Source organism: Teleopsis dalmanni, chromosome X, assembly GCF_002237135.1.
Source record: "Teleopsis dalmanni isolate 2A chromosome X, ASM223713v2, whole genome shotgun sequence".
In the NCBI taxonomy this organism is placed as follows: Eukaryota; Metazoa; Arthropoda; class Insecta; order Diptera; family Diopsidae; genus Teleopsis; species Teleopsis dalmanni.
This window is the reverse complement of record NC_051848.1, coordinates 58,055,834-58,127,922: the sequence shown is the minus strand read 5'-3', so window position 1 is coordinate 58,127,922 and position 72,089 is coordinate 58,055,834. Positions and strand designations below refer to the sequence as shown.

At 29.4% G+C, this 72,089-nt stretch overlaps 4 protein-coding genes across 5 annotated transcripts; 2 read left to right on the top strand and 2 right to left on the bottom strand.

Annotated features, from left to right (window-relative positions):
- Positions 1-18,592: 18,592 nt before the first annotated feature.
- Positions 18,593-21,995, bottom strand: LOC119687068. Of its 2 annotated transcripts, XM_038101240.1 has the most exons (6): positions 21,272-21,995; positions 20,116-20,325; positions 19,925-20,017; positions 19,270-19,422; positions 19,127-19,210; positions 18,593-19,065 (listed from the first exon to the last, which is right to left on the bottom strand). In XM_038101240.1, exons 1-6 carry the CDS (start codon positions 21,966-21,968, stop codon positions 18,740-18,742), a joined length of 1,563 nt encoding a protein of 520 aa, XP_037957168.1. In that variant the 5' UTR covers positions 21,969-21,995; the 3' UTR covers positions 18,593-18,739. The 2 variants fall into 2 exon arrangements, with proteins under 2 accessions (XP_037957168.1, XP_037957169.1); XM_038101241.1 differs by lacking the exons at positions 19,127-19,210; positions 19,270-19,422.
- A 3,445-nt stretch (positions 21,996-25,440) lies between these two features.
- Positions 25,441-27,144, top strand: LOC119687067. Its single transcript, XM_038101239.1, has 3 exons — positions 25,441-25,857; positions 26,333-26,492; positions 26,545-27,144. The coding sequence occupies exons 1-3, from the start codon at positions 25,623-25,625 to the stop codon at positions 27,074-27,076; spliced, it is 927 nt and encodes a 308-aa protein (XP_037957167.1). The 5' UTR covers positions 25,441-25,622; the 3' UTR covers positions 27,077-27,144.
- Positions 27,145-33,168: 6,024 nt separating this feature from the next.
- Positions 33,169-34,349, bottom strand: LOC119687066. Its single transcript, XM_038101238.1, has 2 exons — positions 34,193-34,349; positions 33,169-33,926 (listed from the first exon to the last, which is right to left on the bottom strand). The coding sequence occupies exon 2, from the start codon at positions 33,919-33,921 to the stop codon at positions 33,226-33,228; it is 696 nt and encodes a 231-aa protein (XP_037957166.1). The 5' UTR covers positions 33,922-33,926; positions 34,193-34,349; the 3' UTR covers positions 33,169-33,225.
- Positions 34,350-43,465: 9,116 nt separating this feature from the next.
- LOC119687065 lies at positions 43,466-45,400 on the top strand. The gene is made up of 5 exons (XM_038101237.1): positions 43,466-44,063; positions 44,235-44,339; positions 44,401-44,493; positions 44,559-44,837; positions 44,894-45,400. The coding sequence occupies exons 1-5, from the start codon at positions 43,553-43,555 to the stop codon at positions 45,196-45,198; spliced, it is 1,293 nt and encodes a 430-aa protein (XP_037957165.1). The 5' UTR covers positions 43,466-43,552; the 3' UTR covers positions 45,199-45,400.
- Positions 45,401-72,089: the final 26,689 nt, after the last annotated feature.

Here is a 72,089-nt window from a genome sequence, read left to right as displayed (position 1 = left end):
GGAAAATGTTTAAAAATTGAATGCTTGAGTGTATTTTTTCTTGTGTATCTCCATATTAAGACGAGAAATTTGTGTAACAGATTTTGATTGTACTGCCAATGTAGCAATCAAAATAAACTGTTTGTTTTGAATAATAAAAACCATACATAGAACATATTAGCATTTTGAAGAAGTTCAAGATATACTTTTATAGGGAGACTATTACTTAAGGCAATCAAATCTGATAAAACCACATGTATATGTGATATTGACTCCCAAAAAAGTCATTAAAAATGACTATTCTCTTAATATCAAATTAGTTTAATATTAAGCAGTATTAAATAAAAATAAATGCAAACAGTTATTAATAATTTTTTAATACTGTAATCAAAAATATCTTTTAGCCTTAAAGCTCAAAGCTCTCTTTTATTCATAGGTAATTTGACTCTGCAATACAAATTTAGCTTCAAAACCTTGGCTTACTTATATTGTTTTGTATCTCATCCATCCGCTTAGCTGTAGGCCTTAATTTGTGTTATATAGAGAGTGTTTTTCAAGCTGCAGGAGAACTATCGATATCGATAATTAAGGTTTAACAGCTGAGTAAGTTCATAGAGCACTTCGTCTATTTTTTAATTTTTGCAGTTATTTATCGTTTTCGCACTAATTTTACTCTTTCCGATTCGAAACCATCAGCAATTGACTGTTTGATGCAGCTTCATCGGATCTTATTTCTTTTAAAATGAGGAAAGATCTGCTGTTACGGCGACTGGTGAGCATTGACTACATTTAATTCCAACAACTTCGCGCATAACAATCAATTTATTGTGAAATCAATTTGGTAACAGCCTTATATTCAGAATTGGTATCCTTGCACTGGTTCGTGCGATTTAACGACCCTCGATTACTTTTTATGTTAAGGGGCTATGTTAACTCATTGGTTTTTGCTGATAAACTAGCCACTCTCGAAGCATTAGAAGCTATTGTTCATGATACCATTGACACCATACGGCAACATTTACTGCACAAATTAGATTGATCGGATGGACAGTTCATTCTGTTTATAACTTGTTATTAGTCAATAACAAAGTTATGGACATTAAATCCATAGCTATCCATTGTCATAGCTCTGTTAAGAATCTGTTATGGAAAAAACATTTGCTTTAATATTGATTTCCGTATATTGCGTCTTAAATCATATAAGTTTTTTTTTAGAAATTTTGTTCCTTTTTGTTTTAATGCAATTTCGATTTACCGGCTAAATCCATTTCACATAGGATTAATAAAGACCAATGTTTAAGCAACTTTTTCCTCTGTACTATATGCCAATATAGCTTAGTTTTCGAATTATTAGCCTTTAAAGGTGAAGTGTTGGCGCCCCATTTTTCAATTCCCTCGATGACATTTGTATCATGAGTATTGACAAGATACTTACATTCATCAATGCATATTATCCGGCTGATTTTAATATTCCAACTTTTTACCCACAATTTTGAACAATATCAAAATTTCTTAGCTAATTAAATAGGATTCGATCCTCCATTCATTTCTCTGAATTATTTATCTATCACTGACAAGTAGTCACATGGCTCACACAGTTGTTAGTATATGTCGCTAGTGTATTCCAATTAAAAAATAATGTATACTAACTGTAAATAGTATTTGTTTATACAATCTATGTAAACAGTTCACAATATTTACCTTCGATATATTGAAAAGTTAACTACATCTGAACAGAGCGTAGGAAAGAAGTTGCTCTCAATAGCTGAAATTGTGCCTTTTTAAGAAGGTTGAGTATATGTGTTTTGAAGCTTACTTAATTATTCGGCTATAACAACCCATTAACGAGTTTTGGCCTAACGCATCATGTTTCTCCAGACACCTCTGCTGCGTGCGCGCCTCAACTTGATAACTTCAATGGAGAAACGGTCTACACCTGGCCCTTCTTCCTCCAACTACTGCTTCAAATACCTTTTTCGCTGAAGCATCTTGATCCATTCTCACAACATAATCAAGCCAGCGAAGCCGCTGGATCTTAATTCACTGAATTATATTAATGCCGTGATAATAAAATTCGTAGAGCTCATGGTTCCTTCGTATGCGGTGCTTGTCGCTAACTCGTAGAGGACGCAAAGTCTTACAAAGAACTTTTCTCTCGAAGAATCTCAGTGCTATATGTATTTTGAAGTATGTGTATCTATAGCATTGAGATATGTGATAGTTTACACATAAGCTTATAATAATCAAATCTATCACAAAATGTACTATGAAATTTTAATTAATAAATGAAATCAAATAAATTTTAATCAGCTTACTCTAAACTAGAATTTAATAATAGTACTATATATTAAAGCATTCATCTTTATAAGTACAATTTTTTTTAATTTTAATTTCTATAAGAGTTCTCAAAATCAAGCTTCTTTATTAATTTATTAGAAAAGTAATTTGTTTAAAGCTATGTTGAAATCAATAAAATTTTCCAATGGTAGGTACTCTACTTATTTTTTTCCTTTTCTATCAATGTGCATCAAAAAAATTGCCTTTCTAAAAGACTACTTGATTTGGTCACGAGTCGTGATAAATGAAAATAAACAATGTTGCAAACAACTTTCGAAAGCATTTTCTCTACAAATCAATTTAACAAGCAACTTGAAATTTTCCCACTGCATCCAGAAAAGTTCAATCAATACAATGCAACAATGGAATACATGCTTGGTTGCAAGTATTTCACCTACACGTTGGGCAACTGGTATACTCTTGTATTTTGTATCTAAGCGTAACCACACTGAGAATATGTCCAAAATGTCTTGAATTTCAAAAGATTAAAGAAAAGTAAAGAGAACAATTTATGATATATGAAGCACTTAGCTCCAAATCATGTTGACAAGCACGTGCTAAATATCAAAGGCAACAGTCAAAGAAGGTCCCCCACTCGGTGGGAAATATATTTTAAAATAATAATAAAAACGTCAAAATACTGGTTTGTTTAAAGCTCCTTTCCAGTTTGTTCTAATTTAAGCTGAGTCCTATTTTCTCTTTAAACTTAAGTGAATCAATCTTCACTTATTTTTGTATATATTTATATATACACGTATGACTTCATTTTGAGTAAAATGCATATCGCTTAAAAACTGCACAATTTTGTTACTCATACGCCCGTGTGTTTTATTTAAACAAACTGAAAAGAACTTTAATCAAAAATTTTTTGTATGACGTTTAAGTTGAAATAAAACAATCTACTTAATATGCAAATCATATTGAAAATCGAGAATGAGTTTTTATATTTTAAAAGAACATTCCTAAATAAAATATTTTTCTTAGTCCAGTCGTTTTATCAATTGCAGAAAAATCCTACAGACTACAGACTACAAATTTCATACTACTATCATTCATAAGTACCCTTCTTCAGTCAATTTGCTAACAGCAACTAAGCAAGAAATGTGATATTTTTAGCAATCTAAAATAGAAACATTATCTTTCAGAAACATCCTTATTGAAAATATTATAGAACGTTAAATAAACATTCAATATTTGAAATCACAACTGCAAATAAGCGATATCAACAACTTCCACTTATTTCACTTATTTCATAATAGCTCATAATCTTAAAGAATTACGAATATATATTATTTTAACTATTTAAAAAAAATAGATGTAATGTTAGATATATTCTGATTACTTGTTCATCTAAATGATGTCATATATAAAAGAGGATATCATAGTTTAAATAGCAAAATGACACCACAATATATCTCGAATAAGTGGAATATATTGTTTTTATATTAGATTCGGCCAGTAGCCGTAAATAGTCATGACAATTTCAAAGTGTGACAACAGATAAAACCAGGAAACCAACCGGAACATCTAAAAATCTAGTCATATCGTTGACATCATGCAAAATGGCACTGAGTTCTTCCTGTGCCAAACTTTTTAACAAAAGATGTACGCAATTTGACCATGCACCAATAAAATACAATCAAACTCTCTCATTGAGATATCCCGTAGAGATTGCAGTCTTGCAGTAGGTTTACTTACAGGTCATTGTATTGTCATTGAATGGTATTTAACCATACCTGCCGCAGTTGTGGTGAGGATGATGAAAGTGCTTCTCATCTACTTTGTTTCTATCCAGTATATGCGCGGCGTGTCTTTATCATTTTAGTGAATTTCTTTTTTGAGCATCTTGGCGAACTGCAAGATCGCCCTTTGAATAGCATTATAAGCCTTGCCAAAGGTTTTAAGTGGTTTTAACCCTTGAGTTATTATTTATACGGTAACACAATGGGCCTATAGGCCTAAGTGAATCTTTTGGGATCATCGGTATAACGTAACCTTATAGATGAACTATTACGGCTACAAGGAAAATTTTTGTCTTGTTAATATTATTATTCTTATACATTAAAGAAGCTGATATGCCTTTTATTTGATCTTAACTTATTAGGACTTATTAGGATTTTCTTTTCAATAACGGACAGTTTTGTCCTATTTTTTTTAGTTACAATTCACATCAGATATTGAGTTTACATCTAATCCCTTTTTTAATTTGTGCGTTGGTATAAGGCAGCACCTGACCACTTGCATTCCCCTTTTTATTAGGTGATATTAAAGTAATTAATAGATATTAATGTAAAATATGAATATATTTATATTTTTAATCATTGATTACTGTAGCAGACTACTGTAGTTGACTACTGTAGCTGACTACTGTAGCTGACTACTTTACCTGACTACTCTAGCTGACTACTGTAGATGACTATTGTATTTGACTACTGTAGCTGATTACTGTAGCTGCCTACTGTAGCTGCCTACTGTAGCTGACTGCTGTAGCTGACTACTTTAGTGACTACTTTAGCTGACTACTGTAGCTGACCACTTTAGGTGACTGCAGTAGCTGATGTACTACTAACTGTAGTGCAATTGTATTGAAGACAATAGGCAGCTACTGTAGTGTAATTGAGCGCTGGAAATGTTCATTTCGAAATTTCTAAACATACTAAGCAGAGCTATCAGCTATCAATTGTGAAGAATCAAAATTTTGAATGAATCATTATTTAGTAAGGTGCTGTGAGAAAAAACTTTCATTCATTGTTGAAATTTTAATTTTGTATGTGACTGTATTTTTGTGGAGACCCTGTATTTTTTTTAAAAGTTAAAGGAACTAATGATGATAATTATATTTTTCTTATATATGTTAGAAATATTTGATTTTACCGAAACATATTGTGCCAATTACGGACCGCTTGTTAGAAACTCTTAACGTATTACTTACTTGATTCACATAATTAAACAATCAAAAAATTTAAAAATTTTTATCTACATAAACTATTACGGTATTTGACTGGATATTAAAATAATTAGTATGCATAGCATCTGCTACTTTTCCAACCTCAGGGTCATATAATTAGTGAAGCAAATAACTTTTCAACATAAGTTACAAACCAAAAGAAAAAAAATTTATTTAAAGGCATTTCAATAATCATAAAGCCAAGAATGATGTCCTTTCTTTTCATACGGAAACACATATTCCTACTTTTAAAGACATTCCTTATTAGAGAGAAAGTAAAGCAAAAGTATCTTGTTTTTTTCCTTTTTTTACATGCAAACATTTGTTAAATGCTTGACTTCACTTTAACTTGAAAATTTTGTTAAGTCTTAGATATTTTCCGGAGGGTCGTACAGCTACGCGAAACCCTCTCATATTCTAATATTCATATATTCTCGTTACTTTCCATTCCAATCGTAAGATTTTTCATACCCAAACTATTTGCTTTGTGTTTATTGCATATTGTCAGGCACCCCACTTCCACATGTGCGAGTTACGACCACTCTACATCCTGGTATTCACAGTGCTGCTATTAACCACAAACACAAATGCATAATTTCTCAATAAGGATTTATATTGGCTTTGTTTGCATTTTTTGTCATTTGTGTTTGTGCACTGTTTTCGAAGGACTGTCAACGACATTATTTCGTAAAATGTTTGCTAATATCCTTGCCGATGATAAATGAAGCAATTTGAGGGATTTTATGCGTGAATAAAAGACGAATGACATTATTTTAAGCTTACTTTCTGCATCTTTACACTTTTTTAAAACTTCTCTTTGAGGTGTAATAAAAGCAAATAACAACTCACCATGTTTCTCGTTGATAATAAAGTCATTTAAATAATAAAATAAAATAAAATAAAATAAAATAAAGTTACACCTCCGAAGGAAACTGAAAACTCAGCATGATTTGAAATAAATCAGCATAAAAGCAATACAAAATTTTATTCATTATTATTAAAATTTAAAAACTTTTTGTTAATGCGTTCAAGCAAGAAGCATCAAACTACAATGAAAAGATAGTACAACGGACACTTAAAGTATATTTGGGATTGAGTTTACAGAGCTTATATTCATATATACAAAGAAACACGGATATACTTGAAAATAATTTATAAATACATAACATAATTAGAGTAGAACTAATAAATGGTAAAACACGAATATTTAACTCCAATATAAAATCTTGCCTTCTATATGAATGTCAGTCCTGGAATGCTACGGCAAACGACATCAATGCACTACAAGTTTTCGTAAATCAGTCAATACGCAAAGTTGTTAAAGTATTCTGGCCAAATACAATTTCAAATGAACGTCTATGGTCTTCAACTCAACAAAAACACCTATACGAACCGAAATCAAAAAACGCAAATGGGATTGGGTCGGTCACACTTTGCGTAGACCGACTGGTGACACCATAAGAATGGCGATTGAGTGGAACCCGATGGGTAGGAGAAAAGGGAGCAGATCTGTTTACACCTGGAGAAGGCAAATTGATATGGAAATGTTACACATGCGGAAAAGCTAGGGAGAGTTGAAGCTACTGGCCACTAATCGTACCGACTGGAAGATATTTGCGACCCTATGCTCCTCCTAAGAGTTAAAGGATTTAATATATATATGATAATGCATTAGGAATTGTTAAGGTGACGTTAAAAATTGAAGATACTGTATTACTGTATTTAAAATCGCCAACAAAGCATCCACTAGCTCATTATGCTACATAATATCGTTTTATTAATCGATGAAAAAGCACGGCTTTGTTTATCATTGTTATGAGGTTCAAAATCACGTTCCCATAGGATAATCTAATTTATATTTAATTTGTATTATACTCGTACATTTGTATTATACTCGTAAATAAAGAACACCAATAAATGTTCTGGTATGATAAAGCCTCCACCCAAAAACGTTGCTTTAAAGGGAAATCATAAGCAGACTCAAACCGCGGAAAAAGGTAATGCGAGATTTTTACCTTATGTATTTATTGAGAGAGCCGTCGCTTTCAATTCTATGAAAAAAATTGCAGTGAATTGTGACAAGAGTCTGCCCTAATGTTAATAATATATATTTACATCTTTTAATCACAGTAGTGGGTTGCCACCAGAAATTAGTATCATAGATATACTTAGCCTTACCACTCTCTGAAAAATGGTAACTTATCTTACCCACATACAATACCTGACACAACCGCTGTGATTACAACCAAATAACTCAAGTAAGTAAAAATAAATGACTAAGTAAATAACTATATAAATAAAACAACAAATGAAAATAAACAAATAAATAAAATCAAGCGCCTCATATATTGCATTCCTAATAAATGTAAGATAATCAGCTGAGTATTTAATGTATTTTTATCAGTGGGTTAGAATGTCTTTCTCTATCAGCTGTGTGGTATATTTAGATCTAAATAATAATTTATGTGTTTAATGTACATTGGTATATATCAAGTAGCATTTTCAATATCAAATACAGACCTTTTTTAGAAGTGCCTGTAAACATAATCATAACAGAATTCTAAGACTGACAGAAATCACGATGGGCTGCAAAAACAATCCAAACTAATATAGGCTAGTCACAATTTATAGAGAAGGAGAAGGAAATTATATATATTTTTCAATCAGAGATGTTGGAGGAGCTGCAGGGCGAAAAATGAATGCATAGAACAAACTATATTTAGACATTTCTTTCTAGAAGTCTATGAACTAATAAGACTGGCGAACATTCCAACCATAAGAACTTAAAGCAAATATCTTTTCTGTGATATTGATAAAGACTTTGTGTGTATGGTATGTGTGTTATCAAAACGACGCCTAGACACTTGAGCTTGAACTGTAATACATTTCCTTTATACTTTATTCTTAGTTCTTAGGTTTGTCGCCTTAAAACTCCAATAATAAAAAATTATCTAGAAGTTAAAGTATAAATTTTATTATAATGATTTATAAAGGATTTTAATATTTATTAAATTTATTTATTATTTCATAAATAATAATTATCATTATTATTAACTATTATTTATAATTATTAATCATAAATTTATTATTTTATTTTAATAAATTATAAAGGATATTACGATTTATTAAATTTATTCATTTTTTAATAATAATAATAATACTTTAAATTTATTATTTAAATAAATTTATTTATTTAATTTATTCATTTTTTAATAATAATAATTATAATTATTATTAATTAATACATAAATAATAATTAATAAATAATAATTATAATTATTATTTATAACTATTAATCATAGTTTTACTGTTTTATTTTATTATAATGATGTATAAAGATTATTTTGATAATTTTCTTCATCCAAATGTAATTTTATAACTAAAGGTTATAAAGTATAAAGTAATAATTATTTTATTTTATATATATTTTCATTGCCTTCAAATATCTAGTAATTAGTATATATAGTATGTTCGAGCATTAGCATAACCATGTCTTTTACTGCTTTGTACGAGTGTAACAATTTTATATATAGACTTTAGTTGCACAAATTATGTTATATATTATTTAGAAACAATAAAATTATATTCTATTTTATAAAACGTTATGGTTATTATGATTTAATAGCAGTACATATAATATTATTACTTATATGCTCACTTTTATTACATATAAAAATTTTGTTATTAAAATCTTTTATCTTCAACTTGCTTTAATAAATATTTACCTACCGAGTGAATAAATATTTCGAAAGCAAATAACTAAGCACAGAGTCCACGTATGGAGGCCACTTAAACCACAAATTGTTTCCAACACCTATTAAGCAGTACAACGACTCTTGAAATAACAAAACTGAAGCAGGATATACTAATATATTTTATATACATTCAATTGTGCAAACAGGATATACGAGTGTATAATAAAGGATGCTATTAATGTGGTCTGCTTGGTGGCGATGTCTTTGTTTGGCTGCCGGACTTGGCGACTAGATTTTTTATTTGCTGTTATTTGTGGCGACAGTGTGAAAATGCACAAGTTTTCCGTTTATGGCTTCGGAAAAGGTGATATATATTTATTGAGTTTTAAAAATAAATCTATAAAGCCAATTGAAAATAAAAACACTTAAGCACTTAATAGCCACAATCATAAATATAATATATATATCCACACATAGATATATAAATATATTTGCTATAAAATGGTTTTGAATTTATGCGAGTCAGCAAAGCAAAAAGTCAGCGAAGTTCTGCGATTCGAGCTTCTAAATTTATAAATGGGTGTTTTATGTCTTGAAGTTTTTTAATGTTTGGTTTTTGTTGCATTATGTGACATTTAAACGACCACGTCCTCTCAACCAATGGACGGAGTAATACTGTTTGTGTATATCTAATAATACCTATGAGTGCAGAATTCGTATTGAAAATGCCATACCGCATTCAAAAATACTATACAATTATTGAACAATGAGCCATTAAAATCGACTAGACAAATAAAATTTTGGATTTCTATTGTTTAAAGAAGCTTTTGGCTGTAATTGAACACAAATGGACATAGTTTTATGCATTATTGGCTTGAAGGTGAAAATATACATTGAAGGACACGTGAGAAGTTTTGCAAATCCATTCACTAAGTATCTTATTAAAGTTTCACTGAAGACCGTTTAACATTTTTGACTGCAATTAATTTGGTGATCCTTTTTCATTTCATATTACTTGTAATTTTCAGGGGCAAGTTCGCAATAGATCAGTTTGTGGCTTATTCGTTAAGCAGATTCAGGAAAGTGGGCTTATTTTTTTATTGCTTTGCATGTTAATTTTTAAGCGACAAGTGTTCTATTGGAGCATTCATGTCAAAAGAACACATCTTCTGTATTTGGATTAGCCTGGATAAGGCCATCTCAAGTATTCTGACAAAAGTATTCCGATAAAAGGGTTCGAAAATTTAATGGCGACAATTAGAGTTCGATATGTGTTGAGTAATTTTATCTGTCTAACCAATATACTATATAAATAGTGATATTAACTCCATTTATTAATTTTTTTTAAAAAAAAATGTACTTCACAAAATATTTTAAATTTGCCTGTGTTAATTATTTAAAAGTGTTTTGTTAAGAAAGTTTGTGATATGATATAATAACTGTAAAGTATTACAGTTTTAAAGCTTAAGCATATATACTAAGTTTGTTATATATTTTTTTACATGCGGTCTCAATTCGTATTTTTTTGTTTATCCAGAAACAAAATTTGTTTTATTTTTTATATTTCAAATTGTATTTAAAGTTTAATTTGTATTTGTATAAAGTTTTGAAAAATTTCAACTTTTATGGTCTCCTAACACTTGTTCTGCTGGCAACACATTTACGCAAGAAAATCACGTGCGGCATTTGCCAAAGCAAAGAAAACCTTAAACTAAATTTTAAAATATGTTCACAGACCCATTATGCGAGTGCAAAACTGGTAACACTGGCAGAATTGCCAACATTGCCAGCATTGGTAACAGCAACAAAAATGACACTAACAACAGTAATAACAATAAATGATGCATGAGTACCAATGCGTGAATGCAACTTGTAACGACGCTGTATATATATTATAAATAATAATGCACCAACTAAAAATATTATGCGGTGAAGACCGACTAAAGACTAGCTACTTCATCAGCTCAGGAGTCAGTGACCCAACTGTTACGGTCGAAAAGATGAATATAGAGTTCTTATCTAATCTGCTATCGCAATTACTAAATATTTTTTAAAATCCCTTAATTTAGGTAATTTAGTTTTTCGAAGACAATTCCATACTGATTTGTACAATTTGATCTTGTACAAGCTTAGTATTCGACTACCTGTTCCATAGCATGTTTGTAATGATGAAACATGAATATGTATAAATCACCTCTCAAGTCCATTCTTAGCAAGATTGTTCAAAATAAAACTGAAGGCACAGAGTAAGCATTTGATCATACAGACAAAACACGTTATCAAAATATGATGGATGAGTACAAAAAGTAACAGACCACCCTACCTAAACCCACAAACCTGCTGAGACACTAAGATTACTATTAGATACTCACTTTCCAAACTGTGAAGATGATATTAGGGAAAAGAGTGCAACCACTTTGGAAGGTGAATCATCACAGTTTGCTAAAGCAATAGTCACAGCGGAAAAAAGTAGGTATGTTATTCAATTAATAGGGAAATATATAAAGCATGTCTTAGATATAGCTATGTACCACTTAAATAGAGGTTAGTAAACGTTGTCTTTGTTCACAAGGTAGGTAAAACCGGTTTCATTCTTACTTTAAAAAATGATGAAGTGATGAAGACCAATAGTGAAATGTTTTTCAATTTCAAAATCCCAGCACTCTTTCCTCAAAGATAGATCTACGGAAACAGCTCTGCATGAGATCATTCATGCTGTGGAGAAATAAATTCATTTTAAATAACACTCGTAAGCAACCTTTTTAGACATTGAGGAGCCTTCAATAATGTCTCCAAAAAAGCAGAATAGGTTTAGAAGTCAAAAATTGTATAGTTATTATGCTAAAAAAAATTCAGTCAAAGTTAAGTAGCACAACTCAAACCAAGGTGAGGCACGTCACAAGGGGGAGGGGTTGTTATATCACCGCTACTGTGGCTGCTGGTCGTGGATAAAATTTTTAATTCTCTAGATAAGATAGGTGTGAAAGTATTTGCGTATGCGGATGACTCACTAATGCTCCCCAATATAATAAGCGATGTCATGCAAAAGGCCTGGTTGAAGATAAGAACTTGGGCCACAGTATGAGAAATGATACTGTTTATCATTAAAACCAAAATACCAACTTTCTGCTAGATAGTACCTAAGCTAAATTGAAAACTCAATGTCGATCTTTGAATTAAAAATGCTTATGTAGTTTTTTACTCGTGATTTAGTACAATATATTTTTATGTATAAAAAATATATATGCTATATAAAAAAATATTATTGGAATTGGAATTTAAGATATTTTTCTATAAAAATAAACGAATAAATCGAATGAAACTAATAGTTCTGATTGTGATTCAGCGCAAATAAAAATAAAATTTTTTTAAATTAATAAATAAAACTAATAATATATTGAAGTTTATATACATATTTATGCTTCTTAATATAAGAATTTTGTTTAAACGCCTTTAGGTATTGAATACACCGGTTTTTCACAGAGCGTAGCGTGCAAGTCAAGTTAGTTTTGTATCTCAAAATAAGCACTATGTGTAGCATCTAACATGTTTATATTCTCAGATGTATATCTGCAGTTGGAAATGCCTGAATATAAATCCAAAATACTAAATCCATTATTGTAGTAAAACTTGAACACAAAAAAAAAGTAAATGCAATTAATTTGAGAATTTTTACTAAATTATACAAATTATTGTATAATAATAATTTAAAGACAATCGTTATCTTTCCACTTAATATAATTTTTAATATTATTTTAAATTACTATAATAGTTATAAGTTTATGAGCTACTGACACTTGGCAGTTTTGAGGATGTCTTATTATTTGAAAAAAACAATCAAAGGATGTACTTTTCTTTAAAGAGTTTAGACTTTAAAGAGTCCGATTTTTTGTAGACAAATAAAGATTTTTTTTTTCACGTTTTCAGCTTTCACTTTTGACCATAAATCACAACATGTTTTGCTCATTTATATATACGTGATATGTTTTCCGTACTCAAGTAATTGTTTTTCATATTACACCAGTAAATATTTTTGACATTCTCACATCTCATCCCTCTCTGGTTTTTTTTAATTATATTTTAAAGAATTTTTATTGTTTAAATATTTATACTTTAACAATTGTTCGATTATTGTGTAGTCTATTTTAATCTCTCTTTTAATTAGATTTTTGATTAACTAAAGCTTTCTGTCGGTTATATTCAGTATAATATATTAAAACATCCGGCCACAAACTAAACCTATTTCACATCGACGCTTGTAGGAAATGCAACGAGCCGGATGCAAAGGAAACTCTAGAGTATCTGCTATGTAATTGAACGGCTCTCTTGAGAACTCGACAAAAATACTTGGGGGCTGTCAGTTTTACCGGACTGGAGCACATACATCAGCTTTCTGTTGAAATTCTAATAAAAATCGCTAATAAAACGCGTATCCTAAGTGATGCACACAATCGCCAAAATAAGACTCTGATCTAGTATCGCATTGGAACTTAATGGTCTACGCGTGGCCTTCTTGGTCTGCTAGCATTAACTAATCTAATCTAAAACATTTGTGCATGAAAGAGTTTCATATATTTAATACGGTTTTAAACTTATTTCTGTAGTCTGCATTAAAAATAAATAAAAAATTTCGTTATCAATTTCTTTGCAATTTAATTGAAAATTCAGAAATTTTTGCAAACTTTCGGTTTAAACTTCTTTCCAATTTTATCAATGATTCTTCCCTTATATGCATAATGAATATCGAAGCCATCTTGGCTTATTGTTTCGAATTTGCTTTACGGAACTGCCAAGTGAAATCGACCAGTTGTTGTGATAACAAAGCCAATTACAGTTTTAATTCCGTGTGGCAACATAACAAGGAAAGCAGGATATTTCCGTTCCATAATTAAAATTTTTGCATATTTTTCTTTGGTTTGGACTTTTATATTTTTTTACTTATATTTTTATTTTTTATTTATTCATTTTCTGTTTTTAAAGTCAAATTATTTTTGAAACTATAATTTATGTTTTTTTCTCTCTCAAATAAAACATAAAAAAAAATATCCTTTAAAGCAGCCTTTGCCTTTCGATGCTATTCATTCACTTTTATTCATTTTATTCATGAGTAATATATATATTTTTTTAAGATAAATCCAAAATTTGTTGAAAATTATTGTTATAAACAAATAATTACAATAGTTATAAGATAATTGCATCCAAGCAGAGTTTTTGTGAAACTCGTACGCTGCCAACCTACGCAGTTAGATCTCATCCCTCTCTGGGTCTCTAAGAAATCAAACCACGATAACTTGTCATTTATTAACTAATCACCAATTAGTTAACGTTATTTTTGGTGGAAAATTGCTGAATTACATATCGCTGATGTCTACATATCGTTGAGTCTTCTCATATTTTATTGAAGAAAAGGTTTCTTTCAGCACAGAGAGAACTCAGTAACAATTTGCATGATATCAATGATATGCACAGATTGTTTAGGTGTTGCGAGTGATTTCCTAAAGCATCCCGTCTGTCAAAATCGTCTGCTTTGCCATTGCAAAAGTGTCTCTATGACCGGGAACCCAGATTAAAGAACTACGTCAATATCTCAGTCAAAAACCGTTCTAGAAACTTAAAGTCTTGAAAGAAACTTGACTGTCTAATAGTATGTATATATTTCTACTAACTGTATCATCAACTTTCAGAGAAGATATAGCTTCCCTGATGGCTATCGTTTTTGCCAAAAAAATACTACAATAACCCAGAAGCCCATAGTAGAAAGATTTTTTCAATTTCTTTGAAAAAACAGCACTGCTTACACCACTACTTATTTTAAGTCCGTTAGTAAAAATGGTTAAATCCGTATATGCTAATGATAATGATAAAAAATCTAAAAATTAACCTCTAATAGAAAATGATAGTGCATCTAAGGTATAGCCTTAACATTGCACCGCTAAATTATTATTGTTCCGGTCAGGTGTAATATGTTACTCTATTACTTTTCCTTTAAAAAGGTCTATCAACACATGTTCCGAACTTTTTATGACAAAACCTACATTAAAAGACAACTTAGTCGAAGCAATGTTTGGACTGGCTATATTGTTTTTGAATAAATTTCGCATGTTCTAAATACTTAAATATTATATTATTATATTATTACAAATAATATATTAATGCAATTAAAAATGTTTACAAATTTATTAAACGTCTTGAGAAAATATATTTGATGAGAATATCGCGCCAAGAGTCGTCCCATACAGGCCGCATATCGTACTATTGTAACAAAAAATAAATCTGATTCGTTTTAAATGTTAAATCAGGTTGTTAATTGTTATGTTATATATATAGAAAATGTTTATATGTTTAAAAATAAATTTTGTAATTAAATTACCCTTTTTAAATAAATCTTACAATTGTCATCTAGAGAAAAAAAAATATTTCATAACATTTTTAGGCAGTTAATTTTTAGTCACCTTTTTCTTCTACATAAAATAAATATCTTGAAGCTACATGGATTACGGTCAAATATTCATAATGAAATCCATACGAATAAAGGAAGTCAGAATTAATTAATTATAAAATACAATATATGCCTTCAGCGGATTAAGTAAGCAATTAAATGATAAAATTAAAATTTAATTAATTTAAAGAAAAAATTTAATCCTTTTTAAATATTTCAATTTTATGAAATTTTATTTAATATTATTTGAGCATGTAAATGCTTAAATATTTTTTTTGAATATATTAAAGGCATCTAGAATTGAAATTCGAGGATATTAATTGATATATAACAGCGAGTTTAATAAAAAGATATTGGTTTAAAATTGTTAATGGTTTTTTATTGTAATTTATAATATGCTTATTTTTCAGTTCTATCTCAATTTAATTTTTAATTGACACAATAAATTACTACAGCTTAAATTAAATAAATGAAAATCGTCACTATTTGACACTGAAACTGGCAGGTCATCATTTGACACTTAGGGCTATAAAATTATTAAAAGCAGACGAATGAACAGCATTAAAGTAGAAAAATAGTTTTAATAGTTTATAATAGTTTAAATTATATATGTACATTAGGGTGCCATTAATTTTCGAAAGTCGGAAAATTGCCCGCGGCACCCCCCAGATCAGTTCATTTTACTGAAAAAATAATCTGTGTGAAATTTTAGTTCAATTGGATAAGTGCAAATGGTGCCCCAAGAGCCTCAAAGATTGAAAAATAACGATTTTTTCCATAAAATTCATCTTTGATTGCTTATATCTCCGACATATTTAAAAACTGTCTTCCTGAAAGTTATAGATCTATTAAAAATAAACAATTCACTCATACAAAGTTTTTCTGTATTTCTAATAGTTATTGAATAAAACAAAAAATAAGTTGAAGTCACCCGATTGCTAGCTTTGAAAGTACTGTGAATGTTATTGTCCGCTTCAGCTTTACAAAAAATTTAATATTTCTAAAAAATTTAAAATAAATTCAATATTTCCAAAATTTAATCTTTCTAATAATAAAAAAGTGCTAATTCTAGGTTTGTACGACATAATTTTTATTATTTTAGTTAAAGTTGCTGGAGCAAAGTATCTTTATTACCTTCAGTTATTTTTGCGCGATCTATTGATACTCTCCTGACTTCCTTGTCATCACTATCTATATTCAAATTTGAAACCATCTTTTTTTTTATCTCAGGTGATATATTTAAATCCAAAAAAGCAAAATGAACAAGCTTTGAGCTTAAATACCAAATACAATTTTTTGATATTGACTAAGAATAGAAAGAAGATTAAAATGTTGAAAATGAGCTTTGACTGATGACAAAGCATTAAACCATACTTCAACATACACTTTAGTAATAAATATACATATATCGCAAAGAGCATTTTCTTCTTCTGTAGATAATTTGAACTCTTTCCTATATAAAAATATTTTCAATACATGCATGACTTTCACCATCCATCTTGCATGATGTATGTATAGCTCTAGGAGGTCGAAACTTTATGGTACAGTTCGGCTTTTCTTCTAAAAACATTAATGCAAGTTCCAGAAGTTCCTTATAATCATCTCAGGGTTGGTTATCCTTACGAATCTTATAAAGGAAACTTGTAATTCGTAACACATCATCCATATTTAACGATTTTCTTACTTTTTCATTTTCTAAGCCGACTGTAAAGTTATCAACGTTTATTTTCGGCCAAAACTTCTGAAATCGTTGAAATAGTTAAACATTTGGGCTTTCAGACTTGTACACTTTTTAATGTAATCACTTTGAATTAAAATTCACTTCGCATTCCAATGAATAATACAGAAACTCACTTATGTATATAACTATACAAGTATTGGACTTATTTTCTAGCAAATTTAGTAGACAATTCATTCATTGAACTAACCTAAATTTAATAGGGGGATTTCAGCTTGTATTTGCTTTTATTCAATAACTATTAGAAATACAGAAAAACTTTGTATGAGTGAACTGTTTATTTTTAATAGGTCCAAAAATTTTTGGGAAGACAGTTTTTATGTAAAATTAAATATGTCGGAGATATAAGCAATCAAAGATGAATTTTATGGAAAAAATCGTTATTTTCCAATCTTTGAGGCTCTTGGGGCACCATTTCCACTTATCCAGTTGAACTAAAACTTAACACAGATTATTTTTTTAGTAAAATGAACCGTTCTGGGGGGTGCCGTCAACCGATTTTACAAAAAAAAAATTGCCCATATACCTTAATGGCACCCTAATGTACATACATAAATAAGTATATATTACATATATATTTCAGATTGTGTATACATATATATGTATATATATACATGTATATATAAGCATGTATATATGTACATATATATGTATATTTATCATTTTACATATGTTTATATACATAATCTAATATAACTAATATCTTTAACAAATCATATAATGCATTAGATCAGGGCTGTCCAACACCTCATGAGGCCCGCGGTTAATATTTTTGCGGCCTGCGACATGTTCCTAATCTATCACCATTAAGCAAATTCTTTTTTGTTATATTTTAGTAAATTTTCATTATTTTGCTTTTATGTCATTCGAAATAAATGAATAAAAATGTTCTAAATAGTGTATTACACTATAAGTTAATTAACTTAATTGACAAAGACATTAGTCTAAGTATATGTCTAACATAAGATATTTTTCGTCTGATAACAACTATACCTATATTAAAAACGTTGATATGAATAGAATTCTTAAAGATAAATTAATAAAGAATTAAAATTTTTTATAACTGATATTGTCAGAAAGTCCATTCCGTAGTATTTATATGGCTTGGGACCTGTCAATATGTCAACGAAACAGTGCTGCGATAACATGACTATAAAGTAAATAGCACTTTAGAAACTCATTGCTTCAAAAATATGTTGATTTGGTAATATATAGGCAAACTATATAATATATAGAAAAAATAAAAATACATCTTTTTCTGTCGAAAAAATGATAAATGATTTAAAAAAGAAACAACCATGGAAAAATATTTGTCAGCCATAAAAAAAAAATTTTCTGCGTTAATTCTTTTTATATGTAGGAAATGTTTATTTCTGAATAATTAAAACTTTTAAAAATTTGAAACAAAAAGTAAATTAGTTTTCAGTTTTGAATTTAGTAACAATAAATAGCACAAATAAATTTAAATCTTTCAATTTGCAATAAAGCTAATTTATTGCAAACAAATGTAACGAGTAACCACATTACCTGCTATGCATGTATATATGCATAACATATTATTTTAATTTATAAAATAAAACGTTAGGTGGTGTTTTTCTTTTTTCTTAGGTATGTTTAGATTTCTGATCAGAAATCTCATATTCCTCGTTAAATTCACCACTGGCGACACTTTGATTATGCGATGATATGCGTACATCGTTACGTTCATTAAACAATTCTTCGATTTCAACATGATTACCACCTAAGCCAGCTTCGGGTCTAGTCAATCCAGTTATTGGTGCAGTCACATTATTTTCACCCACGAAGTTGTCAGCAGCTTGTCCATTTGTGTTTAGAGAAATCTGGGGATTGCAGTGTATGACATCGACTTCAGAAGTTTCATTTAAAGCATGTACCGAAGAGGAAGGACAAATAGTAGCTTGGTTACGATCTAGGATATAAAAGGTATGTCTTTGAATGTAATTTATTAAACCATCATCATTTTTTTTTACCATCAAATATTGATAATGAACGTTCCGCATTATAAGAAAAATCCACAGAAAATCTTTGGTGTATTGGGAAAGTGGACAAGGGAACTAATATATGAGAATAATGAATATAAAGGATGTATGAATGAAATTTTACAATATATTACATTCATTAGTAGGAGTATATTCGTTTACGATTTCATTTTCATTACTAGCAGAAAAATAGTCATCGCTATAAGCAATTTGGTAAAATATGTGATTGAAATTGTTAACAGACCTAGTACCAATACTTGGATAACATTGATCGGCATGTGTTTCACCTTGGAGAGAATGTTATAATATAATTAAACTAATTTATAAGTAGTATTGTCATCAACATTATTACGTGTGAATTCGGCAATATTATCAATTAATTGACGAGTGACGGGATCAGAAATTTCTAATGATTTATTGTTAATTAAATGTGATAAAATGTTAATTTTATTATTAGCTCCTAAGAATAAAGAGCTGATATCAGAACTTCCACCTAAATTGATATAATCAATCAACAGATCAAAATTATCTAAATCTAATTTAAATGCATGAATAAATAAATAAAAAATAATATACAATTTCTGAATTTGGTAGAATTACAATACATAAACTGTATATTAATATTACTATGTTATAGTTTATGTCATTAAAAATATATGTTCCCATATAATACAATAAAAGATAATTGAACAATTGAATGATGAGATCAATTTTTTAGATAATTATAAAAATATCTATTCTGTATTGGTAAACATGTACTTAGAAACCAAAAACATTTTCAAATATTACCTCCAAATATATTATCATCAAAATCTTCTAAAATGTGATCGTAGTCATAATCATCGCCAAAAAGTCCATTGCTTCCGGAATTTTGATTGACATCTTTTAATATGAATTTAGAAGTAAACAAAATACAAACATGTTTTATTATTTTTAATCATCACTATAATCAATATTTAATAATTATTTATAATAAATACCTAATAATTCATTAGCAGAGGCATCATCGAAATCGTAAGGTTCAGTGAATTTATAAATAAACACATCGCAGTCTTTATCATCACTTTCATCATCAGAGGACAGCAATTCGTCACGAGTTATAGACTCATCATCAATAATCATAGAATCATCATAAAATTCGTCATCAAAACTCATTTGAGACAGCTCGTCAAATAAACTCATTGCAGGATCTGAAGTAAAATAATACATACCATGTTATAAATTGGTTTTATAGCAGAAGTTTAAGAAGATATTATATTATATTTATTAACAAGTTGTTTTCTCAAGAATTCTCATCAGGTCAAAGTTGATTTATTCTTGCAATAAACAGCCGAAGAGCTGTTTCATTTTGTTAGAAATATTTTAGCTTCTGTGGTAACCAAATTATTTTTCTAAGTGTATTACGTGCAGTAACAACCAGGTTGGTCTACTGAAGCTTTGTTAAAGAACTTGTTAATAAAGTGGTGAAATTTCTATGTAATTAAGAAGAAAGGACCTCAGAGTACTTTAGAGCCGCCACAGCGAAGTCTCGGAATTGCTCTATTATAACCTTTCGAGCATAAACAATGTTGTGCTCTTTACTTTCTTTTTTGCTTACTTGTCTTAGATTTATTGCGGAAACTAAGAATATCGAGTTGGGCTAGCCTATACTGTTTGGTTTACCTAAAATTTCTTTAGGGTTCAGCAAATAGTCTGTTTTATGTAATTCTTAAGTTTTGTTTAAAATAAAATTGCATTAACATAAAACTTGACAACCTTCTGAAAGCTCAGTTAAAAAAAATTTTTTAACCGATAATTTTTAACGATGAGTTATGCAGATCTGAAATCAGTTATTGCTTAGTCTGATGAAGTGATAAACAATAATCCAGTCAAAGCGTAGAGAGGGGTGACGAAGAAACCTCGCAGTTAATAGATAATTAAAGTGCACAAGTGCACTAACCCAACTAGTCTTAATATAATAATAATAATTATTAAAAAAAAAACAAATAGAATATATATGTTAATCCCTATTATTTACTGCTGCCTTCCTATTGGAATAGAAAAACTTTTCTTTTACAAGTGCAAATTTAATTTTTATAAAATTTATTATAGAAACGTCATATATTCAATAATTTTAAAATAAAAGAAAAAAATTACCTTCATGAATTTCGTTCCATGTTGTTTGCCCAAGAGAGTTTGTTGATTGCTCAGCATTTTGCATATTTTCTCCATTAATCAAACCAACGGCTCTATAAATTATATTCGGATCGCTGTAGATTGTCAAATCACTAACAATTAGTGCAACTGTGGGAAGCACATTATCACCATTCTCCTTAATCTTCACATCAACAGCAATGTGCTCAGTAATCACGCTATAACGTTTGCGTTTCTTCAATTTATCACTGTCGGTTGGGGTGATTACGAATGTTTTGTTGTAGGGATTGTTGAATCTGGTACCTTCATCCAATTCTTCGATTTCAAATTGTCGTCCCTCTTGTTGCTCTGCATTGTTGCTCTCATTACTGCTACCATTGTACAAAACATCAGCATCGTCTGTTTCACTTCTAGGTTCATTGCTGTTGTATACGAATGTATAGGAAATATCAAGGTGTATATTAGATAATTCACTGAGTTTCGCAATTCGCCCCTCAAAACATAATTGTATGTCAATGCTAACACGTGTGTTTCCGACTAAAAGAAGTTGTGTTCCCATCAAGGAATAGACCGATGAGCGTCCATTTAAGCTATTATTTAACTGAAGTCGATCGATTTGATCTAATTCATGCATTAAATCATTAATGTTGTCCAAATATTCTCTCGGATCCCCAAATAAATCAACGTAATGTGTCGACATGGTTTTTCAAAATATACTAAAGTAAATTGGTTTGGTAAATTTTTCAAAATATAATTTTACAATTTTATTTACTTTATAAGGTTGGAAAAATTCAATTTCTCAATGCTTACGTGATATAGTTTTTGAACATTTTCGATGAGGCAGGTTTTTGAGGTTCGTATAGGTAAACTTTGAGGCAAATCAGTCCCCTTATACATCATCATGTTATAAGTTGTTAAAATTTGTTTTTAAAATTGTTTATATTTGTGTTTGACCTAGAGATAATAATAAAATTCTATACCGTATAAACTATTACCAAAGACATACGTTGAAATTATATAAAAACATATACAAATTATGAGCTATCTTCTGATCATACTCTAGCATTGTTTTGCTTACTCAAAGGTTCTCGACTAGATAACTCGTTTGGAATTCCCAATAAGAAATACACATAGAAACTTGACGCAAGGCAATGAAAATAAATTTGATTATTTGAAAGAACTACTTCAACCAAATATAGCATCGAGGCATAATATATTTCCTACTCAACCTATTTATTTGCAACCCATTGAAACAGGAATAATGGAAAACAAAGTCGTTAATTTGATCTACAACTTTGCTTTGCTATGTCTAAGCCCTGGGAAGTCTTCTCAATACTCCAGCCGCACGTGATTTTTTTTTTCTTGATAATTTGTTTTGTACTGGCCAGTTTATCCCACAAAAATTTTAAATCAGTTTTTGAAGCAGTGCTGGCTAGCTCATTAGCTTTTTCACTGTGTCGTTTATACTAATTATTAATTATATCTATTAAAGAGGGTATCATAAAGATTCTTATAAAGTATGTTTAAAAAAAATACTAAAAGATAGATACATCATACAGAATATATATTGCTTTTCAGCTATTAAACAGAATATACTTATTAATAAGCATTAATTTTAAAAATTTCTTTACAAACAACTAATGAAATGCATTTACATTTATCTAAAAATATAATATAACAACAATGAATCATTCATTACAATATTTGTTTAATTTTTTATATATTTATCAAACTTTTTGTTGTCAGTGTTGTTCTTTAAATCAGGCTTTATCACTTCTTCACCCTTATCGTCCTTTGATATAACATTACGGTCACATTTCATACGTATATCCGTATGAACTGCACCAGTAGGAATCTTTTCATAGATATGCATACATTTAAATAAGAATAAATCTTTGTTAAAAAATGGAATACTTCAACAAACCTCTTTTATGGATAAGTTCAATGTGATTTCAACTGGACGTATTCTTTCTAATAATTGGTCAGCTGCAACATTGATTTCCTCTTCAAAAACATAATTCATTGTATTCCACTTTAAAGCCACTGATATGAAATGAATAAAAAAAATGTTCTACATACATACACATTGTATTTTTAAAAGGTTATATGTTATATATCATATAATATATATTATTATTGTATTATATATATTTTTACACACTATGTATATGAAGAGTCCTTAATTAGTTCTGTAAAACTGTCTATAATTAAAATAATAAGTAAATATTGTCAATACTATATATAAAAGTATATAGAACTAAAACGAATTACATAAATACTATGATAATTATAAAGCAATAACAAATTAATAAAGCAAATTCTTAAAAATAGTCAAAATTGTTATTATAGTGTAAATTGTTATTCAATTATGAAAGTGCAAATATTTATGTAAAAAACAATTTATATGGCATGTATTCCATATTAATCGTGTTCGGTTTATATGACAAATGTTGGAGATTATTTGCTAAAAAGGACTTTGCACAAAATTTATTCAATTACCTTAATGACTGAGATTAACTAGGTTTGAAATATATAGGTGTCTCCATTCGATTTCTCGAGCTAAGCATGAAACATATGGACTCCAAGAGATCGCATTTACTTCGTAATAATAATTTAAACTGAATTTAATTAAATTTGTGAACAATATGTGACAGGGATAAAAAATAAATTAATAATTAATAAAATATAGTATTATATATATATTCAAAAAGTCACACAGTTCTTGAAGCTATATATAAAACTTGGTTAATCAAAACTAAATTCGAATATTATGTTTTAAATGACAAGTTTAAATTTACCTAACCATATCTTCAAGTTTATCAAATATAATCTTTACTTTTATGATATACTTATACCAGTATGAATGCGTAGTAAAAAAATTTATAATTCGGTTTCTTTTTAGCATTTTTGATGTCTGGAACAAGCATTATTACTCTTAGATAAATTAAAATCTGATTATTAAACTGTGCTCAACTGGCAACTGATTATAACTTATATCAAATCTTGGCTATAAACTTAACTGTTGTTTGTTTTAATACTGAATGGATTTACAAGAAATACTTCAAATTCTTACCTTTCGTATACCTTCCCGCCTTCAGCAATGTAGTGGAAGAAAACATCAAACCCAACTCCAGTTATCGAAGAAATTGCATATCTTCTGAGAGTTTCATAAAATGAATCTACTGTCCGCGTAATTGAGTTTGATGAATCAGTTATGGTCACATGCACTGACGCTTCATCAAATGCTTCAAAATCTTTCATCCAAATCAAAGGAGGGGAATGATCTAGCTCATACTAAAATAAATACTTAATCATTTCAAACCTTATTTAATGTCACAATAAATGGTAGCTGTCGAGAAAAACTTTGATTTTCATTTAATTTACAAAATAAATTTGATTTAATTTTAATTTCCAGGGAATATATTATACGTGTAGACATGAGTTAACACATCCCACGTACACATTGGAGGTGAATATATGTTACCTATATTCACATTGGAAGTGAATATAGTTATTGTATGATAATATTAATATAAAAAGTAATGAAAATACAATCGATAATAATATAGTTATTACACATTTACTATATATATGAATGTATAATAAAAAAACTTTTAATCTTCAATAAAACGATACGAGTAAGATAAATACCCAGTATAAATGTATAATATGTACTACCACTGGAGAGACAAACTGATCTGGAGACCAATTGGTAATAAGTCAGTTAACTAAATTCTCAGTTAGACGTAAGGTAACATAAGAAATTAATTCAAAGCGAAATAAAAAACCAAATACGCAGGTTTGGTTGCTTGTGCATTTCACTTTGAATTAATTTCTTACGTTACCTACCGTCTAACTGAGCCTTAACTTTATCGGAGAAGCAAATCAGGTGATACAAAATATGTGTATGAACAAAATTTAATATTTGTGTTAATAACAACTAAGTTAACTAAATTAATATTTCAAGAAAATAATGACGAAGGAAACTATTTTATTCATCGAAAGGTGTTTCATCAGAGGTTTATTGGAAATATCTTTTATATTGAATTATTCTTGCTCACTAAGATTTGACTGACTAAGAAATGACTTACCATTCTAATAATATTAAAAATGTAGCTTCATCACTTTGGTGGTGAATTTCTAGAGTTTGTTTACTATTCTTTTATGTCATTGAAACGATTACTTGTCAAACATTCAAAGGCATGTGAGAATGAGATGCATATACTTTTTTAGCAGTCGTCGCTGTTAATTGTGGTGAAGGTGGATTTCTGGCGTCCGCGCCAGTTTTGATTGTTGTTCGCTGCTGTTAAAGTGTAGAAGTTTTTTGTGATTCCCTGTGTAACTTTCTCATTCTATGGAAAACGTTGACAACAAAATGAAAAATAAAAGAAAATATAGTCCTAGAACTGAGTATGTAGAAGTAAATTCTCTAAAATTAATTCGGTTAGTACGCAGCAATGAAATACTTTTTAAAACGGACAATAGCTTATGCTGCAATAAGTCTTATAGAGAAGAAGTATGGGAAGGTGTTTATGCTGCAATGTTTCCAGAATATTATTCAATGGATGAAAAAATGAAGGAGTTAATGGGTGAGTGACTTTAATGATTGTTGCTTAATATATTTAACCTATCTTAGTGTAGCCAAAAATGTGGACTATGTTTCACTACTATTAATCAAGTAAATAATGTTTGTCAAGTATTATTATTTCACTAGGTATTCTAGTTATATATGACTGAATTATTATAAATACAATAGCAGCATTAACTAATAGTTGTTCTTTTCTGAAATAATTGTGGCAATCAGAAGGCTTTACTATGATGAACCAAGTTAACCAAATATACCCAATATAAGAGTAGATGCAGATGAATGAACATTTTTAAAGGAATTTTGGTATCAAATACATTTTGATTGTGATGGTGTGTTATAACGTTTCAATCCTTCGCTATTGCCTTTAAGGACGTACATCATTTTTCATTCTTATTAAAATAATACAAATTATATAAAACATATTGCAAAAAACCTTGAAATTATTATTCTATTGAAAATGATCATTTTTGTCCCAGGATTAAGTGTACGCCGTCGTTGGAAAAGCTTGCGGGATTCATTAGCATGCGAAGTTAAAAAGAGCGCAACCGTTGAAAATTATGTACGTAAGAAGAAGAGTCCAATTATTGCCGAATTGGAGTTCCTTATACCACACATTAAAAGTTCGCATTGCGTTAGGTAACTATTTTGAACATCAACTAATTTATTTTTTAATTTTTCTCTTTATTAGATTTGCTGAACAGCTTGGTTTAAGTAATAATATCAATAATTCCTGCGAAACTGAAGTCCACGAAGTTGATGAGTCGACTACTTCAAGTAAAGGTCAAGCCATTGAGAGAGATATTAAAATGGATGAATCAAATGGAAGAATGGGTAATGGTGTAGATGAATCCGGTAATACATTTCTCGCAGATGCATGCAAACCTGTTCTGCAAATGAATGAATCAGATGGTCTTCTTAAGGAAAAAGCTATTAAAGACCTACACCAATTTCACAATGCGGTCAGTTCAAATATAAATGCAATAATTTCTCAACCAATGGTGTGTACTAATCTTGCTTCGTTAAACCAAAGTGACGTAAACGGTTGGAATAATCAATTTTATGCTATATCGATGTATAAAGGAGATGAATTTATTAATTTTGGTGTACAATGTCTTAATTCCATTAATGAAGAAGAAAACATTAACGATAAAGTTACAGTACAACAGAATAAACGTCTTCACTTGGAAAACGAGGAATCCACTGACCTACCCATTTCATAAAAAATATATATTAAAAACTACTTAATCAATATTAGTCTTATAATCAGTGCTCAATGTATTATGCCAGAAATGAGCATGGCCTTTGTAATTATTTATATATAATGACTGTTTTATAATACTATACATTTGAGTCTTAATAAGTACTATTTATTTATTTTATAATACCATACATGTCAGTCTTAATAAATTCAAAATATATTGTCATTTCTACAATATTTAGTTGATCAGGCCTACAAATTATACCATTTCGTGGATTGAAAAGTGATCTATAGCGAGTAGTCAACACATTTTCTAAAATTTTTAATTAATAGAAATAAAATATTTAAATAGAAAATGCAAAATTAATATACCTAATTTATTAAATTCATTATTTTAGATTACATTGTGTGAAGTAAAGTAAAAAGTAAAGTAAAGTGAATGCGATAAAAACTTCTACTTTATTTATACAGAATTTATATGAATACTCTAAATATATAGAATAGAAGTATATGTATTAAAATGTTTTCTTTTAGTAAATCATTGGCTCATACATATAATTTAAGTAAAACTTAAGTTTGACAATAGATTTGCAGACTTGAAATATATTTTATTTGTATTATTGTATATATTTTGAAATTTATATAAAATAATTAACCAAACTAAGAATTAAAGTTTTATAAATTAAAATTCACAAGTCTTAATTCGAAGTTGAAAATTTGCAAGAGCTGGAGTAACGATAATAGTATCTCTTCGTTAATAGACGACTAATACACGATTTGGTTTATGAGTAAGTTATACGTATATGGTTGCATTAAAACAAATAAAACCTTTAAAAACCTCCTTATAGATAATAATAAAATGCTGTGCTACTTCACTTGAGATATACATGATACCTCGTCAAGAAACTGATCGTTTTAATTCTGTCGAGATGAGAAAGGAATATAGATTCAAAATGTTTACAAAGTGAATATATCAGAATGAGTTGTGTGTCTAGTTTTTTCCAGCAATTTTTAAAAGACGTGAGAAACACAAACCACAATAATAGAGGTTTCTATTCATGGTTTTTTCATCACTAATTCGTAAAGATTTGGAATTTAATTCTAAGTATTTGATATGGAAGCAGATGTTACTACTGATGTTACTACATCAGCGGTAGCGACCAACACTGTTATAATAATCGATCACTATCTAAATTATTGTTTTGACCATATTTATTACTAAGAGTTGAAACAATCCCTTGAACAGATGGTTGTAGCTGATAATAAATAACATCATGACAATTTCACCAAGTATATAGCACCTCCATTTTTGTCAATTCTGATTTTGGCATTATTTAGAAAGTTTTATTATTTCTTCATTAAGCATTGTTATAAGTGGTTCACTCTTCAGCAGCTGTTATTATGCCCATCCAAAACAGTTCGATTTAGATCCATTCTAGTACTATTCACCATTCACTAAAACTGGCCTCTATTATCTATTCACTATTCACCATTAATAATATATACAATCTCTTATCCAAGGGCACGATACGAAAATGGTACATATATGCTATTTAAATGGAACAGAAAGTTCTACCGTCACTTAAACCGACTAAATGGAATAGACACATACAATTAGTGGAAATTAAAAAAAATATATAGTTTATTTTTAATTACGTAGATATACAATGCCTATCATATAACATGCCAGGTCCATCGACATGTTTTTTTTTAAAATTGGTTTCAAAGGGTTTCAATAACCAATAATTTTATTCAATTTTGCGATAACAGATTGACTAATAAGAGAAGCGGTTATCACATTTAAGTTATCAGAATGAAATCAATAATTTATTGCCATATACTGAGTACACATTCGATCAGAGCACAAGTCTTTTCATACACGTCATTATTATTGAATTATTGAGACATTCATTTTGCGTTCTATGACAAAATATTAATTTTGAATTGAAAAGGAGGCAATAATGAGTGGGTTCTTAGGCCTGCCCATACAGCTGTTTTGGTTATTGCCACTCATCCATTATCAGTGGTCTTTCGTTTCATTTATTGGCTTATTTGTTGGTATATAGTTTTAATTAATTAATATTAATTTCATTAATATTTGTTGTTTTTTGTTTATTTGCTTTAGCTCATAGCAAAGGAAATGCTATAAAAATATAAGTCAAGTATATAAGAAGGCAATTTTCGATATTCGATAGCAACATGTTAAAACTTTAATTTATTAAAATTTGATTATTATTATTATTAGATAATAGCCTATAAATGCACTACGACCTAAAAGATCTATTGTGCACCTAAAGCCCCAACTAAGACAATTCTAGACTATTTATAAATCTTGTAATTGCTGTGAGCTTCATTTTACCTATTTGATTTGGGATTAAGATCCCGCTTTCAAGGTAGTTGAGTCTACGTCTTGCCGCCGCTGTGCAGTTGCATGGAATATGTTCTGATGTTTCCTCATGACAGAATCGATAGGAGTCTTCATGTAGTAATTAAGTCTACAGTATCCTGTAAGAAGTTCAGTGTAGATTTTAATGTCGTAAAACTTGACTATATGACATTAAAGATGCAAACGTAAGAGAATATGTCCCGGTTTTTGACTGAGTCTAACCTAAAGTGCAATTTTTGGGCTTTGTGTGCTAATTATTGTTGACACCTTGTAGATCTAACTAACCATTCAGATTATTGCATACCGTAGCATCAACATCTGAGGCTAAATCCATCAACATCTGTCAATCGCAGATATACGAGTACATACTTCAATATGATTTAAAACACATTTTATTATTGCATTTTCATTTTTATTTTTGAGTTTTATTTTTATTAAAAATTCGACAAAAATGCGTAATATTTTTTAATTGACTCTGCGGCTTTTGTTGTTATTGTGCGAAGGCATAAAATTGCTTAATAAAAATATTTTGCTTTGTTTCAACTCATTTGAATGCGAAAAATTCAAATTTTAATTTGCAATAACTTTTTTATTGTTTTTACAACGTGTCATGTTTATTATAAGCACTTTTGCATCATATTTAAGTTATGCCAACGAAAAGGACATTTCCATTTTTTAATTAACATAAAAATATTTCAAACTTTTTTTTCAAATTATGTTTTATTCTTAATTGTGTATATTACATATATATAATATATTACTTAAAAGCAGAAAATATTATTTTTGAACATAAATATAAATAATTTTCATTGTTCCATTAAAAAAATTCTTATCTCAAACTCTTACTGCAGTTAGATAATTTAGTGACTTTTCAAGTGAAAGATATATTTTTTGGATAAGAAATTTTCTTAACATAGTCTCTTCTATCTCGATATAATTAGTCCAATGTTTTGCCAATTTTGCCAATTATAGCTTGTCCTTTTAAAATTACAAAAACACTACATGATTTTGAATTTATCAATTTGTTTTTATTGTATTTATCAGAGTTATTCACTATATGTTAGTATAAGAATTTTGACTTGGAAGTTTATAGCCATAGATCAGAATATTTTTTGAAAATATCAAACAAAAATATTTATATGTAAGTCATTTACTTGATTAGCAACTTAATTTAAACATATATGGTATAGTTATATTTTAGGTATGGTAATTAATTAAAATGGCAGGGCACCATATAATGTTTACCTATAATTTTCAATGTATTAAGATTTCCGCTAAGGGAGCAGAGTATCAAAAAGAAATAAGAATTCTCGGTTAGGAACAAGATACACCGCTCTTAGTTAAAGTCTAAAGATCGATTTCAACTGATACCATTTTTTTTTTAATAGTAGGGGAAAATCATCGAAAGCCGCAGTGTGAGACTTGAACCCACGAAAACCACCTTTTACGAACAAGCTTTGAGGATTGCAGCCACGTACAGCGGATACAACCCAACTTCAGCAATCAACGGAGAGAGTTAAGAGCGAGAGGCTTAGTATTGAGGGGAAACTTTATTCATCTAAACCAGAAAGCATTCATTAATTATGATGTAAATTAGGGAGATTGTGTAGGGATTAGAGTTATAGCGCAAGCGTGGAAGTACTAACTCTGTAAGCAGAGGCACGAGAGTCATGTTTAGAGAGAGGGATGATGGAGTGATCAGAGCCCCCCTTATCGAAATACAGCTTCATTTGGAAACACAAGTTCATCGAATCAAAAGTTAATATTTGAGTTTGAGTTTAAATAATTTTTTGAAAAACTGAATATGTTATATATTAGTTATTGTGCTCAAGGTTTCTTGTTCTCTTCGATTTTTCTTTCATGTATTTCAGTATCTAATGCAGATAAACTTTTTATCCTAAAACTGTTTTTTAATTTCGGATCAAGAAACCAAATAAATTTATGGTTTCATTTTAAACAAAATTTTAATTAATATAATTTTATACATCTTGTGATGTAATTGCAGTGTTTAAATAATTAATTTATCTTAGTATACAAAAATTTAGTTTCATTATTAAATGCTCGTCATGTTGAGTGTTTGTTTTAACTTAAACACCGAATTTCCATCCAAAGTGCCTAAATGTGTTATTAAATAAAACTTTAGCAGATAAACATGGAAAACGAAAATATCAAAAAAATCTGAATGTGGAAAAAATAACTTCAGCCAGGACAATGGAAGGAGAAATGGGAATCGAAGGCAAATAAAAAATGCTTAAAACTTAAAAATTGTAAAAAACAATTTAACACCATTACAGCAATTGTCAAGTGAATTGAATGAGTGGTATTTTAGCTGAACATTTTCAGCGTCCAGTTAAAAATCTGTTTAGTTTAAGCACCGAACGATTTATAAAGTTTTCGCTTTTATTTCTGCTCTACGAGAAGCGCAAAGTCCTTTTTTATTTTTTGTTTTAATATCTCATTGTACAATCGCTCGTTCGCCTAGCTACGGCCAAAGCATTCCATTTGGCTCCACTCTGGACCCACAAGAGGCGCATCATGTATTCTGTGCCACACTGGATCGAGAATATTTAGATAAATAAACAACAGCTACAGAGACACTTAAAAGTAAAAGTAATGCGAAATAAATTCAGTTTATGCTACAATTACTACATACATAAACCTAGAGATATGTAGTAAAAACACTGCAATATACACTGTGTGATAGTTAAACGTGATAGTTTCTGTTTTGCTCGAGAGAACTAGTTTTCAAAGATTTAATTTGAAGTTTGATTATTATTTTAGTTCTACAATCTTTTCGAATTTTAATAACAATTCAGTTAATTTTTTCAACAACGGTCCTAGTCGTACATAGTCCCCCGTTACTTAGATTGCTTCTATAAGTATCTTCACACTACTGCTGAATACTTATTACAAAAGGCTTGCCTTTAAGCCTTTGTTTTTTAAACTACTTAGAATTTTGAACATATAATAAACAACAGCTACCGGAATTTTAAAATTGATATATTATTTTTTATTATTTTATGTTGTAGTCCGCGGAGATCTCTAAAGAAGATAACATGAAAGGAATTATATGACGCATATATGGGTTAGGATGTGATGGTGATGGTTGTTTGAAAGAGAAGGGAATTACTAGGAAATAGTGAAGGATTGGGAATGAGTGGAACTTAAATTAAATGCAATCAGGGTCAAGACAGAGAAACTTGGGGCACATTTGCTGTAATTACTTTAATAATTACTTTTTTGACAGGAAGGTAGACATGAAGACCGATTGTATAAACGTAGAACGTTTTTGAATTGTCGTGGTTTTTTTTTTAAACCATTAAGTTTTTTGAATGTCGTTTCGAGGTTTACAAACACCCCCCCGCCCCCCAAAAAAACAAATTTTTTTTGTTTAGAGAGAGTATGCATATAGTTTCAGCGATGTCCGCTCGGGTTCTTAGAATATAGAAAAATCTAGATAACGTGTTCTCTTTCTATTTTTATATATATATATAGGTTATATATAGACCTTTTAACAATGATCCACTTCTTGAATGAATATGTTAAAATGTGTTCATTGCCTAAGTTTGATATGCAAACTTTGGTTACAAAACTTTGAAAATTGTATTACTTCTGAAATATATACCTAAGCAACCCCAGATTGTGTGATTAGTATTTTTATCGTTCTATTGTCATTAAAGTGCAAAAACTTGGCATATACCATGAAAAAAAAAAATGTTGTTGAACTTTATTAAAAAAGTATTAAATATGCAATAATCGTAAAGAAAACAAAAGACATTACCGTCTTAGACTTCAGTCCAAACAGCATGCCTGCAAGATTTTTTTGGTTGACGAGCTTTTTGAGAATTTGCTCCAGTAATTATACAAAAACCTCGCTTCGGTTTCTTCGTATCACTTTCCATTGTCACATCGTAGCCAATCAGTGTTACTATGGGCAGCACATTACTTTCATCTTCTTTAATCTTCAAATCAAGAGCAATGTGCTCAGTAATTACGCTATAACGGTGACGGTGCTTCGATTTATCATTAGCCGTTGGGCGGATGATGAATGTTTTATAGTAAATGTTGTTGAATGAATTGTGATCAAATAGCATCCCTGTATTTTCAGAACCACGATTGGTGTGTGTCCCTACATTTGCATCAATTTCACGTTCATGTCTTTCACAGTTCAGTATATAGGTCACATCAAGTTGTATATCATATAAATCATCAAGTGTCGCTACGTTCGCATCATAACTAATTTGTACCTCAATGCGAACCTTTGTGTTGCCGATACAAAGAAACTGTGTTGCTTGTAACATATACATTGAACCATCATCTTCAATTTCAGAGCTGTCCGAGCTCTCCGAGCTGTCCGAGCTGTCCGAACTGTCCGAACTGTCCGAGCTGTCCGAACTGTCCGAGCTGTCCGAACTGTCCGAGCTGTCCGATTTGTCCGAGTCTGTTGAATCATTAGTTAACTTGTTATTATGGCGCGACATAGCTTCTAAAATAAATTTAAAAAATTATATGTCAATTTTAAGGCGAATTGATATTGTTGATATTTTAATTGTTTAAACTTAATATTTAACTTATCAAGACTTAACACCCACTTTAGATATTTATATATAAAATTTTTTCTCAAAAACATAACATATGTATATATATATATGTTATATATATATATATATATATATATATTTACATTTATTTATATATTTGTGTACGGTATACAAATCAAATTTCACAAAACTCTCTAAAAATTTCATTCACCTTCGCTTCGCAACAGTTTTTAATGGAATCCTATTTCCTCTATGGAAAAAGGCAAATAATCTATTCGATTAGTTTTTTGAGCAACAAAAAAATGAATGGAACTGCACTTTAAAATCGAGCAAACAGTTAATCTTCGAATACTGTTTGTCTTTTTTAAAATATTTGTTAAATTTTATTTAAGTTAGTTGAGATTGAAATATAGTTGCCATAGAATTTGACAGTTCAGATACATATTTTTATTTTATAAACTCCTTTGTTGAAATATTTTTCAACCAGGTTAGGTTTAGAATTTACAGTATATATAATATCTAATACGGTGCGAATACAAGTTCTTGAGTGGGATAAGTTTTAAGTGTATATATGCATTTATATACTTTATAGGGAAATTGTATATATTTCAACATTTTAAGAGTATGTACTAATGCAAATTTTCTATTGATTAACAATTCTTGTTTTTTGTTATCTGCAATATAAAGTAATATTAACATAAAGTCATAAACGTAGTGACGTAGTCAGATTTGTGACAAGTCCAGAATTATTAATGTGATATCCTGATATCCGTAAATGCTTAACATCACGGTATTCTTCACACATGCATCGTTATATAGTGTCGATAAACGTCCCATTGGAACTCCACGGAATTTCGCTGGTACCAATGAAGAAAGGTGTGTAAGACATAACTTACACTTTTGTTTGATACGAGCCCCATCTAAACCTCTGCTGATCTTTGGGTCTTAGTACCCGGTAGTGAATACGCAACTCCACGCCAAATGAATGAACATTAACCACAACCAATATGAGTCCACTATGATATTACGATATCTGGTCAAATATCGCAGGGTGGGACAGCACCTACTACTATGCACACTTCTTACACAAGTGCGTGTCACCGGAGTCTTTGTCGCCTCTTACGACAGGCATGCCTACCGTGGGAATATTGTAACTCCTTCATCGCAGGAAGATTGCATTGGGACAGGTGATGGATAGGTGACAGGTACCCTCTCTGTATGCTAGAAAATATTTTATGACAGTGTATTATTTGTACGTTTGGATCCACTGATTACGGCAATATATTAATATAAAGCCTTTTCTTTTGTAAGCATGTCGCAGAAGAACAAATAAAATAAGCACTACTTTTGATGGCAACTCTGGACAAAAGGGCGAGTTTGTTAGGCTTATATGTGCAGTATATAATTTTTCGTGCTTTTTAACAGTAAAATAATAAATAGAAAAAAAACATATTTTTTACAAACAATGACGACATGAAGTATGTATAATTAACGAAATCATTCGTTGACAGTTAACTGGAAATATCGTATGTACTTTCAAAAATTATTCACAATAGACGAATTTTTAGTGCTCGCAATCATGTGATTTGATCGGCTTATTAGTTAAGCGATTTGAAAAGGATTAAACTAAATAAGCCAGCAGTGTTGTTGTTTGATATGTTATTTTTAAAATAAGCAACTGTTCTTTTGTGATATGCTTACAAAAGAAAAGGTCTATAAAAATTATAATTTTTTTTTAGTTTCTATTAAAAAAATTTTTGCTTGGTATACTTTAAAAAATTACTTTGCAATACACTATTAAGTGTTTTAGTAATTATGTGTGCTTCAAATATGGACAACCCACTAAATCATATGCCACAATTTTGGAGGATTTTTAACTAAATTTATTGTAAATAGATTTAAATGTATCCTAATAACGGAACGTGAACAGTGCGTGAGAATAAAATAGAGGTACGAAAATTGAATTATAAAGTCAAAAAGCCCACAGCCAAACTAAAATGCATCGAAAGCGAAACAAGTGAGCTCAGCGCATCGCCATGAACATAAAATAGATGCATCCTCTCAATTACCGGAATAATTAAGTTTGCCTTTCACTTAAACTTTTGAAGGCAGTGTTTTGTATGCAGATTTTGATGAATGAACGGTTGTGAAAAGTGTAAATATTTGATGGAAATTTTTTTGAATTTAATTTGCTGCACATAAGTTTGTTATAAAAATCATAAAGGATGTGTGTTTATGTTAAATCGACTTGAACGCGGAATATCTATATGTTGTTGTTGTTGTTGTTGTGACTTGAGTTAGTTCTATTGTGCACTTTTACTCTTTTGTGGCTGGGGGGCTTATCCCTGCCCCACACTAAACTTTGACTGTACTAGAATCATAATCATTTATTTATCTTCTAACTGATGACGGACCGTAGATCAGCATATCTTCCTGTGCGTCCTGAGGTGGACTTAAGGTTTGTTTGGGCTTGTTGAAGAAAATTGTAAAACATCACTTAACTCCTGTTATATATTGGCAACATAAATGTAAATTTTAGTAGATAATGTCAGTTATGAAATACTTTTATCCCAGCCATTCCACAACTTATTTAATCTGTCTAAAAAGTGCATTGCATTGAGACTTTTAAGTAATTGTTTTGTCTTTATGTTTTCTTAATATATTCTTTGGTTCTAGTTTAGGACACAGCAGATATATAAACCGATGAAACCAAAATGTTTGCCTTACAAATTTGGGTATTTTGCTTATGGTGCCCACACACCTTTACTGTATGTACTCTGAACTACTATACTCTGAACTACTATATGGGTACGTACTTTACTGAACATAAGAGATATGTGGTTGCTTTCTTTGACATACATATATGTTTTGTTGTGTTGTGTACAATATGAATTATAAAAATTCTAAAGTCATATGATTTTAACGGATGACTAGAATTTTGGAACATATTTTCAGTAAATATTCACAATAGATTGACTTTTAAATTTGGCTGCACTAAAACTAAAGTCGTAAAATTTTTTTTGCGAGTAAAACCTAACTCTGAAGATTATAAGAGCATTGTTGTTGCTCCACATGTTTTCTTTCGTAAGTTACGAGTATTTTTTTTTGCTACTCTGAAAGTAAAGATTACGATTATTGTATATCAATTGGCAAGGCCCTAAAAATTTATATTGAAATAAAAAAGTATATATCTTGAATATTAAAAAACCGGATTAATTATAGACTGGAAATAAGTTTTGATTAGAAGTAATTTTTATTTCAAGATAAATAAAGTAGTTTAAGAATACATTAAGGAACACCCCAACCACAAAGTTTTTAATAAGTTTTAATAGAAAAAATATACTCAAACTATGGACACAACCCTCAAACCATTGCTTTTCGTGTGGTTAAGAAAAGTCCAGCGACCATTCGAAGGCGCCCGGAAGTCTGTAACTTTTATAAATTTTAGAACTGTTTGCAGTGCAAATAACCACAACATAAAGTAGACAATGGGGGTAAAATAATTGTATTGATTTAATGATAAGATTCACTCAACGGTGTAAAATTTAATTCCTTACTGATTTTTTTATCTCTTTTTTGTTTTAAATCAATCTCACTGAATAGTGGTAAAATATTTTTTTAGTAAAATGATATTTTTTGCTTTTGAATACGCATAGAAACAATATAGCAACAGAATGGAGCAATAGATGAATAGATGGATATTTGTGGGTAACCAGACGTGGGACAGTGCAAGTGGCGCCACTTTGACGACTTTCATATTATTTTGATTTAATTTAAGTGTTTGGCTACTTCGAATCGAAAAGTTGACCATTTGTAAAATATTACTTTGAAGAAGAGCTCAAGAAAAAATTGATGAAATCTTTGTTTTCTCTCTATTTTTTCATTTTTTGTTTACTAAACATTAAAAAATTTATTTATTGTAATTCAATATGTTTTATATATAAAATAATATATTTTTAATGTAACACATTTGGAATATTTTTAAGTGTGGTTGTTTACTTGCCAGAACAAATTCAAAACATAAAAAAAATTTAGTAAAAAAAATATGATAAAATATATGAACATTTGACGCATTAAAGGAATCACCAATATGGTGACTAACAATTTATGGACTAATCGCAGAAAATTGTGAGGTCGCTAGTTTGGACAAAAATAAAACGAAAAGCCTATTGGGCTTCAGGAAATTTGCAGTTCGTGTACTTATTTGGGTACTAATGGGCTACTGGGCCATTGCGCCTATGCTCCAACGGTGGCGAATTTCAACAAGTGGATTATGCAGGGGTTGCCAAGAAGAGAAAGAGGTAGAATCTATCAACACCTCCACTGTCACTGTCGAGCACTGCAGACAAGATGACTTCAATGTTTTGGGGATCGCTTTTTTACTGGCCTGGAAGAGATAACGAAAGCAAACTTATCGGATCTTCTCAACTTCATCTGGAAAACCAAAGCGTTTAACAAAGACAGTACACAAGATGTTACGGATAAAACCCAACTATGAAGATTTTAAGAGCATTGTTGCTTCACATGTTTTCTTCCGTGAGTTTCGTAAGTTTGCTACACAGAAAAAAAAAATTACTGCCAATACTCTAGAGTTTTTTTTTTCTAAGTATTGTATAGGTTTGTATAACTTTTATTTACATATAATTTATCCGATAATTAACGAAAAACTGAAAGATTTAGACAATTGCTAGTGTTTATTGATGTCTAGCTCAGCCAGGATTAAAGGTGTATTTAATGGAGGAACAAAGGCTGATTTCATTAAAACTTGATGGAAAGTATATTAAAATTAATTTTTTTAATTTACAATATAAAAGAAGATAAAAGACCTTTAAAAAATTCTAAATAAATATGGGAAGGCTATGATTTATTTGAAATGAACATCCTTAGCTTGAAGCTAAGTAAGTAAGAGCATTAAATATCTATCCTAAAAAAGGGGAAGATTTCTTTTAAATAACGTAATGTCCTTTATTTTGTACATAAGTAATAAATATAACATTTGTTTTTTTTTTTTTAACAATACATTATTTAAGACAAGCATATGCTCTTACAACTTTACGATTACTTAAAACTGTTTAAGTTAAAATACTTAACACTTTTTATGCGAATACTCAGAACCAGTAAAAAATAGCAGACTCTACTTCGAAAATCTAATTACTGAAAAACCTGTTAATAATCCTTAATACGTAAGTCTTCTATGGGTTGATTTCAAAAGCTTTTGTTTTTTTTTGGAATATGTGTTAACAAAATTGCTATTACTTAGTTTCTTACTTGCAGTTTTCAGAGACAACAAATTTCAATGGCACTGATACACAGTCAACTAAGGCAATGTACTTATATATACTAAATAGTCAAAACCAGATCATTTATTATAAACGAATAAGATTAACTTTTTTCTAAAATTCTTTTCATAAATACACACATATATATATATGTATATATATTTTAGAAAATTTTTTTTTGATCGCTTATCTTTTAGACCTAGCTATAAGTAAACACCAAACCTCCTTCTGTTACAACTTTAAGTTCTTAACTTAAGCAGAAGCAAATAAATGTTGAATTGAATTCAAAATCTACTATTATGTCTAAGAAAGAACATGCTCGAACATGCACTAAAACTAATCATGTCTAAAGGAATAGGTCTAAGTCATTAGACATTGAATCTAATGGAGAAAAATTGGCTACTAATATAAAAATCAATCAGGACTAAAAATATCATGAAGTTGCAAAATATATCTTATGGTTAGAGTACTCTCTTTTACAATGTCTCTCTAGGCTCTCTCTTTTACTATATCATCAAGGCGAGGTCTCACTTTGCTAATTAAAGTCCTTTTCTGATCTTAAGCGAGTAATTCAAATAGTTATCTTCCGAATTTGGAAATTCATGAATGAAGCAATTTTTAGAACTTCTATACTTTTAAACAATTATTAATAAGGATAGTCAAAAAACGAGATTCGTGGCAAAAAGTTGCGAAGTTAACAACCTTAATATCATAACCATATCGTCATAATATGTAACATGCATACCACAGCGACATTATCAACTTAAAGTATCAGCTACAAAAACTAAGAAATAAAAATAAAAACATGTCTCAAAGGGAAAAGGAGGAAAAAATACTCCTTTTTTTTACATGTAATTTATGTCTTATTTAAAAAATAACTAAAATATGGAATAATGTGGAAGAAGCCGCCATTTTCAACATCCGCATACCACAAGCCACACAATTTGTCAAGTGTTTATGCTGTCTTGGTTTTCTTCCCATTTTTTTTCATATTCTATTACAATATGATATGCAACATTGTGTTGCGCAAAATTTACGCTCTCAACTTAGTGAAACGTGTAAGGGCTCATTTCACCACGTTGTATTGTTTGCCTATACACACACAAGCTGACTGTCGCATGTATCGTGTGTGCTGACTGATATTGTAGAGTAAGGAGCAATATTTTGAACTTAAGTGGTATGTTTACGCTTCATTTACCGGTAAGGCACAAACAACCAGACCGCTGGCTTCGACTAGGGTATTGTAGATGCGGTGGGTAGAATATTTAAAAATATCTTTTAAAATTAAGTAATGCTTTAGTTAGACGCTATACAGGCGTCTTCAACTATCTGGAATTAATTTTATTTACAGTACACTATAATGTTTGGTTTAAAAAGTATTCACGGTTTTTTGGCACATATTTGAATAAAAATTTTCTTTATTGAATATTAATTTGAATCCATTATTATATTAATCAATATATATGTAATATATGTACATGTAATATACATAATAAATATTTATATAAAATAAAATATAATATACATAATAATATATATATATATATACATATATATATATATATATAAATACAAACTTTTGCCAATCCTCGGATAGCTTCATAATTCTATCGGTGTAGAACTGTAGTGGCTTATCGGTGAAAAACTTGATTGAATGAGTGATTGATTGATTAAAAATAATATGTGTGTGAATGCCTAAGTATTGTTAAATGTTTACATATACAGTCGAATCCCGATAAATCGAAATCGTTAGGGAATTTCATTTTTTACTAGTTAGATGAGTTTTCGAATTATCAAGGTTTCGATTTAACGAGGTTAGAAACGAAGAAAATAAGAATAAACGGGGCTTTCACATTTCAATTGACTTTCACATATTTTATATATATAACTTTATTAGAACTAAATAATCCAATTCATATGTATTTACATCCTACTTTAAAAAAGTTTGTTTGTAATGGTTGACTCCTCTAGACTCTTTTCGCCTATCTCTTCAATTGATTTTTCCAAACTTAATAAACAATCGAAAATATTTTTTTTAGACACCATGATTTGGAATATACTATCGCAGTTGTTGAATGAACAATTTGACTTGTTTATTCGCTATAAATTGTTTCTTATCAGCGGTATCATTCTCATCGCTCTCCTTATTAATAGCCACACTTTCTTCCAAAGTATTATTATCTAAAAATATACCATTAACAATGTACACGTAATCATTGAAAAGGATGACATTTTGATAGTTCTCACATATACGGTCCCATAGATAATATACCATATGTTGAATTGTTCGACTTGACATTAAGTTTCGTTTGAGTCTTTATTAAAACCGCAAGTCCGAAAGCAAGTCCATACAAAACTTAATAAAGGGTTTATCTAAGATTTGAATGCGGAAATTTAAAGTTTTTATTATCGTATCTTTATTTTAAGTATCTCAATTGTTTATATAATTTTCGTACTTCAAAGAAATCAACAAAAAATCACTAGAGTTTTTATTGGTTCAAAAAAAAATTTTTTTTTAATGTTAGGTTAACATATGTATGTATGCCAAATACTATATTTCATATTTCATTACTCTTCTATTACAATACGAATATTCAGGCCATAAGCATTGCCATCAAAAGTGTTCCACATCAAAAGACACTGTAGGTTAAGTGCAAGCGAATCTCATAAATAACCTTTTGCACATTCGTCCTTTCTTGTGATATTGAATCCTTGCGGTAAAATATCTCTTTAAAGTGTTTCAAAATGCAATTAAAATGCATTTGAAATTTTCATAGAAGTTATGAAATGCAAATCGTTGGTATTTGCAATACAGAACTCTGCTCTAAATTGATGAAAAGTGACGTACAAAGTGGTTAAAGAAATGCATGGAGTTTTCTTTTAGCTAGCTGGTTTCAGTACAGCGTTTGTGAAGATAGTCTTTTTCTAACTTTTATACATCATTTTATTAATTTAATTTTGATTGATTACTTAATTTCAGAAAGTTCTGCATAGTAGTGTAATCAGTCCTTTTATTATTATTCGTTTATGATGTATGTTAAGCGTGGCTCCTTCTAAACAGCTTTCACATATTAGTACTAGACGTATTAGATCTGCCGTGATAACCATTTTCTTTCCTCAGTGTATTATCCTTTTGTCTACATATTGTACAATAATTGTCGTTTTACTGTTTGTTCACTCAACATTTTGTCCATCACGTAGACGCCACCTTTAATTTTAGTATAGAATTTGATTATCTCTGCCTTGGCACTCTGCGAATTATCAATATCTCCTGTTATGCGCACACTTGAGACAACCAGAACTAATTTGTTTTTTTTTTTTTGGCACATAACAACAGATTTATGCATCATGAGAAATTTTTTATTTTTTCTGACTATTCCAACGAGTGCTATACTCTAGGCGTTCAATGTCTTACTTAGCTCTAAAGATGTAAAAAAATTGTCTGAAACGACATTTCTTCCAGATACTTAATACAAGCAAACTAGGTGTAGCAAAATTCGTTTATAAATGTTTTCTTGTCGAAAAATCATCTATTGCTTTTCCAGTATAAATGTGATCTCGTAAAGGGTAAGCGTTTGATGTATCACAAGCCCAAATAATTTTAATTCCATATTTAGCGACTTGGAGCGTACACATTATATGAATTTATTACGGCCTCTGAATGGAAATAATTGTTCACCTATAATGCTGCAGTCATATGGTTTATAGGCTTTTTCCTAATTTTTGTTTAACATTTCCAAAACTATTACAACAATTTCCAAAAACAAAATTAGTGAAAATGTAATAGGTATATACTTTACATATATACATAGCAGTATGGATTTACCTATGACGAATTTTATGAATATTGTTGTTTTTTGAACTTCTTAGCAGGTGTAATTACAAATTTGAACGACCAGGAGCAGGATAATTCAGCAGGAGACGGGCAAATCGTTTAAAGAGCTGAGTGCAACAGCACAAAATAGAAACCACTGAAAAAATTTTGTAGACTCCTTAAGCTCCTAATGAAGTATGGAATTAACAATATAATATATATAAAAGTACTATTGTACCTCTGCCGCTTCTTAACGTTATGAACTTTCCAAATCCGACAAGGGTAAATAATAATATTTAAATTTTTTAAAGTTGGTCATGATATTTTATTAAACTTGATAGGTATATAATTTTTTTTCAATTGCTGCAGTTGAAACAAAATATATTTGAAGTACGTTACCAAATTATCTTTGGCGTTCTATTTGCTTATAAAATTGTAAAGTGAAATTAATCTTAAGAAAATAAAAATAAATCGTAAAATGGGGATCGCAGGTAAGCGAATATTGAAGGCGTTGATTCAGTTGAAAAATCCTGCAAGTGCAGAGGATGTCGTTAAACACCTGGCGAAGACATCGAAAAAGGGCTACGAGCTTTTGCGTACTGACGTCATGGAAACCATAACCATAGCAAAAAAACTTCGTTTCATTGACTTTAAAAACGGTTTGTATAGCTATACCATCGCCACTAAAAAGACACGCAAAAAGCACGCTAAGAAAGATAATAAAAATAGCTGTGGATTCAATACTGAGAAACGTCCCCAGTTCCCATCAAAAGAGTGGATACAATTCGATGACACAGAACCACGTGAAAGAGTTGCGAAGAACTCGGAAGATGTTGGATACAAATTAACTTCCAAGCAACCATATTTATGTTACATAGAGGAGTTTAACGATGTTAATCAACCTCAAGCGCTTGATGAAGTGAAGAAGTTGAAGTCGAATTTTTCGGTTAAAAAACTCAAGTTGAGCCATGAATTCAAAGGAGAAAAACGTAAGACTACTTGTCTTTTTTAAATTTTTTTTTATTGAACACAAATATCATTTAAACTTTTATTAAATTCAGGTATCGCCAAAAAAAACTGTTAGGGTTAAAATTTAATTCTAATAACGAAGCTTATTAGATATTATAATAACAGTTATAACAATAATAATTTATTTTCAGAGATATATAATCCTTTCGTGACTTTTGGCAAAAGACTTAAACGCTGTGCATCCTCAGATGGCGAAGAATATGTCCCCAATAAAAAAAGGAAACTGACTTCAAAACGTAAGTTGAATTTAATTTTATTCGATATTCACATCATTTAAGAAAGCCGATTTATTTACAGAGGATAGTGATCGCATCTTGGTTCCTCAGCGAAAACTTGGGAAATATATGCCCTCAGATGATTTATCAAAAAACCGAAGAGGGTCAGCAAAATGTAAGTGGAGTACAATTCATCCCTAAAATTATTAACTACAGTAATCAAAATATTATTGTTCACAGCCAACCATCAGATTTCAACTGGTCAAGCAGAAAAACGAAATAGAACATCTGATTATGGAAGTGCAACTCGTCTTTGGAGCCATCCTCATTTGTTATCACGTGAGGAGAAACAGCCTGCAGCACTAAATGAATCTTATATTCAATATAAAATTCATAATATAATTGATGATTTAGCGAAACTTAAGAATAATTCAAATTCAAGCACAGGTATTCAACGTTTGGGTAACTCAAATGTTGGTGTTTCGTTCCATAGCCGTACAAGACAACGTGACCTAGAAAGTAAGTAGATCTATAAATATACTTATTTATAATTTAAATTAATAAATATATTACAGATTTCGTAGAACAGCCGAATCACTTCTTCACAACATATGGCAATAAAAGTGAAATGGGCGAAGACATTGTTAAGAAAAAAATTGTTGAAGTGATTCGGCAGTTTGACCTACTTAACTCGTACTCAGGAGTCACGGCCTTGGATATAGATAGTGTAAAAACCATTATTCATCAAATCATTGATGATTATACAAATGAAAGTGAGTCATGTGGCGAAAGTTCTGAGAAAAAAAGCACAGACACAGATAGTGTTAATAATTATATGGATGAGGGTCCAGGATCATCCAGGTGGGATTATTCTAAATAGTATGTGTTTCGCTAAAGATATTTTTTATCAAGTGAACTTTAGAGAAAAACCAAAGTATGTCAGTATCGAAAATAAATATTTGTGATAACCTCCGATCTAGTTTCTACTGAAGTTCAAGAAAATTTGAAAAACTGCTACATTAACGGACTCTTTGACTTGAATTTAGACACAAAATTCTTTGCATGAATAAAAAACAAATAAAAAGCTGTAATGAAATATATAAAGTGATTTTATTATGTTTTTGCTTCAACTATTTTTAATCATTAATTATTATAAATGAATTAGTCATTTTTATTTTATAAGTTAAGAGTCAAATAATTTTTTGCATTCAATCATTCAGCTATGATAATGACTTTAATTCTTAATATATTCAATTCCTGCTAAAAACTGCCAAATGAATTAGTAGGAGTGAGTCACAAAAGTTAACATAACTAAAATTAAATTAATAATTATTGAATAAAGATTCCCTATAACAGCGATGATATATTAATATATAATTCCCCAACATTTTTGAAAATGCCCGAGATTTTTATAGAGAAAAAAATATGTTAACACTCAGTAGATATATTGGGTGTCATTACGAATTACCTTAAATTCCAGCGAAGCACCCACTGCGTGTCTTGTCTGGTTTAATTCACTCGCAAATTCACTGAAAGCATAAAGGCATGAATTAATGCCATCGGGAGGTAGATCGAAGTTGCAATTAGTGTAAAGTAAAAGACTTCAAGTTCGTTTTATGCCACATGCTCATTCATTTATAAAAAAAAATGATTAATACATTAAAATTCTATAAACTATCCTAAGTACAAGTTGTTAGGAAGTAAACCATATACATTATCATCTTCTACAAAATCTTCAACGAGACACGAACATGAGATAGGGCTACACTACTGATGATTCTAAAAGTGAGTCACCTGTTATAGTAAAAGAAGTTATGCTTTGCGCCATCACAGTTTCCATCGCTATAAATACAGTCGGGTAGATCCTTCATCCCCATGCTCCATATTCCTTGTATGCTGTTGTATTTGTTAAATCGAGTAAACGTTCATTTCTGTTATAACTTCTAGTGCCACAAATATTAATACTATTACTAATCACGATGCTTAAGAGGAATACACAAATTAGTCAGTGAGATGGGTGGGACTCTACAGAAACCTCCCAGCTATTTGTCCACATTCTCAAAATGTGAGCCTAACCTTTTCTTATCTGTTATACAAATTGCAATGATAAGTTATGGGAACAGTTATTTTTGCTTCTAAATATTTACAATTTTTACATGTTAAGTTAATTTATAGTTACTGACTGATTCGAATATTTGTGATTTTTTACATATTTATTTATATAAAGAATTTATAACAATAAAAAAGAAATTTTTTAGTTATTAAAGAAAAAGAAATACATGTTTTTGTTATAATCTGTAAATATAGCATATAGAACTTAATAAATGGGAAATGTGTACCTTAATACAAATGGTAATACAAATGACTTATAATTCTCATGTGTATTTTTGTAAAAATTTATAGCATATGTAACTTAAATAGATTTATATTCATAGTTCGATTCATAGCCTCGGTAGCTCAACTGGTAGAGCAGTAGACAAGTGTGTTCACAATTTGAATGCCGGGAGAGCGAACCCAAGCAAATGCATTTAAGTTTCCTTCTCAATATTAAGTAAATGTGTTACTATGTTAGTGCATAATGGTTGTAAGACGCCCTCTATAAGTTAAATTAATTAGTAAATTAGCGCATATTCAGTTTGTGACTTTGAGATCTAAAGACGCTGGTTCAAATCCGGCCTGAGGTGATTTTTTTAAATTTTCTTTTTGATTTTTATTTTTTTAACTTTTTTTTTTATTATTCTTTAAATAAAATTTAATAAATTTCATACATTTGTTTTTTTAAATTAATTTATGTATGTATAAAATAATTTTTTTATGCCGATTGTACGATATAGACCGAAATTATTTGTATAGAAATATATTTTTATTTATATTAAAATTTCAACAAAATTTGTAAGTGTAAAGTATTATTATTAACAAATTAGCTATTAAACAAATTCATTTGTATCATCGTTGTTAGGCAGTTGGCGACTGAGCCGAAATAATGCTAGCTTCATTTTTTGAATTTCTGAAAGTATATGTTCGTGATCAGAGATATATGATTAGCACATATGAGACAAGTAGAAAATACACTACTATATCTATGGTAATAATATATTATTTGGTCTGTACAATGAAGACTACTAAAAGATGTTGTATATATAAATTAAGTGTATCGTATAGGGTGCGGCTATATATTTAATGTGGATATTCATATCAAGTAGAATCTGAAATACTAAAAAACTAACTTATAGACTACCGGAATCTAGCGCTGAAATATTTTAGAAATTTTATACAGGAGGATATGTAAGTAGAAATTAACAAAAACAAATTGCTTCGAGTTCGACAAAAAAGAATGACAATAATCTAAATTTTATAAATAATGATGATAATGATTAACAAAATGTTTGTTGTTGCATTTTATTAAAATGCAATTCTTTATTTTAAATAGCTTTTTATTAATGTAGAAAGGTTTCGAGCAGTAGTTAATTATAACAAAATTTCATTATTTTTAATTCGTAACGACATGGATTGCGTCGTTTGAATTTGCTGAGGTATCACTTAGTTGTGGTCCGAGTCGTTGCAATAATTTCTTTATCGATCTGTTCGATAAACTAGTGTGAGACTAAGAAGTAAAGAAACGAAAGACGTTTGGATTTTTTTATTTCAAATAATTTTATTAAATCAAACCTTACTCTATTTATAATGATACACAAAATCCTAATTATAATGGTTCTAGCCGATGATATCAAAATGTCGGAGGCGTTATATATTACTCAAGAGAATCCTAGTTGCAATGGTTGATGGCGTTATCATTCTAAATTAGCGTTGCCTTAGCGATTATAGGGGCTTACTTATTTCGAAGTGCGCATTTGGTTGTTTTGCAAGCTTGAAAATAAAATAAATTTTATTTAAAAGAAATTAGAAATTAATGCATTTTAATATATTATTATTATTCAAATATATTTAAATTATTATTTTTATATATAATATAAAAATATTTCAACAATTATTTTTATATATAATATCTATTATATAAATATTTTATATCAAATTACATTTATTTAATTCATACTTAAAAATAAAATTTACTTTATAAATTAAAAAAATTTGTATTGAAAACAATAATTTTGATTAAGAATTTAGAGTCTTTCGCCAAAACAGACGTTAAAAATCAATTTAATACAGAATTTTTATAGAATAAAATATAAATAGAAATATTCATTCAACGTTCCAATGTCGCCTGAATGAATCGTGGAGTAACATAAGCATTGCTTTCTCCATATTACATTCTTAGATTAGGTTCTATTTACAAAAATATTTGGCTGACCACACCAGATACCCATCATTAGTTATGTCTTGGAATGGTTTCTTATATTTAATTATTTGTGATCAATATTTTGAGACTGCAAGTACCAAGGTTTGAAATCGTGTCCTTTCGAATTTGAAGCTCAGAGTTAGTGTTTATTGGGCAACTGACCCAAAGCTGTACTTGACTTGTGTTCTTACCAGGAGTTATGTTAATTTGCTGATGAAAGTTCATTAACAAATTCACTTGCTTTGTTATAATAGAACAAATTCAGCAACCAAACTAACTATAATTGAATTAATTAATTATTAGCCATAATGTTTTCTTTCAGAGTTTTAAAAACACAATATAAAATATAAAAATTGTAAACAGTAAAAATTATTTAATTTAAATAAAAGAAAACAAAATGACCAATACAAGTGCAATGATTAGTATTTTTATCTCATCTATATATTTAAATTAATTTACATATTTATGTATTCGAATTTATTAGTGAATATAATGCTCATATAATATTAACGGATGTCTAGAATTTTGCAACGTATTTCCAGTAAACATTCACAAAAGACTAATTTTTGAATTTGGCTGCACTAAAACTTAAGTTGTGAAAAGTTTCGCGAGTAAAACCTAACTCTGAAGATTTTAAGAGCACTGCTGTTGCTTCACACATGTCTTCTTTAGTAAGTTGCGAATATTTTTTTACTGCTCTGAAAAAAAAACTGTGGTTATTGTTATAAACTATGGCATTATTCAAAACAATAAGTTATATACAATGGATTAAGAAAGTTGTGTCTCTCGTCATAACTGGCTTTAATAATGAAATCTAATTAAATTCTTTTACTAAAAAATTGTATTTATAGCCATAAACTTTGAAGTCAAATATTTCCAAAAAGTATGAAGCTTTGACAAGTTGAAATTTAATTTAATTTAATGTTTCAGTAATTGATGATAGGTCCTTATTTTAATGTTTAGTTTTTGTTTTATATTTTAATCTAATTTATTTTTATTAAATCCAGTTATTATTGTATAACTAAATATATCGATACATTTTGAAAGTTGATAATCAATTGTATATCACACTTTTCACTTAATAAAAATTAATAATTTAATTTCGAATTTCCATTTTCAAAGTACTAACCTAAGTAAATTAGCTGCTCTATCTTGTTTTCTGCTCATGAAGCATATACATTCTTTAACTATTCACCAGAAACAAAAAGCAAAGAGAAAAAGTTTTTATTTTGTCTACATTTTGCCAAAATATCTGAGTCACGAAAATACCAACCGACTTCAAAGAAAGTAGACATGAGCATAAATAATAGTCTCAAGCACAGCTAAGCAGTAAACAGTATCCATCTTCGTTGCTTACGGTAAAAAAAACGAATACACATTAAGCAAACACAAGAACACAAGCGCCAAGATGTATGCAACGTTTTGCATCTACTTGCATTTTGTTGCTGTATAGCAGCACTACGGCAGTGTGGCAGTGAGTTCATAGATACTTCAACTAGTCACCATAAACAAAACAGAAATTCGACACTACAATTACTAACACACAAACTCACTTAAATGAATTTATGAGGAAAATGCAGTATTCATGACGACATGCACATACACATACATATAGTATGAACCTACAAACTTATTAAGATACATAAGTATACAACGCCACAAAGTGTGCAACATATTTAGCATGCAATTTAGCTGCAAGAAAAAGAACATAACGGAAATCTCATATATAAATTCGGCAAAGATGTGTATGGCAGTAGAAAGCGAAAAAAAGAACAGGAAGCGAAACATGGAACAAAATCTTGAATAATGGCTAAATAATAAAATAAGTGAAAGAAGAGAAGTGCAAGAAAATGAGACTGCTTACTGCAACATAAATCAAAACAACTACGGTAAGTACAATAGCAGTACAATATTTTTGATAAGCAAAACACAAAAAAAAAATGTTGAAAAATAAGAATATATACAAGAATCACAACAACAACAACAACAACAACAAGTTTTGAACTTCATCAAATATATAGAAGTAGATAGCAGCAATTTGATATATTTGCAAGGTTACAGTCTTAGAGGAATTTATTGTGTTTCAGAGTTGTTATCTCGAAACTGGGCTCCTGACGAGTTGGTGGCTTTTGCTATTGCACATCCGACAAAAAGAAGTCATAATTTAATGCGTGCCAGCTAAACTGAAAGTAGTTTTCTGTTAAGAAAAAAATTAAAATGCCCTCACTTGTTTCTAGTGTAATTCAATTTCAATTTCAATTTAACTTCAATGAACTTGAGAGTGCACTTTCGATCAATTTACTGAGTTTACTTTGAGATATTCCAACGCAAAATAACGAGTTGCAATGTTGATTCTGAATATATAATTGTCTTTATTTTCTATTTAATGTTTTACTTAGATTAGACGTAGAAAATAGACTTGTAAAGAGGACAAACAAAATTATTTATTTAATTAGCTCATTAAAAATAATTTTTTAAAATTTTTTTTAAAACACTAGCATGACTTTCTCAGCATTACGTTTATAGATTAGGTTCTATGCATAGGAAAGAATAAATAATGCAATAAATAAACAGAACAGTATTGAAACTTAACAATTAAAATTAAAAATATAATTAATTAATTTAATTATTCTACAGCTGATTTATGATTTCGTTCTAATATAAACGCAGCAAGTGAATTTTTTAATAAAATTTTCACAGCGAAATGACAGAACCCCAGAAAAATTAGCGAACATAAATAGTAAAGTACGGCTTTGGGTCAGTTGGTGAAGGAGCGCTGACTCTGAGTTCTAAATTTGGCAGGGCACGAATTTGATTCCTGGTACTTGCAGTCTCAAAAAGTTATTTATGAATAATTAAATACAAGAATTATTTCCAAAACTACTGATGATGGGTATTTGGCAATACTCAAAACAGCTGTGTGGTAAGCCAAAAATTCAATTAATAAAAAATAATATAAAATATTAATTTTTGTTGTTGTAATTCACTACTGTTCGGGAAAATCTCTTTATAAAATTTATTTCCTGTTAAATTTGTTATTACTCTGTTCTCAATTTAATTTCACCCATAAACTAGACATTGTGTTATTTGAAAAGTGATATCCATATTTCTATATCTTAAGTAAATTTTTTGGCTTTAGCTTGATTCCATGCTTACAACATTTTCGATCTTTGCTAGAAAAACGAATGCAAGTGATTTTTAGCATTTTTATTTTGAGATTTTGGAAAAGATTTTGGTGACTAAAAACTTTCTTAGAGACTAGAATAATTAATAAATAAATATATTAGATCTGGAGATTTTTCTTAAGTTAATAAACTGGTATAAACACCTGAAAAAAAAATTTCATGAAAACTAGAATAAGTGATGAATAAATATGTTAGATCTCGAGATTTTATTTTAAGTTAACGAACTTGTAGTATAAGCTGAACTTAACACATGGACTAAAAAGTCCAAAGAATAACATACTGATAGTCAATAATGTGATATTCGTATAAATTTCAATAAGTGGCAACTTTAAAATAATAGTTGTTAATATTAAATGACATTTAAATGATAACTCATTTATTTGCAGCAATTTTAATGGCATTATTTTATAATTCATATATTCAGAACAATAAATGCATAGCAATTTCATGTCTTTATTTTATTTTTTATTTTAATTTTATGTCTTTATTATAACTTTTTGATGGGAAATAATCTAACAAAAAAAATTTGGGCAGATATGTGTTACCCGAACTCTGCTTCATCGAGACAAATGACGGAGAAGTTGCTTGCTAACTTTAAATGGGCGTTAAAAGAGGAAGAGGCATTGGAAAATATCAAAAACATCGGACCAAAAAGTTGTTTTGGCAAAGATAACTGACACCTTATTATTATTATTTAGGAGCTTAAGAATTCTACAAAAGTTTTCCAGTGGTATCTAACTTAACTGACACCTTAAAGGCATGAAAATTTGTCTATGAGAAAGCTCTATATGAAATGGGTTCCTTGTTTAGTGATACTTGACTAAAAACCATAACAAAAATCAAGCTGTTAAAAAGGCAACAGACTGCTAGTAAGGTTATGTCATCCGTTATGGCACCTTGCGAAAAACCAAATAATTAATTGCAATCACTACGTTGCTCAAATGGCATGTATGAAAAAGAAGAAATCCCAAAATAACGTCCCAAACTGAAAAAAAGTCTCCTTCGACCAAGACAATGGGTCGTGTCAGAAGTCTATGCTTACTATGACCACCTAGTCATAGCTATTAGAAGCTCAAGCGAAATATCGATTATATTTATATTCAATGCAATAAAATATACTTTTTTCTCTAAAAATATATAAAACCTATATATGTATGTCAAGTTTTGACATTAAATGAAAACATTTAAAGTCATCGTGGATATTCGAATTCGACAACATTAATAAAATAACTTACTACTTGCTGTTTTGTCTTAATTAGTTTTAACTTGTAATACAGAAGTTGTTGCACTTTTATTGTTGGCATTGGCATTATATCATTATATATTCTTCATAGACATCAATATGATGTAGATCATATTTTTTTTGTAAAGCATACGCAGCCCCATATGAGCGGAAAATCTCAAATCAAGAGTGCTGGAACCAATTAATCACTGTGACATTGTACTGTGAATTCTAAGTCTAAGAAATCATGAATCAAAAGTACCGATATGTTAAACTTAATTTAAATCAGAATCTACAGAATTTAAATCAGAAAGAATTATGAACTAGGTCTCGATGATAATCATAACCAACTTACAGTTCGTTTTAGTACCTTCATAAAGCACATCTCTTCCTTAGACACCTATTATAAACTTATGTGTGCTGAAAGTTGACCCAAACATTATCTAGCACACATTTGAGAATTTTCTCCATATCAGACGTATTCTAATAGTTTAGTAAATCTATATATTAAAATATTTATATATATTTCACTTTTTTCTTTTCTGTGATTTTCTTAATATCATGTATTTTCTTAAAGGACTTCGGATTTTAACTTTGATGGAATATATTATATGGTATATTATTTTATTTCATTTTTGGTTTCAGTGCATGAAATTCTAAAATTTATTTTGGTTTTTCATGATCTCTTGTAACATGGAACAGTAGAGTATTACTCCTAATGGTTGCTTAAATAGATATTAATTTGTTCGCTTACAACAATACTACTTCAAATACTACTTTAATGTCGTATTTGGACACAATATAACACTTACTATAAAAATTCATTAGTTTATCTAAAAATATTATATGTAGTTCAGAAACAGAAAGTCGTGTTTAGCTTGTTCACTCACACATGAAAATATAAATCTATTAATCATGGCTCAGTTCCGGGTAACATTGGTAGTGATATTTCGATTGATAACCATTTTTGATTAGGAATAGCTCAATCAATGTCGGATGGATCAGTTTTAAGTCAGTCTTATTTGTTTCAAAATCGATCATTATTATTTAATAAAAGTATTACGATAAAAAATTTAACTACTTCGTCATGGTGTAGCTTAAGACTTAAGTCTTTATACGATGATCCGCCAACTGTTATTAAATGAAAAAATGTTAATTAATATATTAACTATTATATTTGTCAGCTTTTATATACGATTATATACAAAATATTAATTATAAAATAAAATTTGTATCATTATTTCATCGGTATGTATTATTTAGAACTGCGATTTGATCAATTGGAAAATCACATGAAACCAATCCAAAAGTTTATATAAAATATTTCTACCAAAAATATGGTAATCAACAAAAAATCAAATATTAATTTACTTAACATAGATATTTAAAATTAAAGTAACTAAGAATTATATAATTTAGTATTGTTTTATGAAGAGAATATATGATTTTGTGACATGTAATATATACAGAGAAATTTATTATGGAAAAATATCTATTTTATTATTATCGTGTATCTTTTGTCCCTAATAAGGAGATTTCTTTCGATTTAATACAAAACAACTGCAGAAACAAATCTTATTATCTTCTCTCCGTCTACTTAATTCGGATACTGACACATAAGATGAAGCACAGTTAGTTCCTTATCCACAGAGCCACAACCACGACAAAAATCATTATAGGTTAATGTGTCAGGAAAGGCAATGACTTCATACTCTATTGACGTTTATTTTCACAATCGCAAATGTTATTTCTAGAGACATTTTAGTCATCAGTTACATATAGCACAGTCTCATTAAAACTTAAAATAATCCACAACATGTTCATTTATAATTTTTTAATTATTTTTTATACGATTATGGCTTTCGCTGTCAATCGAAAGTTTAGATTCATTTTTATTGATTTCCCTTCATTGCAGTAAATATAATATTAGTAGAACATTGACAATTTCAACCAATGGATCTTAAAATACATCTAATATAATATTTTCTCTATTTTTTATATAAATTAACGCGAAAGTTTTTTCACTTCGTCATATTGAAGAACTTCCCATACGTGTGCTGCATAGCAGATTATGGATCTTGCAATAGCTTCGCAGAGTTGAAATTTTATTTTCTATGGAACACCTTTATTTTCAAAAATATTTTTGCATGAGCAGCTCTTCTAATAGCTTCTCAATTTTTTAGTTAAATGTCTATTAAATGTAGCATTATAATACATCCATGTTCCTCCTCCAACTGTCCATTTCTCCTCATTTGTGTATCGCCTGTGATGCTTTTTAAAGAACAGCACTTTTATTATGTTGAGGAAAGTTGAGTTAGTGCACCTGAGCACTTTTACTCTATATTAACTGCGAGGTTTCTTCAAAACCCCTCTTTGTGCCTTGACTGGATTATTATTTATCTCATCATCAGACTAAGTAATAATTGATCTTAGATCTGCATACCTCCCCGAGTAGCTTGTAACTATTCTGAGATTTGATAACGCGATGTTAGTAAGTCTGTCAGATTTCGCAAATAATTTCAAGGCTCTATCTTTTATGTATTTTTTGATGGGATCAATCTTGAGGTCCCTAAGGATGTCATTCGTCCTAATATACCAAGGAACTTTGAAAAGTCTTCTTAGAGCCTGACTTTGTGCAATTTCTAATTGATGAATAGTAGTGTTTGAAGCTTTGCTAAACGCTACACAACCATATAGAAGTGACGGACAAATTATTTGGTTATATATCAGTTTCCTGTTCTTAGCATTGAGGTTTTCTTTTCTAAATAGCGGTTGGAGGTACAGCACTTTTGATTCAGTTCATTTATCATATTTTGTAAACAATTGGGACTTGCTGCTAGAAGAATGATATCATCTACATATATGAGTACCATTTATATTTGTGCCTCCAGATAGATATGTAACCACATCACTTATCCATTATATAAGATATATGGTATATACAGTGCCGAACATAATTATTGGCACAGCAAGTAAATTAAAGTTTAGCACTATTTTTATCCTGTTAATGATGCGATTTTTAATCAACAAAAATTTTTTTTAGATAAAATACTTGATTTCTTTTCATTTCATTTTATTTTCCCTTATATTTAATTTTTTTAAACTAAAGAACAAAAAAAAAAACAAAAAAATTGGCGCAGCTAATGCAAAAACTTAATAATAAATTAAAAAAAATTATTATTGATAACAATTAATATTTAGTGGCAGAGCTCTTCTATTTAATAACAGCTACTATTTGCTTTGGAATCGAAGAAATCAATTTTTGTTTGGTTTTTGGCCCAATATTTTGCAATTCTTGAGCAGTGCCATCTTCAGTTAAGCATTTGTTGTTATATTGGGCTTCATTGGACGTCTATCCAATTCTTCTCACAAATGTTTAATGGGGTTGAGATCTAGAGATTGAGGTGCGAAGCGGTAATGTGTGTTTTACATGATGAGCGAGCAACATACGCACAACATAAACTTTGTTTCATAAAAGGATGTTTTCGAATATATAGATTGTGATTTTCAGATTATCAATATACTCTTTGTGAGTCGTTCAATTTTTATATACAAGCAATTTTCTATATTATTGAAAAAAATTTTTAATTTTATAGATTAAATGTATAAGTCTTTATTAGTTTTAAGAGAAGCTTATATGCTTTTTAAAGCTTATTTTAATAGATAAAAACGACTTCATTTGAACTAAATGACTCATCCGCTGCTAGGAATAAACATACGCAAAAACATTCTAATAATTTAACACATTTTCGCACACATCAAAGTACGTGTTTTATATTATTTTATTTTATTTCATTGTAGTTTTGAGCATTAGAAATGTGAGGGTAATACGGTAATCACATATTCATTATCAAAGACAAAAATTTCCACTCTACCGTAACTGTATCCATTAAATGTATATTTCCTGCTAAACGTATAACCATAAATAACCCAATATCCATTTGCGTAGCAAAATGCTTCGAGCGATTCACTTACAACGAATTCAAACCCAACCCAACCCAACCCAACCAAACCAAACCAAACTAAGCCAAACCAAGCCAAACTGTACTGAACCGAACCGAACCGAGCTGTGTTGTACTAAAACTTGAGCGTAATTACGCACACATAATCTTCTGGACCGTATTGTATCTGCTTTTTGGACACGCACTCCATTTAATACACAGACCAAGAAGAACCAACTCCTTCCATCCCAAAAAAGTGTTCTTACTGAAATAACAATAAAAATTACAGCAGAAAAGCTATCGTGCGTTTAGCTTGGCAGGTGAGACTTTGCCGAACTACGTTTTTGCTGTGGGTTAATACTTGTATCTGCTATATAATGGCCTGGCTAGAGTGGCAAATTACAATCCTAATTCTCTGGCATAATGCAGGACATCTTAATAAAGCCATTCAAATGGAGAGTAAAAGAATTATCGTTATTTAGCAAGTGTATTCATTGCAATGGCAGCATCAAAATTAATTTTTATTTCGCTACTGATGGTCTCATTTATAATAGATTCTCTCGTTCAGTTCATTTTTGCTCATAAGCAATGCTTAGAAAATATAATTAATTTGTCATCATTCACTGCACAGTGTAGACATGTTTGGAAAAACTATATTCAGCGGAACAGTAAAATACTGTCAGTGACGAATATGAGTAGTAGATATCAACAGTATTTGTGGATTAACTCTGTTTTTAACAGTGAGTACCACTTAAGTAGAAATTTTATTATGACTATTCTGACATTGCTGCTACTTTCATAACGAACCAGTTTATAAGTGTATATGAAACGAACGAAACGGATGTAAACATAGACTATATCCATGGGCGTACGCTGGGCCGAAATTAGGGGGACGAGCGCTAATATACAGTTATAATGTTATTATATATTTAAAGTAAGCTAAGGCACCCCTCTTTAGTACTTTTTTCCTTTTCTTTTTGGCTTATATTAGCTCATACTATATTAGCCTAGATTGTATCTGAGCTCTCAATATATAGTAGTAGTAGTATTCTTTATTAATAATTTTAAAACATACAATAATAATCCATATTTTATGCATTATTTGCTTAAAGTTATGATCTAATGTTATCAGCTTAACCTAGCGATTGCCTACTCTTTTAATACCCTTAGTCTTGTAAAGAGTTTGGTATTATAATTAGTAACTATTGTTGTTATCCAAATATAAGTGTGTCTAAAAGATCTCGTCTATAATTTGTTGCTTATATTTTAAGGCTTGGGTGAGATAAGCGCATAAATTTAGCCAGTCCATTTCATTAAGGGTGCTATGCAATTCTAATTGGCTTTTAATTGGTCAACTTGAGGAGTTTGGTATGAGATTTAAAGATTGTACGAATATTTTCCACTATATATTTATCATTAAAATAATTCGATGTCCCTAGATTGTAAGTTAGCTCCCTGTATATATATTTAACATTTTTATTTGGATTTTATTAGCGCTAAATTTTCATTGTCTAATTTCGAGGCAGTGTATGTAGTTAATCCACTTACATACTTCAAATTTTTTTCTAAGCACTACCAGATAAGTTATTTATAGATATAAATATGTATATATACAGAATGATAATATTGTTTATTTTTGTTAAATTTAATGAAAGATAAATAAAAATATGTGAAAAGAACTTTAAATTTTTAAGTGTATTTATTTTGGTTCGATATGGCCACCTCTAGTATAAATTATGTCCTTCAAATGGCCAATGAAGCTATTCACAAATGGGTTTTCGGTATTTTGGCCCCTTCTCGGCAGAGCGCTTGCTTCAGACGATCGAGATTTTGTTATTTTCTAGTGTCAACCTTACTTTTTTAAAAATCCAAAGCCGAGAAATTTAAAGAATTTATATCAAGTGAACATGGGGGTCAATATATTGATGGAATAAAGCACGGTACGTTGGTTGACGCGTACTTTGTGCGATAGTGCTGAATCCTGTTGTGCGAATCCTATTTTTTTACAATTTGCGTCAGTTACTTTATATATATATGTATATATATATACATGCATTCAAATAAAAAAATAAGTGCTATTAAATAAATTTAAAAGAAGTGAATAAATATATATACAATTAATATTTTGGCTGGCCATACAGCTGTTTCGTGTACCAAAGGTTGAATACGTACCCTGCCAAATTTGAAGCTCAGAGTCAGTATTCATTAGTCGACTGACACAAAGCCGTACTTGATTTGTATTTTTGCACTTCGAGTTTTGTTAATTTGGTGTGAAAGTTCATTAACAATTTTACTTGCTGTGTTATATTAGAATGAAATCATAAATTTGCTGCAGCATAACTAAGTCAATTGATTATATATACAGTTTTAATCCTTAAATTTTTATACTATGGTTTTGTAAAGGTATTGGTTAAAAACCCTATTTCTATATTAAGAACCGCATTAGAGTGGAATCCAACTGTTAAACGAAAACCTGGTAGACCACGTAACACATGGTAAAGATCGGTAATAGCTGTACTGGAGTGAATAAGATATAACTGATAAGATAATAACTGAATAAGATATCATTATTGGATTAAAACTTTATGCTCTCAGATGGAGTGTTTAAAGGGGAAAAAAGAATTAAAATTTTCATTATAATTCAAAATTAAATTTGAATTTTTTATATCAATATAACAGCAGTGGCTATGTTTAGTTAAAAAAAAACTGTTTTATTTAATAGAGAGATTTCGAAAAGTAGTGACCATACAGCTGCTTCGAATATTGACAATCATCAGGAGTTTTGGAATTATTTATTATATTTACCTATTCGTAAATATTTTTTTTTTTAAACTACTGGTACAGAGGGTTGAACTCGTGAATATTTAAATATAAGAAATAATTCTAAGAACACTAATGATGGGTATTTCACAATACTCGAAACAGCTGCATGGTCAGTCTAAAATTCAATTTATTAAAATAATATAAAAATAATTTTTGTTATTCTAGTTCACTACTTTTCGAAACTTCACTTAACTTTATTATTAAATAATTACATTCAAACTTATTAAAAGTGTATTCAGTTATGGAATTCAATTTCTTCTCTTCCGGAGCTATCTTTTTAACATGTAGTATCGTATTATAAGTACACATTATTCGTTGCGGTAAGCAAGTTTGTTCGGTATCAAGCTCTATGTATCGGTTCGTTTACTATTTTCTTAGGAGAGGTTGAAATTTATCCACCCATTGTATAGATAACCTTCCTGGTTTTATGTTTTCATTCACTTCATCTGCTACAAGCAGTGATTCCACGGATCCTGTTCGTTTACCTTTGTATTCGAAGTAAATCAGGTGTGCATTAAAGATTATTGTAACACATATGATTTTATTTTCAGTTTATCCATTTTAGAGTTTTAGTTTTATGAGTAATTTTTGATACTCCCATAATTCAAAGCCATTCTGCTTATAGAATTTTTTATTTTTAACTTTGCTTAGCATTTCAATTTGTACATTATAAGTTGATTGTATTTAATAGAGAGGTTTTTCGAACAGTAGTAAATTTGATCAACTACTGAAATTTTATTATTTTTATTTATTGAATTTTTGGTAGACCATATAGCTATTTCGAGTAATCCGAGATTCCCACTATTAGTGGTCTTCTGGAACTATTTCTTATTCTTAATTATTCGTAAATAATTTGTAAGACTTCAAGTACCGAAGGTTCAATTCATGCTTTCTTAGTATATTATACAACAACATTTTCATAATTCCACAGGGTAGCATCTTTGGCTCGTTATTATATCTTTTATATACACATGATATTCCGATTTTGAATAACACAACAATTGCAACTTTTGCAGATGATATGGCTCTACTCTCAGTGGAAGATACCGAAAGCATTGCAACAAGGAACCTTCAAGCCGCTCTCAACCAGGTGCTAAAGTGAACTAATAAATGGAAAATAAAATTGCATACCCTAAAAACTGTACATGTTGTGTTCACATATAAGCAAATTAGAAATATTCCTATGTTTATTGATGGCAAACAAATTCCATACGCAAATACAGCTAAATACTTGGGCATGACACTTGATGTGAGACTTTGGAGGTGTGAACAGATCAAGAAAAAAACGTCAAGAACTAAATTTTAAGTTCAACACAATTAGGTCACTACTTGAACGACATTCCGTTATGTCAATCGAAAACAAGCTAATTGTATACAAGCAGATATTACGTTCACTTTGAGCCGACAGATTTTTTGAAAAAAATTCATATAGTATTAAATTGTCTGCAATATTGAAAGGGCTTATTAAAACCAAGCATTATTTTTGTCTACCCTTTGTTTATTACACATAAATGATCTTTTACAGCACTATTTCTCGAACTTCTATTATAAGTACTCAAGCTATATAATTATGCGTGTGACAAATATCTTTGAAATTGATAAGTTAATAAATATGATATGAATTGACTATTGTAGGACGTTCTTCGTTATTTACACATGAACTATTTTTTGAGCTTTATTTCTGGAAATTCTATAATAAGGTGTCCTGTATATGTTGTGTTGTATACATATTCACTATTACCTATATGATTGATACATACGTTCATTCATAAGATAATATATTCTGCAATAGCAAATAAATTAAGATTTTATTTAAAATATTATATGACTTAAAGAAACAAATTATTATAAAATAAATAATGATATAAATTAAAAAAAATGATGTAAATTAAAAATTAATTTTGAATATTATACTTTACTATGCTAAATAATTTAATGCTTAATATAAAGCAACCATCTATAAACTTATTTGAAGTGTAAGAGTCTATTAAAGCCTCCTACTGTGAAATTCACTTAATAAAGTAAACACGCTACATTCTAGAGGCGCATCTAGCAAAAGTGCATAATAATGACTAATCCTTTCATCTGCTTCGAAAATTTCAAAATTTCTGCAGAGAATGCAATATGTAACCACAAAAGTAAGCTGCTATTCCACAAGCTACCTCGAGGAGACAAAACTATAGGTACCTAAAATTGAAACAGTTATTTAGCGAAAGTAAGAATATTGTATGCTCCTCTTAATGGCTGAACCAGATAAGCAGTTAAGCACTGTATGATTTTGAATTTCTAAAATTAGATCAAAAGTAAAGCCAACCAAGTTACGGATAAATAACATCAATAAAACTAAATTTAAAAATTTGTCCTTTCTTTCCGTACAACCATTATATTCAAGAAAGAAGATTCACAATATCTTACATTAACAGCTGACAAATTATGAGTAAAAAAAAAAAGCAAATAAGAAATACATATTTTTTTGTCATTTTAAAATTAGGACACATTGAGTATATATATAATGTGACCAGTAGCGAGGCGTCAGCTTTTTGGCAAGGTGTTCACAATTTGATCAAAACAGAATTCCAACTATAACGTATTCCTTCTATTTCTGAGTTTTGTTCTTTCCACAAGCAAATAGCGTACAAGACCAACATAACAATTTATTTAAATGTTCTTTTTCAGAAGATCGTTTAAAAAAAAAAATTTGAATCAAATCTTTAATAACCCATTTATCCGTTTCTAAATATTATTTTTCACTTCAAATTTCTTTAATTTTTTTCTTTACTTTTACCATTTGCTAGTATAAAATTGCAATAATGACTTTGTTTTTGATTTATTTCCAACCTCTATATAAGAGTAAGAAACTCTCATGCATTCATTTACTCTTTTACTTTGTATTTTCTATGCGCGGTTCAGTTTTTTTACTGAATCATTTGCCCATATAAAACAGTAACCGTGACTTTGATTGTATTTGCACGCTTTGTATGAACTTCGGGTTTAGTTTAGTCGACTGAACCTCTAGTCAAATGTAAAGCGATTTTCGCTCAGTCATTTCTTTTCTCTTTTGTATTTACTTTGCATAACATTGGAGGTTCACTTTTTTTATTGAACCGCTTGAACGCAGTAATTTAAGAGTTATGATTATTTTACGTACATATTTTGCGAGGTTTGTTTTCTCTTTTATTTTTATATTTGTTTGTATGTTTTGTGTTATTAATAATAAAAAAAAAGATCTAAAAAGGAAGCTTTGTTAAGGTGTTCAGTGAAACTCTGAACCATTCGACGCCTCGTCTCTGAATGTGACATATAGTTTTCTAAATAAATATGTTTAAGGTTTAGCAATTGAATCATACAACTTTCGTAGATTAATTGAAATATGGCTCTCAATTCCTTTAGTGTTTATTATTTTATGGCTGCAATTGAAATACCAGTTCGTTCCTCGAGGAGTTTCTTCTGTTAGGTGGGTATGGTACTTGATCATTCATATAGGTATGATAGAGTTTTTGTTAAAAACTCTTGCACTCTAATGGTTTTCTACCATCTCAAAATGCTTAAAAGTATTACTGCAATAAAAGCAAATAAAAACATATTATCTAACAGATTGCACCTACATCTCATAAAATAATGTAGATAGTATAGCGCTTACCGGGACAAAATTTTGTTGGTACCGTTTACTCTTAAAGCTAAACATATCGCTCTATTTAACAATATGTGCACTCTTCTAATAAGTTAAGCTACAACATGTTAAAAGTGCACTTATGTGACTTGACGCCATCTATTGCTCATTCAGATGTTATCGAAATTGCTTTAACTGTTGTGACTTCTTCTGTCATAATTTTTTTGTCATTTCATCTTTTACCAATGAAGTCATAAAGAAACGGTCAGCAAAGAAATTGAAGCCACTTCGTTTATATTCTTGAATATAAAATGGATAATAGGTACAGAATTCTGTTTCTTCTACATTACTTTAGCTCATGTACAATCCATTTAACGGAATCTATTACCGTTAAAGCATCGGTGCAATGGTACAGTGTCTCATAAGTACCCCATCAAGTCTGTTGTGTCTTCTTCTGTTATTATTTTGAGATTTACGCTCTATACAAATTTATACTCTATGGGTTGCCATCCTGTCGCCATCATCCAGAATGATGAACTCGAAATTATGATGAACGCCTTGGAACTATGATTATTTAGTACTACATTACGTGTTTTCGAGAGAAAAGTTCTTCCTGATATCTCTGATCTTCTACAAACTGGTGTCTAGTAACGCATCCGTAAGAACCTAGAGCTGTATTTGCTTTATCACGACATTGATGTAATTCAGTGAATTAACAGTCAGTAGCTTCGCTGGTTTGATCATGTCGTGAGAATGTATGAAGACATGATAAAGTATACTATGTAGCAGCATATGGGGGACTAAGGCGTAGAGATAGACCAAGTTTCCGGTGGATGGATCAAATTAGGTGAGTACTAACCGGAATTTATGTTTGAAACTGGAGAAGGAGCGTACACAGCAGAAACTCCTGAAGATGAGTGCCACGTCTGTCCGAAACTCGTTGACGGGTTGTTATAGCGAAATAAATTAAATAATTATAATAACAATTGATATTCCTCTTCCAGTATTTAATGGATATAGTAAGTGACTTCTAACTAGTATCTTAACTATTAATAGTTATTCTTTAAAAACTTACTGTACAGTTTTTTCTTCGTCTTGAAAATATTCCTCTGATGGATGTGTAAATCAAAAAAGAATGTTTTCACCTTATTAATATTTTTATAGGCTTCTTAAAATTACATCCTAGTATTTTTCTTTTTTTTATATTTTTTGTATGTTTTATATTTTTTGCTCCTTATTGCTTTATTTAGCTGTTTTATTTGCAGGAATTTATTTTTTTTTTTGCAATAATTTCCTGAAATCTACGGCGAATACGTGTTAGCTGCCATTCCCCAGTGAAACACCTGTGCATTATCCTTTTTTATTGGTACAACCTTTTCTGTTTAGGAATGCTTAAGTTGTTGGTGATATTGGTATTGTTGTTTTTGTTTGAGTTTGTGCTGGTTGGTCGTTGTTGTTGTGCTTTGTACCTGTGTTATGACAAAATTGATTCGATTTGACAATTTGCCCTAAACGTGTTGATGCTAAAAGATATTCTCGTCGTTGTTTTATTTTTCTTCTTTTTTTTTGTTTTTTGTTTTTTGTTTTTTTTGTTTTATGTCAAGCTATAGCAAAATTGTGTTCGCAACTGTGGTGCCAGCATTGGCAGCACTTTTTTATATGTCAGGATCTTTTATATCCTTTATTGAAATATTTGCACTTTTGTCTTGGTTTGACGTAATTGTCAGTTTTTGTTGCTACCATTGATGTTATTGTTGTTATTGTTGTTGTTGTTGATGTTGTTGTTATTGATGTTGTTGGGGTTGTTGTTGTTGATGTTGCTGTTGCTGCTGTTATTATTTATGTAGTTGCTGCTATTCGTGAAGTGGATGAAAAATAAGTTTATTGAAATTCTTTCGGTTTAACCTGCAGTTGTGGTAAATTAAATTTTTTCTCTTGACAAATCAAACTAAAAACGATAATAAAGTAACAGAGCAGAGTAGAATGAAAAAAAATATGTCAATTGAATTTTGATTTGATTTAACTTGACTAGAAAATAAAATACTAAACAGAAAATAAAGCAATTTAAATATTTACACGTAAGTGAATGAACGTGTCCTTTTTTAAACTTAATGAAATAATCAAAGCGAAAATGATTGGAATTAGTAGAGTTAGTTTATTATAATGTCCTTTTGATGACAGTACAGGAACGTGTTCGACTTGGATTGACAGTCGAAATAGTTGGTATCGTAATTATGTTATGTAGCCATAGAAAAATTCGTGACAGTTGTCTGCCAAAGAGAATTCTGTAAAAATTGAAATTATTATCTAAATGCATAAATCATATATTTTAAAATTAAATAAAAACTTCAGAAAATAAATTAAATAATAAAAAATTAAAAATAATGCCTTTACAAACAGAATAGTATTGAATTTTAACAATTAAAAATATAAACATAATTAATTAATTCAATTATTCTACAGCTGGTTTAAGATTTCGTTCTAATATAAATGCAGCAAGTGAATTTATTAATAAAATTTTCATAGCAAATTAACAAAAACCCCAGAAAAATGTGCGAACATGAAAGTGAAGTACGGCTTTGGGTCAGTTGGTTTAGTTGCGCTGACTCTGAGCTTCAAACTTGGCAGGGCACTAGTTCGATTTCTGGTACTTGCCGTTTCAAAAACTTATTTTCGAAGAAATGATAACAAGAATTATTTCCAAGACCACTGTTGATGGGTATTTGGCAATACTCGAAATAGCTGTACGATTAGCCAATAATTCAATTAATTAAAATAATATGAAATTAATTTATGTTGTTGTAGTTCACTACTGTTCGAAAAACTTCTTTATAAATTTAAAATAAATTCACAATTTTTAATCAAATTCGGTTGTTCACATCTCAACCTGTAAGATAGAATAGAAATAAACAGAGTACCGGCTCGTAAAGCAGCGGAGTACCGCGACCATAGTTGATCTTTTGTGTTGCTGAAAGATCTATAAGATAAAAATGCATAAATTTTAGTTACCATTAACAAAAAAGAGTTTGATTTATAATAAAGCTAATGTTTAAATAACTTAAATTGTGTAAAACAACAAAACTTTGAATTAAAAAAATTGAAATAGGAAAATATATAACAACTTTTTTTTTTTTAAATTTTATATTCAATTTTTAAGTGAAGATGTCTAGAAGAAAACTTTTCAAAAAAAATATTTTTTTATTTCTTAAAACTTATTTATTTACTGTTTTTTAAGACTTTTACAAGGAATATCTGAATTTTTGAAAAAAAATTTTTGTAATTATTTAATCAATTCTTTTTCGTCATTACTAACGCTATTCTAAGGATTAATGTTAATTACTTTGGTTGGAGTCTGAAAAAGACAAAATTCTTTGCTGTTAAATCCTTAAAGCTGCTTAACATAAATACAATAGTTTATATTTGTTCAAGATGCCCAAATTACTTTTCTAGTTATAACTAATCCATTATGATGTTTTCACGACTATGTCAAGGATATGTTTTCACAAATATAGCAGTTGACTGCAAGGCAGTGAACAATATTTGAGCAAAAAAAAATTTGTTTCCTCTCAATATCCTTCGAGGGTGTTATTTTATAAGTGATAAGTATTAAAAGCTACTTTTTCACTAAGTTATAGTATGTTGAATTTGTTAATGTGTTTATATAGTATATATATTTTATTTATAAAAGGTTCAATGCATTTATTTAATCTAACTTTTTCCATTTGCTTTATTGTAGTTTTTTTTTATACATAAGGAGGTTGAGTAGTACATATAGCTGCCTTAAGAAATAAATATGTCTCTTTAAATCATAAGATACTGTTTAATGCTTCTCACAAGTTGAGTTTTCATACTTTAGTCTCTTTAATTCAATCATGGAATATGTCATTAAAAATACTATATCATAAAAAGTGAGCTTGTTTGAAGCATTAGACAGCATCACATCTTTCGAAAAAGAATAGATACACAATGATAAAGCTAAAAGTGCTTCTCAACATCACTTTGCAAAAAATAATCTAACTTTTCTCCAATAAGTAAGCAAGCATATGGCCAAAGTTAGATAGATTCTTTAAATTGGCGCAGGAACGGCACAGTTACTGATGCGCTCATCCAAGTTAAAGTCTATTTAACAACGAATCTATTTGTTGAAGTATATGTAGCAAAAATAGACTTTGCGGTGATTGAGTGCAATATGAAGTAGATGTCTGTTACTGACATATATGTAAGCAACGTACAGCACCAGTTTTCGAATTTGTTTTTGAAGCTACTAATATTGAAAGAACGGTATTAGTCTATTCGCATAATAAGGCAATAAGTACAATTGTGTCTACTAACTTTGTTTGATTCATGGGGTATAAGGTTATTTTCGACTAACAAAACTTGTCAAATACTCCAATTATACTTCTGTATGGTGCAAAAGCATACATGCCATCGCAGAAATATAAAGAAGTACTTGAAGTAATCGGTAGAAAATTGTTTTGCTTTGATATTTAACATATTGACTACCACTAAGGTGTCTGCAAGAACCACAAGCTTTATCACAGTATTTGATATCACAGTAATTTGATTATAACGATGAATTTGATAGTAGATGAAAGAGACTCTCCTCGCTTTCCCCACAGCTGCAGAAGATTCAAATAATCTATAGTTTCCCTAATGGCGATCACTTCCTCCTGAAGGAGACTACAATGATTTGGAAGCCTAAGGGAGAAAGATTTTTTCAATTCCTCTGAGAAAACTTCACTGCTTACACCATTACTTGTTGTGGATCCGTCAGTGATGGTAAAGCCTCTATCATTATGCTAATAAAATTTTATGTAGGTATCAACAGTATGTGCTCTTAATTGAAAGGTTTCATTTGGAATATCATTATTAGTATTGACACAACACAACGTCCTCTTTGTAGTTCGTCATTAAATGGTTAGGAAAACAGATGGTTCATATAATTTCACATAAATGTTTAACCTTCAAAAATATTTGGTTTGCTATAAAATTCGACCTAACTCTAGTCCAAAACTGTTTTTTTTTTTAAATTTATATAATGTTACTTATGAAGAAAAGAATTTTAAAATGATATAAAAATTCGAGATTTTTATTCCTATAAAAAAACTCTAAACTATTCCGGAATTGTTCAGTTTTTCAGCACACCCGAAGGACACATGACAGTTGACACATTCAAGCCATAATGATTTCAGACTTAAGTAAGATTTAGTTTTATTTTCATGTATAAATGAACGTTGAAATGGAATCGTTCTTTGGTAAAAATATATCTAGACAGTGTCCTCTTTAAAATTGCAATGTTGGTTCCATTTGTGTGGGTGCAATGCGGACAGCATCGAAATATCGAGTGGAAGCTGACATTGACCGGAAACCGGAAGTAACGTAGTACTAAAATTTTTTCCTTGTCAAATTGCATTGTAACCTCATTTCAAATCACAAAACGACTCGCACATTACCAATTTGATTTTTTGTCGTCGTATTTTCAATTAATATAGCACGTGACAAAGTCAAAAGCAACTAAATTTCATGATTGTCGAAATAACAACTATATAGATACATATAGACACATCTGAACAATATATATATAAATATACACAAGCATAGAATGTTTAGATATATTGAGCTTTTTTAAATAAAAATCGAATTCTGATATGCGTGTATTTTTATTATATTCTATATGTTTTTGCCAGTTTAAGTTAAATTTAGTGGGATGTGAGGTTATTCTTGAAATAAGTTTAAATAACTAAATTTATTAATTTAAGAAATAAAATTTGTAGAGATGTAAAATAGTAGGGAAAAGTTTAATTAAGAGTACTTTAACAGGGTACTTTGTTATAACATAAAATTGTTTTATTATACTATTAAATTTATTAAGAGGTTTTTTCGAACAGTAGTGAAATACAACAACAAAAATTTTATTTTTTATATTATTTTAATTAATTGAAAACATCTTCAAAGATTGTCATACATTTGGATCGATCGGTCTTTAGGCATGTATCCATCTCTTCAAGACGTCTTCGATGACAAATCAATTCGGTTCCTATTGGGAAGTACCCGTTCTCTGTATATTTCCGATTAAAATTGAATTCAAATTAACATCAAAAAATTGATTTTTAATTTTAAAATTGATTTTTAAAATTGAATTTTAACACATTGCCAAATGAGTATAATATATCCGGCAATCTCCTATAACAAATTGGTAATAAAAAATAGTTTTCTTATACAGTCTCCGAATACCTGAAATAGCAGTTTCTAAACAGCTGTAGCTCAATTATTGATGACTAATGACATAAAGATAAAGATAAAGATTTCTAGATTCACTTGAGTTCAGTATAAATGATTTGTCTGTTTCTGATAGTTTGGTCTGAGACTTACTGAGTGCTGTATTTGTACAGCATTGAAAGTAATCAATTCATTAACGAAAGATATTGAGTTAGCCTTGATTTTGGATAAAGTTAGAAATTTGACATATTATTTTTATTTATTCTTTCTTGAAATTAAATTTTACGCTTTTCAAAAATAATCACACGGAAATATTTTTTGTGTCAATTTTGTGATTAGTGTTGATTACAGTCAATTATTAAAGAATTTTTTTATAAATTAAATTGTCGAAATTAACATTACTTTTGACCGCAGTTCTAAAAAATACTCGATACTAGTATTATTTTTGCGTAAGTACAAATCTTTGTATTTATTATTATTTTATTTTTTTTTTTTAAATAAAATAGTATCTTTATTTAAAATAAAAAGTTTTTCACACAAGCTGCCTCAGATTCGATGAGACTAGTTCAAGAATATTAAAAAACATTACTTTTTTGATTTTTTGTTCTTATTTAATGAATACAGTCAACACAGTATTAGATATATAAAACCAATTTTTATGCTTTAAATACGCCATGGATTGTTTCGTTTTTAATTTTAAGAGGATTTTTCGCAAAGTAGCGAACTACAATAACAAAAATTAATTTTATGTTATATTAATTAATTGAATTTTTGGCTGATCACACAGCTGTTTCGAGTATTACCAAATACCAATCATCAGTGGTCTTGGAAATAATACAATATAGTACAATATAGTTTGGGTCTTTATTATTTACTTTAACATTGAATTTAGTCATTGGATTCGCATAATTTTTTAAACTTCCTATAGAACCCAGACATGTCTATATATTTTTGATAGTATTAACTTCATCAGGATCAGGTTTACCGCGTTCTGATTGGAACATGCATCCCAAAAAGCGTCTTTACTTCTTTAGAAAGTTGCATTTATCAATTTGGACTATCACAAAGGTAAGAAATCGTTATACTGTTTTCTATGTGCTTCCTAAGTCTGACTTCCAGTTATATTTCTTCCATTTATGTGTTACATGTCCCTAGATTAAAGAGCGTTTTTATGATTTTAAAGTGACCTATGCTCTATCAAGTTTATAAGGTTATAAAAGTACGGGATCTGAAATTTGCCATCAATTGTGTTATTGTTTAAAAATCTATAATCGACCACAATACGCTATTTCTCACTATCGGAGTTTTCTTATTCTTAAGGACTATCCATAATGGATTACTATACTGCATGTCTATTATATCTTGACTTAACATTTCGCTAGTCTGTATTGCTATTTCTTTTTATGAACTCAAGGTCCATTTGTAGAACGTCATCTATGTTGATACGGTTTTCTTCTGTGGCTAATGTACTTACACTCATTTTTGAAAATCTTCTTCGGAATGATTGTATCTGTTATCACTTGCAAGCGTTTCGATTATTATCGAAATTTTTAGAGTTTTTAGAAAATGTTCTTTTATTTCTAGTATTGTTTTGAAACTATAAAGATTTTTCTTTTGAATTTTAGTTTCTGTAATATTTATTGATAATTTATAGTTTGTATATAGAATTTTTTTTTAGTGTTCTGATATGAAGTATATACTTTTTGAAGTCGAATTCAACAATTAAACTTATATTTTGTTTTTGTACTATATTTCCAAATCAATATTAGGCCTTTTGTGCTGTTAACATATCGTAAAGGAACAACATTAAATAAGCACTACTTTTGATGGCAACTCTGGAAGAACCGGAAATTTTGTTAGGCTTATATATACTAAACACATAATAAAATTTAAAGTTAAAGTTTCGAAAATAAATAATAATTCTTTACAATTATTGGTAAGAATAGTTTATTACTTGCATGATTCTGAATGAAATTCATACTTTAAGGATTTTTTAAGAATTGGGTATTATTTTTTAATTTCAGTAAATTAAAAAGAACTTAAATATTATTTGCCGAATAGTTGTTGACAGTTAACTGGAAATTTTGTACGTACTTCCAGAAACTGTTCACAATAGACGAATTTTTAGTTTTGGCAAACATGCGATTTGAGCTGTTAATTATTTAAGCGGTTTTAAACAGATTGGGCAAAATAAGCTAGCAGTGTTAATGTTTCATATGTTATTTTCAAAATAAGCGGTTGTTCTTTTGTGATATGCTTACAAAAGAAAATGCCTATTGTTAAATAATAATACTAAATTAAATCTGATCATGTATGATAGACATAATCAATACTTTCACCAGGCTTAATAGAATCAAAATTATGGGTAAAAAGTTTCTGTGTTCAATTGTTGAATGCTTGAGGTGGGGTAATTTGTGTGACAAGTGAATTCTAAATTTTGTTGCCGAGGTATAGAAATAATGAAGCTAGCCTCT

Bases quoted from the DNA above. Each gene is read 5' to 3' on its own strand.
- LOC119687065 (XM_038101237.1), top strand. From the start codon at position 43,553: ATGGGGATCGCAGGTAAGCGAATATTGAAGGCGTTGATTCAGTTGAAA. The intron at 44,064-44,234 runs GTAAGACTACTT...ATTTATTTTCAG, and splicing joins TGAATTCAAAGGAGAAAAAC to AGATATATAATCCTTTCGTG. The intron at 44,838-44,893 runs GTAAGTAGATCT...AATATATTACAG, and splicing joins AAGACAACGTGACCTAGAAA to ATTTCGTAGAACAGCCGAAT.
- LOC119687066 (XM_038101238.1), bottom strand. From the start codon at position 33,921: ATGTCGCGCCATAATAACAAGTTAACTAATGATTCAACAGACTCGGAC.
- LOC119687067 (XM_038101239.1), top strand. From the start codon at position 25,623: ATGGAAAACGTTGACAACAAAATGAAAAATAAAAGAAAATATAGTCCT. The intron at 25,858-26,332 runs GTGAGTGACTTT...TTTTTGTCCCAG, and splicing joins AAAAATGAAGGAGTTAATGG to GATTAAGTGTACGCCGTCGT. The intron at 26,493-26,544 runs GTAACTATTTTG...TCTCTTTATTAG, and splicing joins AAAAGTTCGCATTGCGTTAG to ATTTGCTGAACAGCTTGGTT.
- LOC119687068 (XM_038101240.1), bottom strand. From the start codon at position 21,968: ATGTCGACACATTACGTTGATTTATTTGGGGATCCGAGAGAATATTTG. The intron at 20,326-21,271 runs GTAATTTTTTTC...ATTTTACTTCAG, and splicing joins ATGGAACGAAATTCATGAAG to ATCCTGCAATGAGTTTATTT. The intron at 19,211-19,269 runs GTAATATATTGT...CTCATATATTAG, and splicing joins ATATACTCCTACTAATGAAT to TTCCCTTGTCCACTTTCCCA.